Here is a 60948-nt window from a genome sequence, read left to right on the forward strand (position 1 = left end):
CTTTTTCAAAAATTTTAACTGTCCAAGATTGATGCAAGGTATTTCTTTTTTCTGTTATTAATTTTTTTTTTTTTTGTTTCCATCTTCATCTATTCTACTCATCCTCCTGATTCTTTTTATTTTATCTATTTTTTTCATAGTTGTAGTATATCTTTGTCTAATTAGGGTATTTAGTCTGATTAATTAATTTAATGTAGATTTTATCAGTTTAGGTTAATCCTAAATTTATAAGTCAATTAGTATATGTTTTTCAGTAAATGTGACATTGTGTTGATAAGAATTGATTAGTATAAGTTTAATTCAAGTGGTCACCTAATTGAGAAGCTTCTATAATGGTAGGGTTTAGGATTTCACTACTAAATAATTTAAAGCAATAAGAATTGAGTGGAATCGAATTTTTAAATGTTGAAAGGGCATTTCTCATTGCCTATTTAAGAGAAAACAATACATTGAGTTCAAAAAAAAGAATGAAGAGCTGAGAATACTCTGAAAAAGAAAAGGAGAAAACTACTGTTCCATTGCTGTTCTGCATTGAATTTTGAAACGTTCTATTCCTAGATAGTTTCTGATTTTCTGTAGTGTTGAAAAATGATTTGAATTGGTTTCGGAAAGTGTTTGTTCAAGTTTTCTATCCGTTAACTATTACATTGATATATCCGGGGTTATTCATTGTTTTCTCGGATAAAATTCTGGGCTGATTTTATTATTGCTGCTACTGATTCCTTATTCCCTTGCTTCCTTCTTGATTTCCAGGTATGTCCTTGGATCTTGAGTGACATGTGAAGTGTGGTTCAGAAACATGTAATCAAGCTTTGAAGAAAATGATAATTGTTACATGTTCTTCTGTTAATCTTCTTCGTATGCTCTTTAGTTTAGTTGTTAAGTATATGCGTTTGTGTCATTAGTGCTATGTGCCCTTGTGAGGTTTGGATTGAGTCTGCTCTAATGTAAATAATTTGGGACTATTTGTACTTCTTTGAAGATGTTTACTAACTGAGAATTGAAGCTATTAGTTGGTTAGTTAAGTTGGTTTGGCTTGGTCAAGATTGAAAGGCAGTAATTCAAATTTTGGGGTCCAACACCCCTGACCCGTATTCTATTTCTCATTTGGTTTCCAAGCTTTATCTTCTCATGTTTAAAGTATGGTTTTTATAAGTTCAGGAGTTCATTGTTCACTCTTTCCCTTACTGTTTGTATAATGGTTATGTTCCATGAAAGATTTCAAACGGGGATCATGTTTGGTTTATGCTGGAAACACCTCTAGTTCAGTCTAGGTCTTCATATTTTTTCTTCTGATAAATTAAAATCATGAAATTGTTTAAATGTGTTAATGAGAGGTCAGAATTCAGCATGTGAGTTAAGTCTATTTTGAAGTTTTGATTTATTCTTTCATTGGCAATTCAAATCAGTGCTTTTAAATGGTGAAATAGTGTCTAAATTCTGAAGGTCTCGTTGCAATTAAATTCCATACCATGGCTGAAGTCTATGACAATGACTTGGGATGTCATCTTGGCCCAGTCGTGCCAAGCTCTTGTTCTGGTATTCTTGATTCTGGGCTTCACTTTGTAGCCCGGAAGTTTACGATCTCAATTTGTTTAGATCATGCTAGTGATTGCAAATCCCTCCCCTTAAGTTGATTGATTTTTAATGGTTGAAAGTTTTTTTTTTGTTGTTGTTTAGCTTTACTCAACTAGTTTTGTTCTAAAAAAAATATATAATTAGTTAAAGGAGGGGTGCCATATTAGGCAATGCAAATAGCCATGGCTCTCAAGCATTTAGTTTGAATTTCCTCAAGATTAGAACTGGGGTGCGCCATGCCAAACAAAAATGACAATAGCATGGCCCTCGTTTAATTAATTTTGTTTTAATCCTTAGAATTCGAGGCATGCCATCTAGTTGAATTTCTATGGCCCTCGCAAAGTTGCAAACGCGTAGTTGCTTAGGCATGCTATTTTAATAATTTACCTTCCTAAACTCGGGTGCGTATTTATGTGACCCAAATCCAAATCGCGATAATGTTATATAAAATGTGTTGAGAACTGCGGGTGCATTTATGTGACGCGGTTCAAAATGCGTTTTATGTGACGTTGAATTTTTCTTAAAATCAAATGAAAGCGGTTTAAAGTTAAAATTGCACATAGGTTCAAAATTTTTAAATCAGATAAATAGGCCAATAATAATAGTTGAGCGACCGTGCTAGAACTACGGAACTCGGGAATGCCTAACACCTTCTCCCGGGTTAACAGAATTCCTTAACCGGATTTCTGGGTCGCGGACGGTAATACAGAGTTAATATTTTCCTCGATTCGGGATTTGAACCGGTGACTTGGGACACCATTAAACTATCCCAAGTGGCGACTCTGAATTTTAATTGAAATAAATCCCGTTTCGATTGTCCTTTAATTGGAAAAACTCCCTTATACACTTCCGGGTGTAGGAAAAAAGAGGTGTGACAGGCATCAGTATGAATAATGTACTGAGTATGTAAGGCATGAAAATCAGTACATAAAAGACATAGATGAAATATAAAATAAGGAATTCTGCCTGTAAGTCTAAATAACTTTGCTAATCCTGAAATAGTTATAATATCATGCACATGCGTGTAAATGTTGTGTCATGCATAGGTATAGGTGTACATAACATCATCAAGCCTCTGAGGGCATCCTATCATATCATCTTGGCCACTGTGGGCAAAATCATCAACGTATACCAACTTATTAGGTGGTGGTTCGTATATAACGTCGTAACCTTTTCCCATATCCCATATACATATATATACATATAAATATGCGTATATAACGACATCTGGTCATGGGTCAATATTCATGTATAAATGAATTAAATGCATGAAAATATGTTAATAATCTCAATATTCCTTTCGAATAAACTTTATCAACTGCTTATTATTCTGAGACCCATGAACAAAAGATATAATAATATGTCACATGGGGAATCATGAACATAGAGACCCTTAGTATTTCTATGAATAGAGTCGTTTATGAAAGTTGTGTGTTTACTCGTTTCTTTTGTAACATTTGGATCATGCCAAAAACAAAGAAAAGATAGCCTTAACATACCTGAGTCAATTCTCTTGAGAAATATTACACCGTACTCCCTTAATATTGCAAAATATCACGTTAATTAAGGTGCTCTGAAATCTCGAGTTTTGAAGTGTTGAAGACGCTATGGAATATCATATTTTGAATTCCTGAAGATCCTTGAAATCTCACGTTTTTAAGAATGGAGATGTGATTCCCATGTCTTTAAGACATATAATGGTTATCTTTTTCTAAAATGATATATGACTCACGTTATAAGACTTGTCCAGTTCTCACTCTTTTATCCTTCCACATATATTAATGACTTAAGAGTCATACATAGGGATGGGGGTGCTTACACGTGGGGGGAGGGTTAGTCTTATCTAATTTCCTTATTTAAATAGGTAATCTCTCATTACCCAATAATTAACTAATTACCCACATAATTAAGAATTATCTCAAATTACTTAATATACTACTCACTTTTAATACACTTTACGTGCCCTACTATCGTGGTACATGGGGTACCTTATATAGCACTAGTCCATAAATACCGGGTATTATGGCTTGGATCGTATTTTATCCCAAATCGACAACCTTCAACGAAACTCATTTTCTTTAATTCATCTACCCTTTATCCTTTACAGCACTTACTTATCGCTTCTTATAAATAGTATAAATACGTTAACCTCAAGATAATCTCATCCCCGAGTCTATGTCGATTAACTGAAAACGAAACTTTAACGTACAAAAACGCGAGATGTAACAAAGGTTGCCCCCAAAAACTGGAAAATAGTAAATAAGACTCCTTTGGTCTCCAGAATACCCGTCGTGCGAAGGATTCACTGACGCCTATCTACGAAGTCCTAAGCATCCTCTAACTCAACCCCGCTGAACTTTGGAGGCCTAAGTTTCCCAAACCGCTCTAGCCTTTTCTGCTTCTCATCACTCATAGGTGGATGAACCTAGGCTTGAGCAGCTGCAACCGGCTAAGCTGCTAGTAACCCCTATGTCTGGAGTCCCTGAACTACCTGCTCTAGAGTACGGGCAGCGGGAGTCTAAGCACCTCCCTCGGCCTAAGAAGTTGTTGGTGCGGCCGAAACTGAAACTGCATGAGAAAGGTTAGTGCATACATTCAATATCGAGGTCAAAGCCTCCTGAATGCCTGGAATCACAATGGACATAGCTGGTGGCTGAGCTGGTCCCGCCGACTCAACCACATCGGGTATCTACTCCTGAGATGGAGCAACTGGTGGCTCCATAGGTGCTGCTCTAGCTGCAGTACGAGCTACACCTTGGCCTCTACAGCGGCCCCAACCTCTCGTGGCCCTAGCCGGTGGTACTGGTGGTCGTTCGCCCGATCCGATCGCACGTGTCTTTACTATCTGTGAGAGAATAGAATAATAGAAGTTTAGTTTCCTGAATCAATAAATCCACACAACAAGAATACAAGAAAGTAAAGTTTCCTAAAGGTTCGGTAGTCTCTCGAAGATAAGTACAAACATCTTCGCACCGATCCACAAGAATCTACTAAACATGCTCATGACTCGTATGACCTAAGTAACCTAGTGCTTTGATACCAACTTGTCACGATCCAAATCCCAGCCTATCATGATGGCGCCTATCACAATATCAGGCAAGCCGACAATCACATAATAACCACGTATTTTAAATTAAAAATATGATTTAATAAGTTCAACAATGAAAAATCTCACAAATAACTGATAAGAACAACTGCAACTCAACTACAACAATCCCAAAATCCTGGTATTATCGTGTACATGAGCTACTAAGTATCAACACAGTCTAAATCTCTAATACAATTATCTAAAAACAATAGAACAATACTAAATAAATTGAAATGAAGGAGAGTCGAGGTCTGCGCGCGTCATTAGAGCTACCTCAATAGTCTCTGAGCAGATAATGCACCAAATCTAGCAACAATCACGTCCAGATGTACCTGGATCTGCACATGAAGTGTAGAGTATAGTATGAGTACAACCGACCCAATATACTCAATAAGTATCAGGACTAACCTTAGACTGAAAGCAGTGACAAGCTCGGAAAGATATAGTCCAAATCAAAATAATGACAATGCAGATATAACAATATAATGGCAGTAATAGCTCAAAGAACATCCATATTCGGCTCGTATACAGTACAGAAATTTAGACATGCTTTCAAGTTCAACAATTTAAGCTCAACACTGATAAAATATGCCAAGTACAGCTAGCATGAGGAATATTACATCTATATGATTACATGCCAAATATGCAGGTCAAATGTAATGCATCACAGTGAAACTTCCAGGTACTCACGCTCTCAGAGCACTCAATCTATCTGTCTCAACTCCCACTCATCACACACAATCACTCAGCATTGTACGGTACCTGCACTCACTGTTGGTATGTCAAACTTTGGAGGGACAAATCCTGCCCAAGCGCTAATATAAAGCCAATATGGGTTGTTGTGGTATGCAGCCTGATCCATAATAATAATAATTAAATCCTATAAGGCTCGTTGTAGTGTGCAGCCCGATCCATAATAATAATAATTAAATCCTATAAGGCCCGCTATAGCGTGCATCCCGATCCATAATAATAATAATAGATATAAAGCCAATATGGCATGCTGCAGTGTGCAGCCCGATCAACAATATGGCTCATAATACGGCTCTCAGGCCCCAACTCAGTCATCAATCTCTCCAATCTCACGGGCTCACAGATCTCCTACCACTCAGTCCAAACAATGATAATATGATGTAACAATGAATGATAACAGAGACTGAGATATGATATGCAAATGAATAAATATGACTGAGTACATAATTACAACTTAAGCGACTAACTCAACAGCAGAAATGACTTCAATGGGTCCCAATAGAATATACACAAAGCCTAAACATGGTTTCTAACATGAATCATGGCTTAATTACTCTAACATGTAGAAATTCCACGAATAAAACAAGACTAGATAACTACACAGTTCCACAGAATCAACCGAGTCATAATTACCACGGTGCATGCCGACACGCCCATTACCTAGAATGTGCGTCACCTCAACACCAACCACATAACACGTATTTCAGGGATTCATACCCTCAATGCCAAGCTTAGAATGGTTACTTACCTCAAAGTGTGTAACTCAATGCTCCAACAAACCCTCACCTCGCAAATCAGCCTCCGAACGACTCGAATCTTGTCACAAACAACTCAATATAATCAATACAAACTATAGGAATCGATCCCACATGATAAAGCTAAGTTCTCAAGTCATGCCTTGGAACCCGGCAAAAATCACAAAATCAGAACACCCATTCCATAACGAGTTCAATCATACCAAAATCATCAAATTCCGACCACAAATCGACTCTCAAATCTTACTCTCCAATCTCTAGTCCAAAATTAACCAAATTTCGTCTTAAAACACATAATCTAGGTGTAGAAACCAATGGGTATTCAATATTAATGAATAAGAATGATCAAAGCAGCTTACCTCTTAAAATCTAGTGAAATCCCTCTCAAAAATCGCCACTAGCTGAGCTTGCATAGTCCAAAACCCTTGATTATAACCTTCTGTCTAGCAAAACCGCTTATGCGGTCAACAATCCGCATCTGCGGAATTCACTTAAAAGTCGACCCGCCATATCTACAGTCCCAAGCCCGCGCCTGCGGATGCTCTTTTGCGCACAACTATCTGCTTCTGCGGACCTACCACTCCAGCTCCTCCTCCGCTTCTGCGAAAACAATTGCGCACCTACGGGCTTGTAGATGTAGAAGGATCACGCGCCTGCGGCCACTGCCCAACTCACCCAAAACCGCTTCTGCGACCCCTTGGCCGTTTCTGTGGCTCAACACATGCGGTCAATTTCTCGCAGGTGTGGTTGCACCTGAATTGAACATAGCAGAAATTTCACAAGTCAAATTCTCATTCCGATTTCAATTCGAAACACACCCGAGACCCCCAGGATCTCATCCTAACATACCAACCCATCCTAAAACATCATACAAATATAGTCGAAGCCTCAAATTACATCAAACAACATCAAAAATATGAATTGTACCTCAATTCAAGCCTATTGAAACTAATGGATTTCCAACTTCTACAATCGATGCTGAAACCTATCAAACCAACTCCGATTGGCCTTAAATTTTTCACCCAAGCCATAAATGACACAATGAACCTACTCTAACTCCCGAAACCAAAATCCGAACCCGATATCAATATATTCAACTCTTGGCCAAACTTCTCAACTTTTCAAACCTTCAATTTCCAACTTTCACCAGTTCATGCCGAAACGATCTATGGACATCCAAATCAATATCCGGACATACTCCTAAGTCCAAAATCACCATGCAGAGCTATCAGAACCATCAAAACTCTATTCCGGAGTCATTGCACATAAATCAACATCCGGTCAACTCTTTCGGCTTAGGCTTCCAATCTTGGGACTAAGTGTCCCAATTCATGCCGAGACATCCCTGGAACCGAATCAACCACCCCCGCAAGTTACATAACAACAAACGAACATAAAATAAGTAATAAATGGAAAAACGGAGCTACAATACTCAAGAAACCGACCGTGTCGTTATATTATCCAGAAATTATGTTTGGATTTAGAGAGAGAAAGAGGCAATTCTTAGAAAGAGAAAGAAAAGGGTTCTGAAATTGAAGAGAAATATATTTAAATTTTCATGGAGGGAGGAGGGTTAGGTCAGAACGTGGGATGGAGGGGTTAAGCTGCTAGGTGTGAGTTACCCATTTAATTGCATGTAATTAAGGGATCCTCTCTTATTATAATTTGTATACAAATTGTAAATATAAATATAATATGCAGTTAAGAAGGAACTCTATAAAAGTGATAACTAAATCTATAATCAAGCATAATTATTTAAAAAAAAAAGAAGGTTACTCCTCCGGTTTACAATAAATGATCAATTTTTTTTTTTTATTTTTGTTCAAAATAAGTACCATTTATATAATCAAGAAAAAATTTAATTTGTTTTTTTAAAATTACCCTACGTATCACTAAAGAGTCATTTACTCCTCATATTTAAGAAGAGAAGTAAGTGCTACTATAATTATGCTGTAACATTTAATTAAGGATAATTTAACCACACTAACTATTTTTATCTAGAATTTAATATTTTATTAATAGATGTGCCCAATGCAAATTAATCACTTATTATGAACCGGAGGAAGTACTCGTTAATAAGGCTCAAATTCAAGATCTCTAAAAAGTGAGGTTAAACCATCCCACCGCAATCATTGATACAATAACCGCTAGTTAACTCAACAGGTGAAACTTTGAGACTTCTAGGTCTCAAGTTAATTAATTTGCCTTATCTGCGGCAGATCATGAGAAGTTCATTGAAAAGAAAAAAAGACGGTATAAGCGTCAATATGATAGATTTCCTCATTTACTCTTGGAACTTGTAAAAGTTGCAAGTAACTGATACGCCTGAAAATCTACTTCAGGGGGGAAGCTTAAGGTAAAGACAATTTAAGGTATGGACGATAGAGAGAGGGCTTTTGTTTCCTAGATGTATCAGTATAGGTATTGCCTTAAGCCCTTCAAAAGCCATTAATTATATTTTGTACACCTTTCATTCACTTTTAATTGTTCATTTTAGATTTTTCACGTTTCTTAAAAAACAATAAATAAAATATATATTTTTATAATTTTATCCACAATAATAATAATATTTCCAAAAAATTTAAGAGAATAATTTGAAAAATGAGTAATTAATTATAAGAGTAGAACAGAAAAAAAATATTTTTCTCTTACTTTAATATAGTGCACAAGTAAAGGTAAACATATATTTTTAAAATAGTGGACAATTAGAAGGAAACGGAAGAAGTAGCTCATTCCTCTAAACCAAAAACCCACAACAATCCAACACCCCCTCCCCTCCCCCCCAAAAAAAAAGAAAAGGTTTTGTTTATTTGAATAAAAAACAGAACAGTTTATTAAAATTGTCATATCAAAAGAGACATATTTCATGAGAGGCAACAACTAGACCATGAAAAATCGTATCACTTATATATATTACTATCACTTGACCATATTTATGAAATATACTTCCATCTAATTTAAGAAATATGCCATGGGCTGTTTATTAGAAAGCAGCCCATGGCATGGATTCCCATGGGATAAGCCTAAACCCCATCTTGAAGAATCCCATTGCAACGCGTGTATTCAGGTTTAATGGAATCAATTCTTCATAATTTCATACATATATATTTATTAGTAAAGCAAGTGGAATTTTAAAAAAACAAAAAGAAAGCTAAAAATTAAAGGAGAGGAAGAAAGACAGAAGTATAAAGAAGAAGAAGAACATATCATAAATGGGATGGTGGAGTTATCAACCTTTACATTTATTGCTTTAGGTCATTGGTCAAAGAATACAAGACAAAAACCCACCTCCTAATTATCTCTTCCCTTCTTTTCTTTACTCCTTACTTCTGCATTCTTATGGAAATTTTATTATGTATTTTATAAGCAACCAAATCTTAGGTAACATCCTATCAATCTCTCCTCTCTTTTTCAGTCTCTCTTACAAAAAGAGGGAAAAACTTGACTGTCTATGAGATATTATGTCATAGTTACAAATAAAAAATACAAATAAAAAATACTTCAAATTTTGTTATAAGGGGAGAGGTGTTAGCCTTTGCATTTTCAAATGCTTTCTAATCTTTTTCCAAAGGGTACAAGTCCATTCTCTTCAAAATGGATTGATTTTTCCTCTCTTTTCACCCTTTAGAGCTCTTTAAATCACCCTCTCATCACTCCTCTTTCTTGATCCAAAAAATCCCATTCGTAATTCTACGTAAGTTGAGAGTAACCCAATAGGAAAATCAGCAGGAAAAAGCTAAGAATGGTGGGTTTTTTCTTTCTTTTTCTTCATATATTCATCCCCCCACTTAATTAGTTACACTAACATGGTTTGGTTTGTGTTGCAGGAAATAGAGAGCTCAAGCAAACTAACTACTACTACTTGGGAAGGCTATGTAGATTGGAGAAATAAACCGGCACTCATCAATCGACATGGTGGATTGGTTGCTGCATCCTTTGTCTTAGGTAAACCTTTTTTAGACCACACTATTCATGGTCTAGATCTTTCCTTTTTTTTTTTATAGTGGTGGTGTCCGATTCAATATTTTTTCCAACTAGTACAAGTAATTCTGTGCACCAAAATTTTGACACAGTAGTGAAATCGGGAATTTAGAGAAGAGGACTCCAAAAAAGAAAAATCCTTACGCCAAGCGATTCAATAACTTATATATAAGCACAAAAAAAAAGTTCAATTTCACAATATTTACATATTATAATAATTTTTGTCATTGACAAAGGGAATTAAATTAAACACTCTTGCACCCATGTGCCTCCACCTCTGCTTAGACAGACACGGAAGAAATCACACTATTCATGATCTAGATTTTCTTTGATAAACTCTCAATTGGCTTTATAATAAGATTTTTTTTCAAGATTTTACTACGTCTTGTAGGTTTTATGTTTTTGATGAATTTTGGATAATATGATTTTTTCTTTTTTTTTTGGTACAAGGGGTGGAGGTGTTGGAGAACTTGGCATATCTAGCAAATGCAAGCAACTTGGTGATGTACTTGTCTGAATACATGCATTTTTCACCATCAAATTCAGCAAATTCAGTGACTAATTTTATGGGCACTTCCTTCTTACTCGCACTTCTTGGCGGCTTCTTATCTGATGCTTTCTTCACAGCTTATCAAATCTATTTGATCAGTGCAGTTATTGAATTTCTGGTAAATCTCTTCCAATCCATTTCTCAATTGTCTTTTTCTCTGTTCTCTTTGCTTGTGATTACGGTCAAACGTCTCTGTAACAGTCTTATTTGTTTTGAATATTTTTGAATGTTATAGCGGAGTACTATCATAGAGAACATATATTATAATATAACATGAAAATTTGTTACGAAAAAGTTTAATTTTTATAGTAAAATACTGTTATATAAGAATAATGTTACAGAGAAGTAAAACCTTTTGGTCCCCACTCCCCTCCTTTCATCGTACCCCAAATCCTGGGGAAGTTCATCAATAGGTTTAGTACTTTCGTTTGTTTTTTTTAATCTAAAATTAGGTTACGTTTTAAATTGAAGGAAATTAAAGAAGAAAAAGTAATACTACTTGCAATAATTGCTAGTAGTTCTCAATCAAAGAAGTTGGAAAATGTGATTAAAGGAGGTAACGACGCCACGCTTTTTGATACACCTTTATACCTTTTTTTCCTCTTTCCTTTTCTTGCTTTTGTCATTGCTTAGAGCCCGTTTGGACATAAGGAAAAAAATTTCTTTTTTCGAAAACGCTACAAAATTTTTAATTTTCACTTGAAGATGCATTTTGAAATTTTTCGAAAATTTAAAAAATTTCAATAAAAAATTTTCAAAATTTTTATTCGGATCAATCATAAAACTTCAAAAATAACCCAAAATTATATTCATGTCCAAACACAACTCTAATTTTCAAATATCATTTTCACTTGAAAAAAATTTCACTTTTTTTTTTGGAATTTTACAATTCTTATATCCAAACGCCCACTTAATTCGACTTAAATGCTTTACCCTCGTCCGCAATACATTAAGGAAAATCTAAAATTTATATTTAAGATATACTAATAATGTTTCTAAATTTATTACTAAATTCTTCATTTTACATTTCCACGATTACATCCTCGTTTTATCCCCTTTAAATTTTCACTGTATTTACTGCTACTTATCATAGTTAATACTTTACTAGCATATTTGACCGAACTTTTAAAAAAAATTAGAAGTGCTCTTTAAAAAAGTACTTTTGGTAAAAAAACTAAATTGTTTTTGGCTAATTAATTTATAAAGCACTTTTGCACAAATTGTGTTTGGTCAAGTTTTTCAAAATATACATTTGAGTGACAATGAATGAAGACATGAAAAAATTTACTTAGTTGTTAACATTATTTAATTAGATAAATAGTTTTATATATTTATTACCAAATATAATTATAATTTGATATATTTTTTTTTATTTGTTTGTTTTTGGCTTTTTTTAAAAAGTACTTTATTCTTTCAAGATTATTTAAATATATTGAAATATCATTCAACAGTTTTTTATTACAATAACATAAATGTTAGGTTAAATTAAGTAGGTTATTTTGGTATATAAATTGTTTTTCTAAGGGTATTTTTATCAAGAGAAATATTATTTTTTAAAAACAACTACTTCTCTTTCAGGAAAGAAATTACTTTTTTCAGCTTCTGAAAACCAACTTTTGCTTCTACTGAAAAGTACTTTTTTTTTTTCAAAAAACTTGGTCAAACACCTCAATTCCTTAAAATAAAAACTTTTATTAATTAAAAAGATACTTTTAACCTCCTACAAGGTTGGCGAAACAAGCTATAAATCTAATGAGGATGGACAAAAATGTCCAACTTAATCGACCTACTTTAAGATAACTTAAATATAAAAAATTCAAATACTTTTTTTACATTTTTCAACTATTTCTTTAACTTATCTCTTCGAAATTCTGTATAAGAATACACTCAAACTCCATTATCTTAATTAAACCATAAATTTTTGGGATGGGGAGAGAACATTTATTGTTAATTTATAGTTTTCTACTTTAAATCTTTTAGATGGTCTGCCTGAAACAAGTCTGGTCTAATTATACTACTAGTATTGTTGTCTTTAGGGAGAAACAAACGCAAACATATAGATACACAATGAAAAGACACTTGGAGTAATTAGGAATCATTTTAAACATAGTGATTAGTGGTGATCACTATTGAATTCCACTAAGCAGCAACTTGCAAAGTACTAAAGCAATTGATTAATCCTTTAACATAAAGTTTTGCAGCATATATATACTAAAGATACATGGGAATTGGTTGCTTTAATTTTCCACTTTTATCTTCCTTTTCTACTTATTTTCTTTTGCAGAATAGTCTCATCCATCATGCTAAACACCCTTCTTAACAAAGAATTTGAAAGCACTGATGCTGATATAACTTTTCTGGTCATTATTAATAAGTCTATGAATTTCTATCCGTATAAAAAATCTCTTTAACACGAAAAAATAGGCCACTTGTTTCTTTGGGATTTGTCGATTTAGCAGCCACACATAATTTAATATGATTCGATCTTATGAAACATCTTTTGTGTCACATCGTTAAAGAAAAATCTTATTTTAGGAAAGTATCTAATTTCTCATATTAGAATCATTTTGAGATGCAACTTTTTCAATGGGAAGATCATGAGAATAACCGCCCCCCCCCCCCCCCCAACCCAAACACATAATACAAAGCAACCTGTCTATTTAGAGGTCGTTTTTAATTTCTGTTTAAGTACCCTTGCGCATAAAAAGGCCTTTTTCACAATTAATGCTACAGTCAAACCTCTGTATAATAGCATCCATATATAATAACACTTCACTATAAAAGTCAAACTTTTCCGGAATCAATGTTCATATTTTGTTATAATATATGTTCTCTATAACAACACTTCACTATAACAGCCAAAAATATTTGGAACAAATGAAGCTGTTATAGAAAGATTTGCATGTATATAACGATACACACAAATGTAATCTCTGCGGCAAAGCTAAATTTGTAAGTTGATTAGAAAGATCTAAGAGATGGTTGCATAGGTTGTGATGTAATAGGCCCAAAGGATTCACTATGATACACATATGGTCAAAATTATTTGTCTTAATCAATTTTTTAGAACTCAATAAGTCAGAGTAAGAGTAAAAATTGGTAGATTTACAAAACAAGCCTATCATCTAATTCGTACACCATCATTATTTGAAAATTTTGGTGTTGCTAGGGATGGGGAGGGGGAGGAACACTTAGCGAAAGGACAAAGTCAACATCTAAATTTCTTATAAAGTGATGTAACAATATTGTTGTCTGTTTGTTAGCATTAAATTAATGTTGTTGTCTAGGAGGAACAACGGGGTAGACTATATATGCCTCAAATGTCAACCAGTAACAGTGTATCACCGCCAGTGACACGTGTTTCATTTTGCACATAAGAGTATCTTATCGGCATCTTACCCATTCACACAATTCCACATTTTCCTACTTGTGAGATGTTCTTATTCTTTGACTTTGCTATTTTGTTTTTATTGTATTTACATTTATCAATTGCATCGTTTTTTTTGTTGTCATGGTGGTGGGCCAATTCAATATTGGATTACTTCTATTCTTCTTTTGTGAATTATCCAAACTTTTCAACTTAATAAACTATGTGACAACCCTATAGTAGTTATGTAAGTTTCAATTTTATCAAAACACTCCTTGTACCTTCTCATTCCCCCATCTACGAATCCATTCTCATTCTTCCTTGGTAAAAACAAAAAACAAAAAAACCCTAATATGTTTTTTTCAATAACCTAATGCTACTTTCTTATAATTGTTTATCTTCATCTCCGCACTTGTTATGCATTAGCTCATTTTTAAGAAGTTGAGCAGATAATTTGTTCATAATCCAATCCACATGAAATAATAGTTAATTACAACTCACAAGCACATCACTTTGAAAGTGTATATATATGTGTGTAAAGTGACGATAGGGATTTGTTGGGGGACTATTTATTACTACATTAGTTTAAGAGAATATCATCCATATCGCAATATTATATGTCACAGGTGTGTGGTTGTTAGGACCGTATCAGTGGTACAATTACTTTAAATGTATACAAAACGTTTCATTAGGAGAGATATGGCCACAGATAACATTCCATTTTAAGTAGGGAAAAGGGCAAGTGTCACCACAAGGACTTGTTACACCTATCAAACTAGAAATGTCCAATAAAATAGTTTATATTTGTTACGATATATGGGAGTTGTATGATGAGAGATGACCACTCGGGTTTTGTGGCCCACACAGCTCAATCTTTCTGTGTCATATTGTCTTTGTTGCATGACAACGTGTCGAAAAATGTGTTGAGTCACCAAATGGGTTGGTTATAATATATGCCGAATGTTTGCTTGGATCCAGATAGGCTGGTCTAAATAATGATTCATAACCCTACCAATCCGCTAAAACCAATATTTCTTTTCTTCTTTTATTATTACCAAAAAATTAAGTAAAACTGTTATTTATGGCAATATCTAACCACGCCAAACCAAAACAAAAAATTATTTTGACAAGTTTACCTTTGAGTCAATTGGTACTGCGTACAAAGCACAAATCAGTTCAAATTTTAGACGGCCCAACCCGTCATGAATATATGGGTTCAAAAATAACCAGATTTATAAGTGGTAATTAAAAAGTAGTCACAATTTCAAAAGTAATCGAAATTTAGTCACTTTTCCCGTAAAGATAAATTTGAAGAAAAATACTGTTCAAAATCCGGAAAATATTCCAGCATAATACACTGGAGTTCCAGTATAATATAGTGGTCCAACATAATATGCTGGAAGTTCATACACAGGTGCTCCAATCTCCAGTATATTATGCTGGAACTTTCCGTGTTGCAGCAAAATAGTGGCTGTTTTTCAATGACTTTGCAAATGCTGGCTATTTTTCAATTACCAGTCCGAAAACTGGCTAGCCCTGGCTATTTTCACGAATATATGCCCAGCCAACCCCAACCCGTCCAAACTTGGCAGTTCGATCGAGCAAATTATATTTTCCGGGGCTAAAATTGACATCCTACAAGACATGAACACTTTTTGGTCCATCGTATTTATTCATTAGCTTATATTTTCCCATACATATTCCTTTTTTGGTCATTGTGTATTTTTTAATCTTGAATTCGCTTTTAGTTAGACAATTAATACTTATGATTTTTTGAAAATTTGATTGCAATGCAGGGTTTGGTGATACTCACAATACAAGCTCGTTCAACCTCTTTGAAACCACAAAAATGCAACTTGACAAACATGGCATGTGAACAAGTTGAGGGTGCACAAGCTGCAATGTTATTCATAGGCCTTTACTTAGTAGCATTGGGTGTAGGAGGTATTAAGGGATCTCTGCCACCCCATGGAGCTGAACAGTTTGATGGAGAAACCCCACAAGGAAGGAAACAAAGATCAACTTTCTTCAATTACTTTGTGTTTTGCCTCTCATGTGGTGGCCTCATTGCTGTCACTTTTGTAGTTTGGGTGGAAGACAACAAGGGTTGGCAATGGGGATTTGGGATTTCAACTTTGGCTATATTGTTGTCAATCCCATTATTCCTTGCTGGTTCACCTTTCTATAGGAACAAGATTCCTCGCGGAAGTCCTCTTACAACAATATCTAAGGTAATTAAGTTTTTATATGCATTTTATTGAATTTAACTTATGTACATTGACAAATACTACTAAAATATATGCGAATTTCCGATCGGAAATTTTCAATTCCGAAACTGGCTCGGCGGAAACATTTTTAGCGGACTTCCCATCAAAAATCCCATATTTTCAGCGGCATTACGATGAGAATGTCCGTCAGAAATTCATATTCCTTCTGTTTCAATTTAGATGACACACTTTCCTTATTAGTCCGTCCCAAAAAGAATAACACATTTCTACTGTTAGAAATAATTCAACTTTAAACTCTTCATTTATCCTTAATGAGAAGCTTTTGTAACCATACAATTATCATGACCCCACAAAACTTTTACCTCTTACACTTTTAAGATCACAAGTTTCAAAAGTCTTTTTTTTTTCTTAAACTCCGTGTCGAGTCAAACGACCTCATCTAAATTGAAACGGAGGAAAATAGAGGGAGTAGTATTTTAGCAGAATCATTGTAGCAATTTAACTGTCGCGTTTTCAAGCTATTGATCCAACTTATTATGAATGACTACTCACGATTATCTTTTAGATGGCTCGACAATGTAAACATTCTTTTACATTGGAAATGTATAAAGGTTAAACTCTTTTATTATAAACAACTTTTACATAAGAGTGCTTTGAGCCTTATCTTGTCTAAGCAACTAATATACTGTTGTTATGTATCTAGGTTATAATTGCAGCCGTGCTAAATTCTTGTGCATCGAGAAATTCAGGTAGTGCGATAGCAAGTTTGGGTTCAAGCCCTTCTACAATTCCAGTGCTACTATCCCAGGAAGATGGGGAAACTACAAACATCAAATATGTAGAATCGATCGAGATCCCATCGAAAAGTCTGAGGTTCCTTAATCGGGCTGTTGTAAGAAATCCTGCGGTTTGTGGTGCGCTGAAATGCTCAGTGCAAGAAGTAGAAGAAGTCAAAATTGTGATGAAAATCCTACCGATTTTCGCCTGCACAATAATGCTCAACTGTTGCCTAGCTCAACTATCCACATTCTCAGTCCAGCAAGCTGCAACTATGAATACAAACTTTGGCAAGTTAAAAGTTCCACCAGCTTCACTCCCTATTTTCCCTGTATTATTCATCATGATTCTTGCACCGATTTTCGACTACTTCATCATCCCATTTGCCCGAAGGGTAACCAAGACAGAGATGGGAATCACTCACCTCCAACGTATTGGTATCGGTTTGTTCCTGTCAATTGTAGCAATGGCAATAGCAGCTCTTGTTGAAATCAAGCGCAAACGAGTAGCTACTGACTCGGGACTACTTGACTCTGCCAAGCCATTGCCTATTACGTTCTTTTGGATCGCGTTTCAGTACTTGTTTCTTGGATCAGCGGATCTTTTCACTCTAGCCGGACTACTTGAATTTTGTTTCTCAGAAGCACCATTTAGTATGAGATCATTGGCAACATCACTCTCTTGGGCTTCTTTAGCCATAGGATACTATCTTAGTAGCGTGATAGTATCAATTGTCAATAGTGTCACGGGCAATTCAAAGCACCACCCATGGCTTTCTGGTCGCAACTTGAATCACTTCCATTTGGAGAGATTTTACTGGCTAATGTGCATACTCAGTGCATTGAATTTCATACACTATCTGTATTGGGCTACAAAGTACAAGTACAGATCAGTAAGTTGTAGTAAGTAAAATTGACAGTTGAGTTGTATAGATGAAACTATACCAATTATTGTAGCCTTAGTCTCTGTGAATATGTCTGATGAATTGCTGGGCATTGTCCATGCAACAGGACTAGGCCAGAAATGAGAGAAAGTGCAGTTCCAGTTTTGATCAATTGATCGAGTCTCAAGCCACTTTACAATTTCTACTCACATCTTTTTATTATGTCACATCTCTAAATAACATCTTGAAGTTATCAAAATGATAGAATATACTCCCTCCGTTCTAATTTATGTGAACCTAGCACATAGTTTAAGAAAAAATAAAAATTTATAAAATTTGTGGTCCTAAATAAGTCAAAAAGGGGTCAGAGTATTTGTGTGGCTATAAAAGCTTCTCATTAAGGGTAGAATTGTAACTTTAAGCTAAATTGTTACCAAATTTAGAAAGGGGTCATTCTTTTTGGAACAGACCAAAAAGAAAATAGGTTCACATAAACTGGAGCAGAGGGAGTATCAATTTTAAAGATTGTCCTGCTCTGCGCCATGTTCCTCGTTATTGCTTCTTCATTTGGACGTTGCCCTTTACATTGCACAGCAGTGCATTGCCCAAAACTTCACTGGGAGTCCCATCCCTACGTACATTTAGGGGCCGTTTGGTAGGGTGCATAAAAATAATACTTAATAGGGTGTGTCACACCTCCTTTTTGCGCGCCCCGCCCCCAGGGGTAAGATGCGCGGGTGGAGTTTTTCCAATTTAAGTGACAATATTCGAAATGGGATTATTTATTTAATTCAGAGTCGCCACTTGGGAAAGGTTTGGCTTTTGGTGTCCCAAGTCACCGGTTTATCTTGAATCCCAAATCGAGGAGATTTTCGACTTTTCCAAATGAAGTCTGCGAACCAGAAATTCTAAGTAAGGAATTCTGTTGACCCGAGGGAAGGTGTTAGGCACCCTCGAATCCCGTGGTTCTAGCACGGTCGCTTAAATTGTTATAATGGCTAAACATCTGATTTAAATACATGTTGTGACCTATGTGCTTTTATTAAGTTTTAATCGCCTTTATTATTGTCATTTATTTTACAGAATTGCAACGTCGTGAAAATGCGTCTCGAACCACGTCACAATCAATGCACCCGTGATTGTCGACACATTTGGACTTCATTGAGATTTGGATTTGGGTCACATCAATGTGCACCCGAACTTAAGAATGTGATTTAATTAAACCGCGCCAACAGAGTCTAACGCGTAATTATCTTTGTAGAAGGCCATGAAATTTATTAAATGGCCCATCCTGAATTCTAGATAATTATCAAGGTTATTTATTGAGGGCCCCGCGATTTACATCTCATTTGGCGAGGCTCGTCTCATTATTTTAGAAGGAACATCCTAAAACGGTTACATTTCTGATGTGTTTGTCTCTTAAAAATAGAAGAAAAGATGCGTGCTATTTTTAACTATGTGTTTGGCCCAAATCCGGATTTTAGCTAATCGTCCGATTAATTATTTACGGACTGAAGAAACATCGTACCTCATGAAAACATGCTTTGAACTTGATAAAAAAAGAAATGTATATGGGATTGATGAAATGTTACGACTGTTACAAGAGCTCCCTAACTTTAACTTATTCAGACAAGATTAATTAAAATTGCTTGTTTAGGAAATGCGACTGGTGGTATTTGAAACTCATCCTGTAAACTGCTTCACGCAAACTGAAACTCAAGAGTTTGAAACTGTATTATCTTTAGCCAGATCTAAACAATCATTTGCCCTTAAATATTCGAAACATGCTTAAATAGCGAGTTTGAGCTAACAATTGTATTACAATGGCTACACATTTTCATGGATGGTATTTACATCTTATATACTACTAAACGAATAAAATGTCACAGTTTCAGATTGGCATAAACTTTAATTAAGTACAACCTTACTAATGTGTCTCTATTAGGCTAATCAGACCAAGAAACTACAAATCTTAACAACATTAAAAGGCAATTCATAAGCAATACAACAGGTGCTTCTAAATCCTTCAAATCTTTCGATTCATGCTTTCATTGTTACATCAAATGCGAGTCTTAGTATGTACCTGGATATTGGATACAACAGAAGGAGCAAGGGGTCAGTAGGGCAATAGAAGCGATACCAAACAGCGGCAGTAACAGCAGGTACCAATAGAACAACTCCCAGTGCAAGATACAGTTAGAACCGACAAGAAATGGTAGACAGGTAGCAGCAAACAATGCAGTAGGAATAATACTCCAAGACAGACCAACCCAGGGGAAACGAACAATATGAATCAACTAATGAACTCAGCTGATACTTGGAAGAAAACAGAATTGATTGAACAGGTTGAACAAGACTGGGAATCAGACAAACAAGACAGAAGTAATTTGCTGATTTTCTGCTTATCCCTTTTCCTATCTTCTTTCTTTTCAAGAATCCAATATCAGTCTGCAGTTTTGAACTTATACTCAAGTTATCAGAAAGAGACCTTTTCCAGTTTTTTTTTTTACTGTTTTTCCCCAGAACTTCAATTCTCAGAATTTCAGTTTAGGCTCCCCCTCTATCTCTCTATGTATGTCTGTGTGTGTATACTTCTCAGTGTGTATTTCAGCTCTCTCTTTCAAATATTCCTCACAGTCTGTCTATATTCTTTTCCCTTATAATTCTGTCTCCTCTCTATCTCCTAATCCTGTCCCTCTCTCTATCTTTATGTGTATGTCTATCTCCAGAACTTCAACCCTCCTCCTCTCTCATGTCTGTGTGTCTCTAACCTCCCTTTATAAGCCTCAAACTCCAACCTTTATCAGCCTGTTGGATTAATCAAATAACCCCTCCCATGTGCTCCCTTTTTCAGTTCCACTTAGCTATTTAAGTATTAATCCCATGACATTCCCTTGGCAGGCTTTAACTTTTCATTTTATTATCTAAAAGCAAGTATGGGCATTAAAATATATCTGACAGCATATACTGTCAGATTGTTTAAACTTAAAAGCTTCTTAATGCAGAAAAACAGGCTGTGCACAAGGCACATGAGGTGCACCAATGCACATGCTGTGCACGAGTGCACATGCCTTCCAATTCAGGATTTAAACATAAACAATCCCTTTTTTACATTGACTGATCCAAATCAAACAGCTATAAGTAAACAAAACTGGTTCTGAATTGATTTCAACAAATGTTCAACAGAAGCAAATCGATTTACTATGCTCAGACAGTTGAAATTAATTGACGACACATGTCGACTCGACTATATTAGTATTAACATACACAATCGCAGCCAAAAATCAAACATTTAAACAGTATTGATACATGGTTCGCATTATACTGACTAAACAGGAATACACTAGAGGAGTCAACTAACCAGTCCAAACTCGAAAATCAGCTACTTGCACAAACAAATACACAATGCCTTATCAGAATAGGAGGGGGAATTTAGACAAACAAAACAGAGGTTCAGGCGAAGTAGTTGAAGCACAGTTGATAGAGGTCAAGGACATAAACAGCAAACGAACAGACCCTTACAACAAACAAACAAACCAAAACAACTAAGAAAAGAAAGAAAACTCACCTTAAACCGCAAAAAGATCAAAACCTTAACTCGGACTTGGCCAAGCCTTTCTTAAGGCTGAACGGACTTTAAACGAAGTGTTTCTCAGACGAGAAACACTTGGATTAAAGTCCATTAGACCTTAACCTCTTTGGTTCGAACGGATATGGACCAGTGACGAAGAACCCACAAATTCCAAAAACTCAGATCTGGGGTTCACGCTTTCCTGATCAGATTCGGACCAAACCAAGTATGGTTTGGTCACGAGGGGGGTCTGGGGAGTGTCTGGTACGAAACTGGGGTTGGTTGGGTTAGATCGAGTTTTGACTCGAATCTTCGAATGAAGATTCGAGGACCTGGGGGGTGATTCGAACCACATGGTTAGCAGATCCATGTTCAGGATGGCAAGGGGGTTTTAGGGTGTTAAGGGGAAGGTCACCGGCGTTCAGGCCGCCGGGTTTCTGGTGAAAGTGTGCAGGGGCGGCTAGGGTTTGAAGGGGATGGGTTTGGGTGAAGACGACGAGGCCGGGGTATTGGATAGGGGGGGTAGGGTAAGGATTCGGGCTTATATAGTTAGTGGGTGGGTCGATCTCAACCGTTAGATCAATCTAGATCTACGGTTTGGATCTGATGGTCTTAAGTGAAACGGTGTCGTTTCAAATGTTGAGGGTTTGGGTTTGGTCCGGGTGTAAACGGGTCGGGTTTGTTGATGGGTTATGGGGATTGATCTTGGCCGTTGATCACTCTGAGATCAACGGCCCAGATCAGGCACGACTCAAACGACGTCGTTTGGACGTCCTGGGCATCAGGTGACCTGGGCTGGGCAGGCCTGGGTCTTGGGCTGTTTGTTTGGGCCAATTTTGTTAAAATTGGCCCAAGTCCGGAAGGGGTCTTTTTTTTTTTTTTTTCTTCTTTTCTGATTTATTTTAAAACAAAGCTAAGCCAAAAAATCAAATTAAAATTAAATACACACTCAAATACAATTATTTGCACACATACTAAAATACTTCAAAACCGGTAAAGTCAAACCAAATAAAATCACGGACGAAAATGCCTATTCACGATTTTCTATTTAACGACCGAATTACGGTTTGAATTACGCAGGACACATATATATTTTTTGAATTTTATTTTAATAAAGTAAATAAATAAGAATGGGCCAAAATCACAAATAAATCCACAAGGTGCCGCACAGAAATCCGAAATTGTACAGCGGGGCCAATTATATTTTTTTTATTTCTTTTTGGAGCGATTGTCGTGTGAAGCAAAAATCACGTGCTCACAGCTGCCCCTCTTTGTTCGGAAACACGAAGGGTTTTCGTGCAAAGATCAAGTGAGCGTGTATGAGCGATTTTTGCCTATAGACCACTCCGTATGAAACATTTTTTGAAAGATCTGACCGAATCTTGCTTCAAAGATTTCCTACATATCCTGGGCTAAACAGGAATCAGGTCAATGTAGTTCGAGAAGTTTTGGTAGCTGGGGCTACCATGGGACTGCAATGCTTGCCGCTACTGCTGCTGCTGTTGTCACTGCTACGTCACTGACCGCCTTATTACAACCAAGCGAAAATTGGAAACTGAACTAACTACTTTTATGCATGTCGACTGCTAGTTACAAGATTCCTATCTATGATTCTTTTACGACTTGATCTTGGGTCTTAGCTGATTCTGCTTGTAGACTCTGATCTGAATCTTGATGCTTGCGAGTTGCGGCGACTTGTTTTTTAATCTCCGGGATACCGAATAAAATGTGACCGGCAGAGGTCAGGACCTTAGTCAAATGTTGGAGTCGATTTGCTTTCCCTTTACTCTGATATCTCGGGATATCTCTTTTTTTGTCTTTTTCTTCTTTGATTCCGAACTGGGATTTATCTTTGGGTCATTTCGATCCATGTGGCTCGAGGTCAGACCTGCGGGAGAAAAGAAACAAACAAACGAAATTTTCTGCCCCAGTTTCACTAGGAAAATTTCGTTACTTATTCACCAGGAAGTTCATAAATTTGATGAAAGAGGATATGCGTGCTCAGTTCAGGGTTGGAGCCCTAATATCGACTAGCTGGGGAAAGGTTCAGTGTAGGGTTTAAAACCCTTACGCCAAACAAAGGAAGAATTCAGTTTAGGGTTTAAAACCCTAATGCTGCCTAAAAGGAAAAAAGTTCAGTTTAGGGTTTAAAACCCTAATGCTGACTAAAAAGGAAAATTCAGTTTAGGGTTTAAAACCCTAATGCTGATTGGCTGGAAAAGCTCAGTTTAGAGTTTAGAACTCTAACGCTGGCTGAAAGGAAAAAGTTCAGTTTAGGGTTTAAAACCCTAATGCTGACTGAAGGAAAAGCTCAGCTTAGAGTTTAGAACTCTAATGCTGGCTGAAAGGAAAAAGTTCAGTTTAGGGTTTAAAACCCTAATGCTGACTAAAGGAAAATTCAGTTTAGGGTTTAAAACCCTAATGCTGATTGCATGGAAAACCCCAGTTTAGAGTTTAAAACTCTAATGCTGGCTAAAAGGAAAAGTTCAGTTTAGGGTTTAAAACCCTAATGCTGACTAAAGGAAAATTCAGTTTAAGGTTTAAAACCCTAATGCTGATTGCATGGAAAAACTCAGTTTAGAGTTTAAAACTCTAATGCTGGCTAAAAGGAAAAGTTCAGTTTAGGGTTTAAAACCCTAATGCTGACTAAAGGAAAATTCAGTTTAGGGTTTAAAACCCTAATGCTGATTGGCTAGGGAAAAGCTCAGTTTAGAGTTTAAAACTCTAATGCTGGCTAAAAGGAAAAGTTCAGTTTAGGGTTTAAAACCCTAATGCTGACTAAAGGAAAATTCAGTTTAGGGTTTAAAACCCTAATGCTGATTGCATGGAAAAGCTCAGTTTAGAGTTTAAAACTCTAATGCTGGCTAAAAGGAAAAGTTCAGTTTAGGGTTTAAAACCCTAATGCTGACTAAAGGAAAATTCAGTTTAGGGTTTAAAACCCTAATGCTGATTGCATGGAAAAGCTCAGTTTAGAGTTTAAAACTCTAATGCTGGCTAAAAGGAAAAGTTCAGTTTAAGGTTTAAAACCCTAATGCTGACTAAAGGAAAATTCAGTTTAGGGTTCAAAACCCTAATGCTGATTGGCTAGGGGCAAAGTTCGAGAATACTAAACGACCTCTTTTTTTTTTTTTTTTTTTTGAACTTTCTTATTTTAGTAGAAGATACAAGGGAGTTTCGTGGAAACTTACCTTTCGAGTGAATTCCTTATTGCCAAAATATTTCTTGTACCCATGTACCTTCTTCTTTGGGCGACACCTGCTCCTTGCACGGTTGTCTTGGATCATACCTGTTTCAACTTTTCAAACAAAGGGTAATTGTTAGTTCGGAAATGACGGTCGGTTTGGTGACCTCGATCGTTCCCGGTTGCTTTGTTGCGTCTTCATTTCTGTTGTGAAGTCCCGCCATTGATTTGATTCATATGCCGAAACCCTTTAGACCGCTCAGGCTTGTATTTCCAGATTCTGTGATGATTTGCCTCGTAAGGCTCTCTTTTTTTTGTGTCCCGTTTTGCTTGGAGATTCTCAACGGGGATTTTATTGGAGGTATTTTGTGGGGATTTGTACAAAAGGGAAGCTTTGTGGGGAATATTTACAAAGTGGATTCTTCGTGTGGATTTTTGTACAATGGGCATGCTGGGGATTTATTTCAAAGTGGGATTTGGGATTTGTTGGGGTAAGCTTGCTGGGGAATATTTACAAAAGGACTTGCTGGGATGTGCTGAGGAGATTCCATTTTTTTTTTTATATTGAGGAGATTCTGTGGGAGATTGTACAAGACTCTGTTGGGATTTGTACAGGGGGAGACTCTGTGGGGATTTGTCCGAAGGTGGACTTGCTGGGGAAGATTTCAAGATTTCTCTCTTTTTCCTTTACTCCGGCACACCATCAAACGTCATGATCCATCATGCTTGGGTAATCATATCAACGAGATGAGGTGCTTTCTTTCATGAGACGGGATTCCGTGCAAACAAACCATGCCACCTACTCTTTCCGGTGCATCCTGAACTCTGGGTTAAAATGCAAAAGGGGATTCGAAAAGAAACAAAGCAGGGGAAAACAAATCAGAAAAGGAATACCCTTTTCGGGACGAGAAAGACTTATCTGAGGAAGATAACGCTGGCTTTAAATGACATGACATGCCTTTTGGACTGGACGTCTGACCTTCTAAGAGCTTGCGTTTTCCTGAACCAGAACGGACCTGTGATTCCAAACTGGTGGGACTCTGCCGAGACTTTCTTGGGGTGGCGTCATTCTTTTCGGCCAACAGCGCCCTTTGCGGGTTTTCGCTGGCTGACCTCTCTCATTTCTCTTCCTGTCATCGCTTGATAGCACTCTTTGCGAGTTTTTACTAAACAAGCTCTCTCATTTTGGTTTCTCTTCTCCCGTCGCCTCGTGGTGCCCGAAGGTTTTCACCGCCGAGACTCTCTCATTTTATTTCTCTCAACTCAGGGTGTGCCGGTTTCTATTTGTGATGCTTATTGGTTTCCCACTATCTTTGGTAATTGATTTGAAGGCTTGTACTTGGTAAAGAGAGGTAGCTGATACTAAACTTCTCAAGTGTCCTGACATGCCCCGGTTTTCAATTTCAGGGCTGCTGGGATTTTGTTGTTGGGATTTGTACAGGGGGGAGACTCTGTGGGGATTTGTCCGAAGGTGGACTTGCTGGGGAAGATTTCAAGATTTCTCTCTTTTTCCTTTACTCCGGCACACCATCAAACGTCATGATCCATCATGCTTGGGTAATCATATCAACGAGATGAGGTGCTTTCTTTCATGAGACGGGATTCCGTGCAAACAAACCATGCCACCTACTCTTTCCGGTGCATCCTGAACTCTGGGTTAAAATGCAAAAGGGGATTCGAAAAGAAACAAAGCAGGGGAAAACAAATCAGAAAAGGAATACCCTTTTCGGGACGAGAAAGACTTATCTGAGGAAGATAACGCTGGCTTTAAATGACATGACATGCCTTTTGGACTGGACGTCTGACCTTCTAAGAGCTTGCGTTTTCCTGAACCAGAACGGACCTGTGATTCCAAACTGGTGGGACTCTGCCGAGACTTTCTTGGGGTGGCGTCATTCTTTTCGGCCAACAGCGCCCTTTGCGGGTTTTCGCTGGCTGACCTCTCTCATTTCTCTTCCTGTCATCGCTTGATAGCACTCTTTGCGAGTTTTTACTAAACAAGCTCTCTCATTTTGGTTTCTCTTCTCCCGTCGCCTCGTGGTGCCCGAAGGTTTTCACCGCCGAGACTCTCTCATTTTATTTCTCTCAACTCAGGGTGTGCCGGTTTCTATTTGTGATGCTTATTGGTTTCCCACTATCTTTGGTAATTGATTTGAAGGCTTGTACTTGGTAAAGAGAGGTAGCTGATACTAAACTTCTCAAGTGTCCTGACATGCCCCGGTTTTCAATTTCAGGGCTGCTGGGATTTTGTTGTTGGTGTGACTGAACCTCAGGGAGAGGCTGCCTACGTATCCTTTCGGAATCAAGTCAAACGTAGTTCAGGCCTCAATCAATTTTTTTTTTTTTTTTTTTTTTTTTTCTCAAAAGGTGGTAGCGAGAATTGGGTAGTGTTTGGGGAGTAGTGGGGAATAAACACCTTCGCCCTTTTCAACGTGTCAGGACCACTTGGAGTGTGATCTAGACGTAGTACCTCTTGACTGCATCTGCATTCACCGCTGTGTCAGGGTCATTTCCTTCGATATCACCTAAATACAATGCTCCTCTTGGCAATATTTTCCTTACGATGTATGGGCCTTTCCAATTTGGGGCAAACTTTCCTTTTGCTTCTTCATGATGCGGCAGAATACGCCTCAGTACCAATTGTCCTACTTCGAAATTCCGAGGTCGGACTTTCTTGTTGTAAGCACGGGCCATCCTTCGTTGGTATAACTGTCCGTGACAAACTGCAGCCATCCGCTTTTCATCAATCAACGTCAATTGCTCCAGTCGAGTCTTAACCCACTCGCTGTCCTCGATTTCTGCTTCGACAATGATTCGAAGTGAAGGAATCTCTACCTCTGCCGGTATTACGGCCTCGGTTCCATAAACCAAAAGATAAGGAGTCGCTCCCACCGATGTGCGCACCGTAGTGCGATACCCCAATAACGCAAAAGGTAACTGCTCATGCCACTGTCGGGAACTTTGTATTGTTTTCCTCAAAATCTTCTTGATGTTTTTATTTGCAGCTTCTACGGCACCATTGGCTTTTGGCCGATAAGGAGTGGAATTCCTGTGTGTTATCTTGAATTGCTCGCACACGTCTCCCATCAAGTGACTGTTCAAGTTTGCTGCATTATCTGTAATGATAGTCGCAGGAATACCGAAGCGACAGATAAGATTTGAGTGTACAAAATCCACTACAGCTTTCTTGGTGACCGACTTGAGAGTGACAGCCTCTACCCACTTTGTGAAGTAATCGATGGCAACCAGTATAAACCTGTGTCCATTCGAAGCCTTTGGTTCAATTGGTCCAATGACGTCCATGCCCCAAGCGACAAATGGCCAAGGTGCGGACATGGGATGCAGTTCCGTGGGAGGTGCATGAATCAAATTACCGTGCACCTGACACTGATGACACTTCCGGACAAAGCTAAAGCAATCCTTTTCCATGGTCATCCAGTAATAACCTGCTCTAAGGATCTTCTTCGCTAAGACATACCCGTTCATGTGAGGTCCACACACACCTGCGTGTACTTCGTGCATGATCTTTCTCGCTTCCTCGATGTCGACACATCTTAAGAGATTGAGGTCCGGAGTCCTCTTATATAACAATTCACTGCTCAAAAAGAAACCACTTGCATGTCGCCTAATGGTCCTCTTTTGATCTCCAGTTGCATGCTCGGGGTATTCTTGTGTCTTCAAGAATCTCTTGATGTCATGGTACCAAGGCTGCGTATTTGATCCCGCCTCGATCACACTGCAGTAACCGTGTCTTTCCTTGATTTGGATTTCCAAAGGATCGACGTGGGCGTCGCCCGGGTAGGGTAGCATAGAAGCCAGAGTAGCAAGTGCATCTGCCAGTTCATTGTGACACCTCGGAATATACCTGAATTCTATTGAGTTAAAGCGCTTGCTGAGGTCCTCCACATGTTGTCGGTATGGGATAAGTTTGACATCCCGAGTTTCCCATTCGCCTTGAACTTGCCGGATGATCAGGTCAGAATCTCCCATAATCAGTAAGTCTTTGACATCCTGATCGATTGCCATATGTATGCCCATAATGCAGGCTTCATATTCAGCTGTATTATTTGTGCAGAAGAAACGAAGTCTAGCTGTGGCGGGATAATGCTGACCGGCAGGTGAGATCAAAATTGCCCCAATCCCTATACCCTTGGCATTCACGGCTCCGTCAAAGAACATCTTCCAAACATGAGCTTCCTCTGAGATCACTTCTACGGTGTTTACCTCTTCATCTGGAAAATAGGTATCCAATGGCTGGTATTCCTCATCGACCGGGTTTTCGGCCAAATGATCTGCTAACGCCTGGGCTTTCATTGCCGTGCGAGTGACATAAACTATGTCGAATTCCGTAAGCAAGATTTGCCATTTAGCCAGTCTCCCAGTAGGCATTGGTTTCTGAAATATATATTTCAAGGGATCCAACCTGCTTATGAGGAATGTAGTGTGGGCTTGGAGATAATGCCTCAGCTTTTGAGCAACCCATGTGAGAGCGCAACATGTCTTCTCCAACAGAGTGTATTTGGCCTCGTAGCTGGTGAATTTCTTGCTCAGGTAGTAGATCGCTTGTTCCCTTTTCCCGGTCACATCGTGTTGCCCCAGGACGCAGCCAAAGGAGTTCTCCAAGACTGTCAGATACAAGAAAAGTGGCCTCCCTGGTTCGGGAGGGACCAAGACTGGGGGATTCGAAAGGTACTCTTTGACTTTATCAAAGGCTTCTTGACACTCCGTTGTCCACTTAATCGCCGCATCTTTTCTTAACAACTTGAATATGGGCTCACACGTGCTTGTCAGCTGGGCAATAAACCGACTGATGTAGTTCAGTCTGCCCAAAAGACTCATCACGTCTTTCTTCGTTCTTGGGGGAGGTAGATCTCTGATAGATTTTATCTTAGTCGGATCTAGCTCGATACCTCTCCTGCTTACGATGAAACCCAAAAGTTTACCTGACGGAACTCCGAAAGCGCATTTGGCTGGATTTAGCTTCAAGTCATACTTCCTTAACCTCTCGAAGAATTTCCTCAAGTCTTGGATGTGGTTATCCTGCGTCCTGGACTTGACTATAACATCGTCCACGTACACCTCTATTTCCTGATGCATCATGTCATGGAAAATGGCGGTCATGGCCCTCATGTAAGTAGCCCCAGCATTCTTTAAACCAAATGGCATGACCCGATAACAGTAGGTGCCCCAAGGCGTGGTGAAGGCAGTTTTTTCGGCATCCTCTTCATCCATCAATACCTGATGATACCCAGCGTAACAATCTACGAAAGACTGTATCTCGTGCTTGGCGCAATTATCAACGAGGATGTGGATGTTGGGCAGCGGGAAATTATCTTTAGGACTTGCTCTGTTCAGATCTCGGTAATCTACACATACCCGAGTTTTCCCGTCCTTTTTCGGTACTGGAACCACATTCGCCAACCATGTTGTATATTGGACTACTCGGATCACTCCTGTTTTCAGTTGCTTGGTGATCTCCTCTTTAATTTTGTCACTGACCTCGGTTTTGAACTTTCGTTGCTTTTGTTGAACCGGAGGACAATCAGGATGAATCGGCAATTTGTGAACCACTAGATCGACACCTAGTCCCGGCATGTCATCATATGACCAAGCAAACACGTCTTTAAATTCAAGAAGAAGTTGAATTATCGCCTCTCGCGTTTTCTTGTCCGTGTGAATGCTTATCTTGGTCTCCCGGATTTCTTCCGGGGTTCCTAAATTTACCGGTTCAGTGTCATTCAGATTTGGCTTAGGTTTATTCTCGAAATATTCCAACTCTCGGTTTATCTCCCTAAAAGCCTCTTCCGCATCATATTCTGGTTCTGGATTCATTAATTCGCAGTTAAATAGCTCATTGTGATCCGGGCGTGAAGTCCGCAAGCATGTCATATTTAAAGCCGCATTATTAGGACTGAAAAGGAAGATAAGAGGAAAAGTAATAAAATCAGAACGAAAGAAAGAAAGGAAAGCAATGAAGATTTTTTTTTCATTTTCTTTGGAAAATTGGAAGACAACAACGTTTACAACTAGGAATTCGGAACAACAAATGAAAAGAAGAAAACGTTCAAGTTATGTCCCGGAGATAACTTGTGATACAGGAAAGGTGGCAGGACAAGTCTACCCGGACTTCCGTCTAGTTGGGAATGGCGTGATCTCCCAGTTTTGGAGCTTGGCGTTTGGCCCCATGTATATCATCTCAGCAGTGCTCGTGCCTTCGCCTGGTTGAACCATATGGACCTCGTAGAGCATTTCCCTCATTGCCCCACATATTTCCTCGATTTCCTCAACTGTGAAGACCTCATCTTCTTCTTCTTCAGTGTACCCTGGCCTGACAAAAGTCGCATGTAAATCCGGCAGTGGTTGAGGCAACTTCCAGCCCTCATTTCTCCTTTTCTTTGCCCATTTTTCGTCTGCTGGAGTAGGTTTGAAACCTAGTCCAAAAGGTTTCTTGATGACTGGTAAAGTAATGGGTTCCGTCGTTCCCTGAAGATTTCGTCCAAGCCCCTTCCCCGGCCTAAATCCGTGTCGGATCATCTCTTTGGCCACCATAACCGAAGCGTTAGACAAGAAAGGCTGGGGGCAAGGTACTCCCTCTTCGTGCTGCTCTGCCAATACCACCTCGAAAGCTTGATAGACCGTATGCTCACTCCCTTCTCTTGGTTCAAGATACGGGATAGATGGGTCCCGATAAATGGCATGTTCATCTTCTCCATGGACCACGATCTCTTGGTCTTCATACTCGAACTTCACCATCTGGTGAAGAGTAGAAGGCACGGCTCCTGTCGCATGGATCCAAGGCCTTCCAAGGAGGAAATTGTAAGATGTGTCCATGTCGATCACTTGGAAAGTGACTCGAGATTCGACTGGTCCTATGACCAGCAACAGGTCTATTTCTCCCATGGTGTCTCTCTTGATACCATCGAAAGCTCTCACGCAAACGTTGTTGGGTCGGATTCTTCCGGTCTCAATTTCCATTCTTTGCAGCGTGGAGAGCGGGCAGATGTCAACACCTGATCCCCCATCCAGCATCACCCGCTTGACATAGTAGTCCTCACATTTGACTGTTAAATGCAATGCCTTGTTGTGTGCTGCTCCTTCCGGGGGTAGGTCGTTCTTGCTGAAGGAGATTTGGTTGACGGCGAAGAATCTTTCTGTCATCCGCTCCAGTTGTTCTACCGAGGTTTCGACCGGTACGTATGCTTCATTCAGGGTTTTCAACAGGATCTTTTGATGCTCGGTTGACCTCATTAATAGTGACAGCATGGATACTTGCTCAGGGTGCTTGCGCAGCTGGTCTATCACTTCGTAATCCGGCATCTTCATCTGCTTGAAGAATACTTCCGCTTCTTTAACACTCACAGGCTCCTTTGGAGGGAAGCGCCTTTGTGTGGCGTTGTTCAGTTCTTGGGTATTTGAGTATCCTCCAACGAAAGTATTTTCTGGAAGTTCTTCCCTGACCTCCTTACCTTTATACGTTACCAAAGTCTTTTGATAATTCCACGGCACTGTGGATGGTTTGGTCATTGGCTTTTGTGGCACGCGTCCGATAACCACTGGCTCATTCAGCCGAGGTGGTTGAATCGTCCCCCGGACCACATAGGCCCCTTTTGGCACGTACATAGGTTTTGCTTTTTTGATCCCGAAGTTCTGCGTCTTCTTGGCTTGACCTCGTGGTATGTAAAGAACTCCACCCTTTGCTGGTACTACTTTCTTCTCCACCTTCTTTTCGGGCTTGCTTTCTGCAGCCTTGGCCTCCTCGCCCCTTTCTGATTTCTGGTCTGTTTCAGGCCTCCTCGCTGTGTCGACAATGGCAATTATGGCTTTCAAGGCAGGGTCGAACTCTTTGTCTTCACAAATCATGCCGATCAGCGGCCCATTATTGTGAGCGGGCAATGGATTGTTAGTTACATTTGGGATCTCTTCGTCCCTTAGCACTATCTTCCCCTGCTCTATCAAATTTTCGACCACTCTTTTCAATGACCAGCAGTCGTTTGTATCATGACCCTCGGCCCCTGAATGATAGGCGCATCTGACTCCGGCTTTGTAAGAAGGAGATGTCGGGTTTTGCCTTGTTTGAGGGATGGGTTGTAGGAAACCCAACTGAACCAACTTTGGGAACAAAGTCGAGTATGGCTCACCGATGGGCGTGAAAGTCCGCCGTCGAGGTGGCTCTTGGGGGCGGTAGTTATTTTGCGGGGGTTGTGGGTTATAGTGGTTGCGGTAAGGAGGCTGATTTCTGGGAGGTGGAGCTGGGCCTCGGTTGGCTTGTTGTGGTGAATGGTTATAAGGTTGGGCATTCATGACCATATAAGGTTGATGAGCATATGCCGCATTTGAGTGGGGGTAGTAGTGTTGTGAGGCCCTTTCCGGAAAATGGGGCCTGTGATGACGATACTCCCTTGCTTCAGAGGCTGCCATAGCCGTTTCTTCCTTCTTCTTCCCCCTTGTCGTCCCTCCAGACCCACTTTGGATGGCCTGAGAGGTTGCCCTTAGGGCTGCTTGACTCAGAATCCGACCCGTTTTCAGCCCATTCTCTACCATTTCTCCTATCTTGATTGCTTCCGCGAATGGCTTACCCATGGCCGACATCATGTTTTGGAAATAGTCAGACTCTTGAGCCTGGAGAAAGGTAGTGACCATTTCCACTTCATCCATGGGAGGCTTTACTCTCGACGCCTGTTCACGCCACTTGATAGCATACTCTCTAAAACTTTCCGAAGGCTTCTTCTTCAAATTCGACAGAGAGTTTCGGTCTGGCGCAATGTCGATGTTATACTGGAATTGTTTTACAAAATCTCTGGCGAGATCATCCCATATATGCCATCGGGACATTTCCTGATCCATATACCATTCCGAAGCTATCCCTACTAAGCTTTCCCCAAAATATGCTATTAGCAGTTCTTCCTTTCCGCCGGCTCCCCGCAATTGGTTGCAGTATTTTTTAAGATGTGCAATGGGGTCACCGTGCCCATCGTATTTCTCGAACTTGGGGGTCTTGAAACCCGTCGGCAGGTGCACGTGAGGGAACATGCACAGGTCGGTGTAAGAGACGCTCTTTTGCCCGCTCAAACCTTGCATATTCTTCAAACTTTGTTCAAGGCTTCTCATTCTCCTAGCAATCTCATTTTGTTCTGCAATCCTGGGGTTCTGTTCCTGTCCCGGTGCGAGTTCGCACTGAGGCGGTAGAGGATTATTGTTGGTAGCGAACCTGGTTGGTTCCATTGAGAACGATGGTGCTTGGAATGTAAAAGAGGATGAGTCAAAGCTTGGCTTGTATGTGGCAGGCTGTGCCGTAGCTGGGCAAGGCGATGCAGTAAAGATATTCATGCTTGCATCGGTGGCCGACATTCGGGGATGAGGCTCAGAAGGTGATCCGGCGGAGAAAACGGAGTTGGCTGGATACCCGAATGGGGTAGCAGGGTAATTTATGGGGACATTAGAAGTCCCACCTGACCTGGAGAATAATTCAGGGAATCCGGGGACGACACTTGGCGGCTCTTTCCCGTTGTTCCAATCATCCAGCATTTCCAACATGCGGAGCCGCAGGATTCTATTTTCTTCTGCAGTTGCGGATTCAGGCGTGAGGACGGCTGAGATTGAGCTCTCCTCAGAGACGGGGACTGTTTGCAATGGAATTTCCGAAGACATTTCCACACTTCCTTTTGACCTGGTGAAGTAGGTGTGAGTACTGTTTCTGGTCCTAACAATAGGTAGTTGAACACCTCTCTTTGACCTCGTGAAGTATGAGTGCGAGGCCAGACTTTCACCAAACCAACCGTCTTTTCAAAAACCCTGGAAATGTGCTCAATGACAAGCGCACGGTTAATTTGTAGCAAATAACAGATAGTTAATCTCACGTTGGGCATGATGCACCTATACAGTTAAGTGGATTACTATATGTCTGCTACGAGAGCATGCGTCATTCCGGTATTTTCCTCTTATTCCCCCCTTTTTCTTTTTTTTTTATTTTCATTTATTTTTCTTTTATATATTTTTTTGTAGCAAAATAAAATGCGATCGGATCCGATGAGGATTGCCTACGTATCACGATACTCACGTGAATCAGATCATTACGTAGTTCGAAAACACAAATGAGCATGAAAGAAGCAAATTCTTTATTATTGAAGCAGTCTATTACAAACTACATTTTGCAAAAGAAAAAGCAAACTTTGAAAATAAACCTAGACTCAAAAAATAGACTAAAAATCACCCTGATGAAAAAAAAAACAGGCAGAAGATGCTAAGATACAGATTTGACCTATGAATGCATTATGGTTTTAAAAATTGGATTCCGCGGGGCGTCGTTCGGCCTCGCCGCGGTCCTAGGCGTGAGATCCCTCTCAAGTTGCTCTAGCTCGTGCATAGTCTGCTTGACATAAACCATTACTGCCGAGAAGAAGGTAACACTAGACATGTTCTCACATCGTAGACATCGTCTGGTGATGGCGTGGGCAACGGCTTTGATCCTATCTCTGGTTTGCTTCTTCTCTACAAGCAGGTGCTTTATCTGATCGCTGCATATCTTGAAGACTTGAACATCTTGCACGTGTTGATGCTTCAATCGCCGTACTTCCACTTTCATATGGGCTATTGTGTCATACCAGTATCTGCTTTCCATTTGGAAATCCTTGGCCTGACTAGCTGCTTTGATTTCAAGTGCTGCCATCTCTCTCTTTATTTTAGCAATAGTCTTCTCGTGGTCGCCTTCCAATTGATTCAGGTGTCTGCGATGCTTATCTGCTCTTGTATCCCACTGTGCCTTGAGCTCTGCTATGATGTTTTCAGATTTCTCCAAACCATCTCGCCATTCCCTGATTTCACCTTTTAGCCCTTTTATCAGCTGCTCGTCCGATCGACGCCTTGGTTGTCTATCTGCATCCAACCTTATCTGTTTGATCTGGGCTCTGAGCATTTCATTTTCTTGAATCAACCTGTTCCGTTCTCCCAGATCGGTAGCAACTTGCACGTTGTGTTCATATTTCAATTTTTCCACTTGTTGCTTTAACCCGCTGATTTCGGTGCAATAGCCTCTTTCTTTTGCTAACCAATCCCACTGCTTTTGTGATGATTCGGTAAAATTCCGGATGTGGGGTCTCTTAGCTGGCCTTTCGTGCTCGAGTTCCCTTCTGTACCATGCAAGGTAACCTGGCGCCGTTTCTCCTTTGGCTTGATCCCGCACGCAAGTATCTGATTTCAAATATTGACCCTCATTCCAGATTTGGCGAATCTTTGCTTCTGGGAACTGTCCGTTAGGACTTATCTCGATTGCTTGAGTGCTTAGATCTTCCTCACGAGGTACTGTCTGGCATTTTCCGAACTGTCTTAAAACTCGGCCGGGTGCGTAAGGTTGAATGCTCTTAAGCCCCATTAGCAAGAAATGAGTTTTAGTCGCTGACATATATAAGACCTCATCAACGGGCAACCATCCCAACTTCCATTGTATTTGGCTGGCAGTAAGAGCTTGAAAGAACGAGGTCCAAGCCAGGACTCCTTCGGGCAAACTGATCTCTTTGGCTCTTGCGTAAGATTCTTCTATGCGGGTCTTATCCGGGGAACCACGGCTCAAAATCTCGGAATGATGGCAAAGGTGCTCGGTCATCCATATCTGCAGGAGCAAGTTACAACCTTCGAAGAAATTTCCCCCAGCTTTACAAGCTGTGAGAGCTCGAAAGATGTCGGATACCACCATAGGCGCGAGAGTACTGTCACTTTGCGTGAGTAAAGTGCTGACGACCCCCGATATCTTCAAATCAATGTTTCCATCTTTCCTGGGAAATACCAGAAGTCCCAGAAACGTTATCATGAACGCCACCCGTCTGTGCTCGTCCCACTTCTGACGAACTCCTTTGCTGCACAGTTTGTTGATTGGATTATTGAATCCCCCCTCGTGACCGTATCTATCATATATGAAGCATGGAGTACAGAATCCGGCTGCTAGATCCGGGTTGTGGACTGTTCTAGGTATTTTCAATGAATCCAGGAACCGATGTACTGTGACGACTCTTGGGGCGACCAAGTATTTTTCCCTCAGCGGAAGTTCAGTATTCCCGATGTATCCGGCCATTTCTTCTAAAGTTGGGGTGAGCTCAAAATCAGAGAAATGGAAAACATTGTGCGCCGGGTCCCAATAGGTAACCAAAGCTCTTATGATATCTCCCCGAGGCTGGATTTCCAACAAACCCACAAGACCTTTCAGATTTTTCTTAACCTCATTTTGCCCTTCAACACCTAGATCATTCCACCATAGCCGTAACTTGATAGGGATTTTGGTCATTATTGAAAAATGTTCATTTTGCATCGTGCTCATCCTGCACATTTATTAAGGTGATTTTAACCAAAATGACTGACTCAAAATATTTTATAGAGGGGACCAAGCTTTGAACACGGCCTTTAAGCACTTCGGGGAAGAAGATTTTAAGGCTGTGTGGGTCTAAAAATGCTAAGGAAAACCCAAAAGTGGCTATTTATGCAAAGTCAACCTTCCGGCGTCCCTTTCGAGAACATTCGGCTATTCATGTCAAAAACAGCATCACCTGACTTATTTATGACTCTTTAAAAAAAATTTGAAACATATTTTTTTTTTTTGATTTTGGCTATTTTAGCAAAATGGGGGTTGAACCCGACGAGGGTTGCCTACGTATCTCACATCCGGTGAGAATCAAACCGGCGTAGCTCGGGGCATACCGTGAATAGAGAAAATTAAATAAACCTAAAAATCAGAAATAAGTATTTTTTATTATTTTTGAAGAAAGATAAAGACTAAAGAAAAAATAATTTTTGCAATATTTGGACTATCAGTCTGAATTTATAAAAAGGGTATTACAAAAGAAAAAAAAAAAATTTTGAATTATGAGTTTTCCATTTTTTTTACTTTTAAAATAAATACCATTTCTTTTCTTTTTTTGATTCTGAAAGTGAAAGAATTTTTTTTTTTATATATACCCCCTTTTTTAATAATTCAAACTAAGAAGACAAATTTTGTTTTTATTCTTTTTTCTTTTTTCTTTAGAACAATTCTGGTGAGGTTTTGACAATACTTGAACATTGGTTTTATTTTTCCAAAATAAGTAATTATCTCCCCACGTTGCTATTTTCCTCTTTTTTTTTTAGAAACCGGTCAGCATGCGGAACCGAAGCAAATAAATGCACAAAACAAATAGGATGCAGCAGGGTGGTCTTTTCAATTCAGGTTGCCTGTCCTAGACGGACCCAACCCCTGTGTTGAGCCCCCTAAGTCAAATGCAACATAATGCAAATAAACGTTCCTACTAGGGATCCGGCATGAAGTTTCGTTATACTAGGTTTAAACCTTGGTATTTGTTCTAGACTGTGTACCCGAGCGGACCAACTCGAGTCGAGGAGGGGCTACGTACCGGGGACCCGCGAGATCGTCCGGCTTTGTAACTTGTCCGTCCTCTTTCTTATTTTAGGTATTGACATTAACAGAATAGGGAGTCTCGACCAGCGAGCTTCTCCCCGGAGGTAAGAAGAGAAGGGTTTCGGCACAGTTTATATACAGTTCAGATAATATCAAAGCGGTAAAAGACAGCATTTAGCACACTATGCAAAAACATGTAATAAAGATCAGATAATAAAGCCAAATATAACAATTATTCTAAGCTCGAATTCTTGAACCCTGAACCAGTGGTTCTGGGTCCACTTGTCCCCAGCAGAGTCGCCAGAGCTGTCACACCTCCTTTTTGCGCGCCCCGCCCCCAGGGGTAAGATGCGCGGGTGGAGTTTTTCCAATTTAAGTGACAATATTCGAAATGAGATTATTTATTTAATTCAGAGTCGCCACTTGGGAAAGGTTTGGCTTTTGGTGTCCCAAGTCACCGGTTTATCTTGAATCCCAAATCGAGGAGATTTTCGACTTTTCCAAATGAAGTCTGCGAACCAGAAATTCTAAGTAAGGAATTCTGTTGACCCGAGGGAAGGTGTTAGGCACCCTCGAATCCCGTGGTTCTAGCACGGTCGCTTAAATTGTTATAATGGCTAAACATCTGATTTAAATACATGTTGTGACCTATGTGCTTTTATTAAGTTTTAATCGCCTTTATTATTGTCATTTATTTTACAGAATTGCAACGTCGTGAAAATGCGTCTCGAACCACGTCACAATCAATGCACCCGTGATTGTCGACACATTTGGACTTCATTGAGATTTGGATTTGGGTCACATCAATGTGCACCCGAACTTAAGAATGTGATTTAATTAAACCGCGCCAACAGAGTCTAACGCGTAATTATCTTTGTAGAAGGCCATGAAATTTATTAAATGGCCCATCCTGAATTCTAGATAATTATCAAGGTTATTTATTGAGGGCCCCGCGATTTACATCTCATTTGGCGAGGCTCGTCTCATTATTTTAGAAGGAACATCCTAAAACGGTTACATTTCTGATGTGTTTGTCTCTTAAAAATAGAAGAAAAGATGCGTGCTATTTTTAACTATGTGTTTGGCCCAAATCCGGATTTTAGCTAATCGTCCGATTAATTATTTACGGACTGAAGAAACATCGTACCTCATGAAAACATGCTTTGAACTTGATAAAAAAAGAAATGTATATGGGATTGATGAAATGTTACGACTGTTACAAGAGCTCCCTAACTTTAACTTATTCAGACAAGATTAATTAAAATTGCTTGTTTAGGAAATGCGACTGGTGGTATTTGAAACTCATCCTGTAAACTGCTTCACGCAAACTGAAACTCAAGAGTTTGAAACTGTATTATCTTTAGCCAGATCTAAACAATCATTTGCCCTTAAATATTCGAAACATGCTTAAATAGCGAGTTTGAGCTAACAATTGTATTACAATGGCTACACATTTTCATGGATGGTATTTACATCTTATATACTACTAAACGAATAAAATGTCACAGTTTCAGATTGGCATAAACTTTAATTAAGTACAACCTTACTAATGTGTCTCTATTAGGCTAATCAGACCAAGAAACTACAAATCTTAACAACATTAAAAGGCAATTCATAAGCAATACAACAGGTGCTTCTAAATCCTTCAAATCTTTCGATTCATGCTTTCATTGTTACATCAAATGCGAGTCTTAGTATGTACCTGGATATTGGATACAACAGAAGGAGCAAGGGGTCAGTAGGGCAATAGAAGCGATACCAAACAGCAGCAGTAACAGCAGGTACCAATAGAACAACTCCCAGTGCAAGATACAGTTAGAACCGACAAGAAATGGTAGACAGGTAGCAGCAAACAATGCAGTAGGAATAATACTCCAAGACAGACCAACCCAGGGGAAACGAACAATATGAATCAACTAATGAACTCAGCTGATACTTGGAAGAAAACAGAATTGATTGAACAGGTTGAACAAGACTGGGAATCAGACAAACAAGACAGAAGTAATTTGCTGATTTTCTGCTTATCCCTTTTCCTATCTTCTTTCTTTTCAAGAATCCAATATCAGTCTGCAGTTTTGAACTTATACTCAAGTTATCAGAAAGAGACCTTTTCCAGTTTTTTTTTTTTACTGTTTTTCCCCAGAACTTCAATTCTCAGAATTTCAGTTTAGGCTCCCCCTCTATCTCTCTATGTATGTCTGTGTGTGTATACTTCTCAGTGTGTATTTCAGCTCTCTCTTTCAAAAATTCCTCACAGTCTGTCTATATTCTTTTCCCTTATAATTCTGTCTCCTCTCTATCTCCTAATCCTGTCCCTCTCTCTATCTTTATGTGTATGTCTATCTCCAGAACTTCAACCCTCCTCCTCTCTCATGTCTGTGTGTCTCTAACCTCCCTTTATAAGCCTCAAACTCCAACCTTTATCAGCCTGTTGGATTAATCAAATAACCCCTCCCATGTGCTCCCTTTTTCAGTTCCACTTAGCTATTTAAGTATTAATCCCATGACATTCCCTTGGCAGGCTTTAACTTTTCATTTTATTATCTAAAAGCAAGTATGGGCATTAAAATATATCTGACAGCATATACTGTCAGATTGTTTAAACTTAAAAGCTTCTTAATGCAGAAAAACAGGCTGTGCACAAGGCACATGAGGTGCACCAATGCACATGCTGTGCACGAGTGCACATGCCTTCCAATTCAGGATTTAAACATAAACAATCCCTTTTTTACATTGACTGATCCAAATCAAACAGCTATAAGTAAACAAAACTGGTTCTGAATTGATTTCAACAAATGTTCAACAGAAGCAAATCGATTTACTATGCTCAGACAGTTGAAATTAATTGACGACACATGTCGACTCGACTATATTAGTATTAACATACACAATCGCAGCCAAAAATCAAACATTTAAACAGTATTGATACATGGTTCGCATTATACTGACTAAACAGGAATACACTAGAGGAGTCAACTAACCAGTCCAAACTCGAAAATCAGCTACTTGCACAAACAAATACACAATGCCTTATCAGAATAGGAGGGGGAATTTAGACAAACAAAACAGAGGTTCAGGCGAAGTAGTTGAAGCACAGTTGATAGAGGTCAAGGACATAAACAGCAAACGAACAGACCCTTACAACAAACAAACAAACCAAAACAACTAAGAAAAGAAAGAAAACTCACCTTAAACCGCAAAAAGATCAAAACCTTAACTCGGACTTGGCCAAGCCTTTCTTAAGGCTGAACGGACTTTAAACGAAGTGTTTCTCAGACGAGAAACACTTGGATTAAAGTCCATTAGACCTTAACCTCTTTGGTTCGAACGGATATGGACCAGTGACGAAGAACCCACAAATTCCAAAAACTCAGATCTGGGGTTCACGCTTTCCTGATCAGATTCGGACCAAACCAAGTATGGTTTGGTCACGAGGGGGGTCTGGGGAGTGTCTGGTACGAAACTGGGGTTGGTTGGGTTAGATCGAGTTTTGACTCGAATCTTCGAATGAAGATTCGAGGACCTGGGGGGTGATTCGAACCACATGGTTAGCAGATCCATGTTCAGGATGGCAAGGGGGTTTTAGGGTGTTAAGGGGAAGGTCACCGGCGTTCAGGCCGCCGGGTTTCTGGTGAAAGTGTGCAGGGGCGGCTAGGGTTTGAAGGGGATGGGTTTGGGTGAAGACGACGAGGCCGGGGTATTGGATAGGGGGGGTAGGGTAAGGATTCGGGCTTATATAGTTAGTGGGTGGGTCGATCTCAACCGTTAGATCAATCTAGATCTACGGTTTGGATCTGATGGTCTTAAGTGAAACGGTGTCGTTTCAAATGTTGAGGGTTTGGGTTTGGTCCGGGTGTAAACGGGTCGGGTTTGTTGATGGGTTATGGGGATTGATCTTGGCCGTTGATCACTCTGAGATCAACGGCCCAGATCAGGCACGACTCAAACGACGTCGTTTGGACGTCCTGGGCATCAGGTGACCTGGGCTGGGCAGGCCTGGGTCTTGGGCTGTTTGTTTGGGCCAATTTTGTTAAAATTGGCCCAAGTCCGGAAGGGGTCTTTTTTTTTTTTTTTTCTTCTTTTCTGATTTATTTTAAAACAAAGCTAAGCCAAAAAATCAAATTAAAATTAAATACACACTCAAATACAATTATTTGCACACATACTAAAATACTTCAAAACCGGTAAAGTCAAACCAAATAAAATCACGGACGAAAATGCCTATTCACGATTTTCTATTTAACGACCGAATTACGGTTTGAATTACGCAGGACACATATATATTTTTTGAATTTTATTTTAATAAAGTAAATAAATAAGAATGGGCCAAAATCACAAATAAATCCACAAGGTGCCGCACAGAAATCCGAAATTGTACAGCGGGGCCAATTATATTTTTTTTTATTTCTTTTTGGAGCGATTGTCGTGTGAAGCAAAAATCACGTGCTCACAGGGTGTATTAGAAATGTTGGTATTAGTTATGCTTGCATTAGTTATGCTGGCATTAGTTATGCTGACATATTTCTTATCCATTGTTTGGTTTGATGTATTAAAGCATTACACAATTTCTAAAAGAATTGCTTGTTTACGAAAATATCCTCAAAACCATTCCATCACTCTAACTTTTTAAAAGAAACATATGTTGAGAAATGTTTTTATATGAAAAAGTTTAAAAGAAAATTATTTGATTTGTCTACCTATATTGTAATATAGAACTAAATATTTATTTATAAAAAAAGAAATATGCTAAGTATTTATTTATTTACTAGAGATATAATTTTATTTCTCACTATTTGGATTATTTTAAACTTGCATTAATATAATAACTAGCATATTTTAATCAAGCATAAATTTTGAAGGACAATTTTGTCTTTAACTAAGCTAATGCATGTATTAAAACTCATTATATTGCTAATACCATGGTTTTCTATGCATTAGTTATGCATATGATAATACCAAATAGGATGTATAAATAATGCTTGCATAACTAATGCATAGGTTAAAAATGTCTACCAAACATGGTATTATTAATACACAAAGCTAATGCATGCATTATTTTATCTAATGCATCCTACCAAAGGACCCCTTAGTCAAAGGGCCCCTACACACCTCTGTCTCCCTCTCTAGCCACCTGCTGGCTGCTGTACAACATCTCCTTATTAGCTTAAATGGAATATATATATATATATATATATATATATATATATATATATATATATATATATATATATATATATATATATATATATATATAGTTCGAGTCGAAAATAGTAATTACAGCTACATCAGTATTTTTGTACTACATTTGCCCATGCCAAAAGCATTGGGAATAAATAGCCTACAAAAAAATTATTTTGCGGTAATAATAGCAAAATAATAATGTAATGTTGATATACGATAATCAACAAGAATAAAAGAATAATAACAAGGCCACCAAGATTTTTATGTAGAGAACCCTTTGAATAAGGGAAAACCCCAATATCAAGCCCAAGAGGTTCAACTAATATCACTGTAACAAAAAAAATTACACTTTATAGGTGTGGGTAAAATACTCCAAAGACCACTATACACTCAAAATAAGTAATTCTCTTTTGATTTTTTCACCTTACTATAATATCGCTCACATCTCTTTTCCTTATAGACTACTTCTTCCGTTTCAATTTAGATGAGGTAGTTTGACTCGGCACAGAGTTTAATAAAGAAAAAGACTTTTGAAACTTGTGGTCTTAAAAGATCAAGGGATAAAAGCTTTATGGGGCTATGACATTTGTATGGTTATAAAAACTTCTCATTAAGGGTAAGATGGGTAAAATAGTTGAATTATTTTTAAATTTAGAAAGGTGTCATTTATTTTGAAACAAACTAAAAAGGAAAGTACCTCGTTTAATTTGAAACGGAGGGAGTATTACACTATGTCTCCGACTAATTGCTTAGCTCTCTGTATTTGGTTTATTTTCAAATGGAAGAATGACTCTCCATTTATAAGAGAAACAAAAGGTGGCTCCAAGTTCTACGGGAGGATATATGATTCTCCTCCAATCAAATATTTTCTTTGACTTCAAAAATAGATTTTCAGCCAAGTCTTGTTTTCATTGGCACATGCCTATACGGGATGAACCCCATAATCTCCCCCTCTAGTTCTGTCACGACTCAAATCTCCCTACGTAGGAGATCGTGATGGCACCTAGTCTTAGGGACTAGGTAAGTCTAACAATTACTGAAAATAATATCAAAATGAATAAAGATTGACAAATTTCAAATTAGAAAAAATCTCTATACAAGACTTGCCCATGCCGAAAGCGTTGGGAATGCCCACAAAAAAATTATTTACGGTAATAATAGCGAAATAATAATATAACGCCGATATACAATTGTCAACAAGAATAAAAGAATAATAACTAGGCCACCAAGATTTTTACGTAGAAAACTTTTTGAATAAGGGAAAAACCCACAATCCCAAGAGGAGCAATTGATATCACTATAGCAAAAAGTAATTTACACTTTATAGGTCTGGGTAAAATACTCCAAAGACCACAACACACTCAAAATAAGTAATTAACTTTTGATTTTTTCACCTTACTACAATATCGCTCACATCTCTTTTCCTTATAGACTATTACACTTTGTCTCTGATTAATTGCTTAGCTCTCTGTATTTGGTGTATTTTCAAATGGAAGAATGACTCTCCATTTATAAGAGAAACAAAAGGTGGCTCCAACATTACTACGGGTGGATATATGATTCTCCTCCAATCAAATTTTTTCTTTGACTCCAAAAATAGATTTTCAGCCAAGTCTTGTTTTCATTGGCACATGCCTATATGTGATGGACCTCATAATCTCCCCCTCTAGGACTTCATTCATCTGAAGGAGGTTATACCAGACTTCTAGGCATAGTACATCCCAATAAGTTTTTTACATAACTCAAATTTGTCTCTTGTACTACCTTGATTAGTATATCTGAAGGATCCTCACTTGTAACGATCTTATCGATCTGCATTGATCCGCCATCTACATTTGAAGAATCCAATAATATCTCACATTAATATGCTTCTTTCTTGCATAATACATAATATTTTTGTTCAAGTCTATTACACTTTGGTCGCCGGAATAGACGACATACTCTTTTTAATGCAAGTCAAACTTTTGAAGGAAGTGCTTCAACCATATCATCTTTTTGCTAGCTTCAATAGCGGTAATATACTCCACTTCAATTTTTAAAGCCCGACACATTTCTACAACTTTGATTGCCATGATATAAATCTCGTACAAATTAACTCTGGTACTGCGCTCGGTTTAAACGACAACTAAGTATATAGTTTCAAATATGGGCCCTTCAAAACTAGTGGTGCGAAATCTGATCTATTTGGGCGTGAAACTCTTTCGTGTTCTGATCCATCCGTTCGTTCATTTCCCTCATAAATCTCATGAGCTCGATTTTGAAGGGATCATTACTATTATTGTTACCAGATCCGCTTTCGATCCCTCCAGCAATGTCGAAGCTGACCTCACCTCTCGGAGTATTATTATCAACTCTTTTAGCAGTTTGATTTTGCAGGAATGTCGGGAGGAGACGGACCCCTTCCGTTTGCATTGTGCAAGCGCCTAACAACGCTTGCTTCAATTCCGTCATGACATATTCCTTCCTTGAGAGGTGGTCCATGATGGCTTTATGTTGCTCTCTTAGGATCCTTACTGTTTTCGTAACTTGTTCGCGTTCTGCGTCATCAGGAGTTGGTTTTTGTATATGTCGGGGGTACTGTCTTCCACGGACCAGGGTTGCCTCATCCCCCTTATTGCGTGTGTCGCTGATTGAATCCTCAGGTTGAGGTAGATTTTCATGTCCCTCAACGTTATGTGCGATGTTGACATTGTTAGCTGCCATTTTTGATTTTTTTGCTAAGGAACAAAGAATCAAACAAGTTAGCAATAAATGCAAGGATTGAATCAATTATGCAATTATCTAAGCCCTAAGGGGGTGCCAAACTGTTTACCCGTAAAATGGCAATTGAATTTGTTACGTGGTTTATAGACAAGTAAACTGATTTGATCCAAAAATCATAAATAAACAAGATTAAAAATAAGACTTAGCAGTTAAAATCGAGAGAAATGACAAGCTTGATTCCGAGTACCTCCAGGGACAGAAATAAGAATAGTATAAAAGAGCAAATAAAGTTACTTTATTGAGCTTGAGAATGGAATATAACATAAGTTTTACCAAGAATTCCCTCTCTTACAATAGTTGTTGAGCCTACTATTTATAGTTATACTTAGGGAAACAAGATCATAGGATCAAGCCTCTCTTAAATGACTATATAGGGGTATTGGTGAATATGTAACGGCAAGCATCAATGCAAATATTCTCTGCAACGGCTGCATATTTAACGTCAGGGAATATTCTTCATTGAATGTTATCCGATGGCAAACATTAAAGCCTAGTAAAGTTTTACATGATCCCCGCATGAAGTCTCCGACATTAGTAAAGAATCACATCATAGTCAAGCTTATGATAATTTCTTATAACATGAGGTACTTCTTTGTTAAAAGTGAGAGTTTTCTATCTATGTCCTTCCTTATTCAATACGATATATACTGTGGTCATCCCTCATCATAATACACACTTGGAATTAGATAATAACTTATTAATAGGTGAACATGAGTATGGTTAAAAGTGGTTACATTTGTGAGTTGGTCTTAGTTGAATTTTCTGCCTAAAGTTTTCATGATTTTGCTTAAAAGTATTTACCTATATTATTTGTTTCCTTTGCTCGAGGACGAAATGAAGCTGCAAATACATTGAGAAGAAGAGGAGCTAGATGCCAAAAGATGTTGTTTTTGTAACCTCAATATAAGCTGCTTGCTCGAATTTACTGTCATTTTTGCATTCCTCATCCTCCACATTTCTCCGTTATCCAAAATTCTACTGGTCACCCATTTCCGTACCAATTTTCACATAAAAAGACCAAAATATAATACAAGGAATAAGAGCAGAAACGTTCAGCCATTCCACTGAATAAAACTTACCACTGCACACAATCACTTTTTCTCTTTTTCAACTATCCCAAAAATTTTATTCCAACTGCCTACCAAAAAATAAGCCGCACCTAGCAAAATTCACATTTCTACAGTGGTCACTGTATCCTTACCCAAACACATTGACCAGGAACATTTTGATGAACAACAAAAATCATATAATATCCAGGAGGTGCAATATTACGCGATGGAGGTGCAACCACCGTAACTTTATACGCAAACATAGAGAGCTGTTCAATTTCCAATATGTCCAAAACCAGTAACCTCTGATTCATCCCGAATGAGTGTGTAGTAAATGAGGGTGCAATCATGCTTACCATGAGCTCTTCCTCAGGCTGGTAAAACCCCAACGTGAAGGTGATGGAGAATTGCTGACCATACGATAGGAAACCACTGATTTGTCCCTCAACGGCTAGGATTGAAGGGCGTAGATGAGAGTTTTGTGGGGCTAAATAGGGTGGTGAAAATGCTTCTAAGCTCAACTCTGTAGGGTACCTTACGCCTGTGAAGTTGTACCTTACGTGTGGATTACTTCCACCTACTAATATTCTGCCATCTGGCAATAAGGTAACTGATGAGTGGTACATTCTTGGAATTGTACTAGGGTTGAGAACACTGAATCTCTTACTCGGGTCGGGTTCGTTTGGGCTGTAAAGAACCGGGTTCAGTACCGGGTCAAATGCATTCTCCCACCCGGCTGTTCCTTTTGATGCCCCATTCAGTATGATCACATCTCCAGTGGGTAACAACAGCATATCGGGCATGACCCGACCCATAGGCATATCCTCCATGACCCATTTAGGATCTGGATCTGTCAGCCTCATCCGCCCACACGTGCTCGAAGCCCGCACGAACACACCCTTCTGCGCTTTAATATAAGCGCCACCCGACGCGCCGCCGCAAATCATCACCTCCACCACCGGATTCTGAGCTGAGTCGCCGGCACTTAAACGTAACGGCAGCATTACCGACGACCCAGTTGCCGGATAACTCCTTTTTTCACCGGGAATCACCGGAAACTCCTTCACAATCCTATTATTCACATAATCCAATACTACAGACCTTTGGTTTGCAAACATATAAAGATTCCCGTCGGGTAAAATGTACAAGAATGGATAAAGATTGTTTTCTTCTTTAAAGTCAGTAGTTTCCTTCAAGAATTGTAAATAAAAAACACCATCATTATTATTCACATTCTTGGGAAAAAATTCGTAGCTAAAAGCTCTTCTTCCACCAACAATAATCACACGTCCATCTGGTAATATATGATCAGAAGCATACCATCTTTGGACAGTTAAATTCTGCGGTAATTCAGTCCAATCACAGTCGTCAACATCATCACACGGTGAAAATAAACGTATTTTGTGGTCGCCGGCATGATATCCACCGGTTTGAATAAGTGTGCCGTCAGAATTAACGGCGCCGGATGAACACCAAACGTCAGTTTGAACCATAAGAGGACGAAAAGTGTTTGATGAAACGTCGTAAAGGAGAGAATGAGCAGTGCAGTCAACGTCAAGGGCCTCGTCGTTATAGCGGCATTTGCCGTCGGGAAGGGAGAGATTAGAAGGGCCGAAGTCGGTTCGGTCAAAGATGACGACTTTGTTGTTGTAGAGAAGTTGCATGTGCATGGCGGAGACGCCGATTGATTCTTGTAAAGTAACCCATTCACCGCCACTTTCAGTTGATGTGAAAAAAGATGGACGAAAAATAGTGGGAAGCTGCTGTGAACTTTGGCTATGGCGGCGCTGTTTTTGGCGGCGGCTATGATGGTGAGATAACGATGATGATGGTGAAGGGAAAAGGGAGAAAAGAATCAAGATTGTGAAGAGCAAACAAAAAGATTGAATCTTGATCAATGCCATTGAATTATTGGTTTATTTTGTGATTAAAAAATGGAAGAAACAATTAGGATGATGGTGTAATGATAGTATGAAGAAAGAACGCAAATTAAAGTTGGCAGTATATTCATCAGCAGATGTATCGCGAATAATTTCAGTTACTAAATAAATGGAGGAATAGTCGCTAAGAAAGTTCTTATACTACAAGGTCTTTCTTTGAAAAAAGTTCGTTTCTCTTTCCTTTTCTTTAAATTTCATAAATATTTTCTGTTTCATCCATTTTCCTTTAATTGATATTAATTATTTAATTAATTCAGCAACTAAATAGATGGAGAGATAGCCCCCCAAAAAATCGTTTCTCTTTTATTTATTTTTCCCCGTTAATGTTTGGCTCATACAATTTTGTTACATATTCATCATCGGTGTTCAATTTCCTTTTTTGGTGGTTAAAGTTTGTTCCCCGAGGAGAGACATGACCATTGTCTACATAGAGTTTATGTTTTACTGACAGATTATGTAAATAGATATGCTATACAACCTCGCTTATATAAGGTAACTAGATGTTAATTTGGATATAACCATAGTTAGCTCATCAAAAGATTAGCCAGTTGGGGCAATTAATAAACCAAATTGATATATAAGAAACACTACTAGAAATCAGGTGATTTCCGTCCAAGAATTTCCGACCGAAATCGGTCGAAAATAAGATTATTTGGTCGCAAAAGACAACAAAAGTGACTGACAGCAAAAAAAAAATAAACTTTCCGACCGATTTCGATCGGAAAATTTGTCAAATATTTGCTCAAACTTGTATATAATGTAAAAATAATTATTTATTAAAATATTTCCAAATTTCCGACCGAATTCGATCGGGAACTGGTCAAATTTTTGGTCAACCTTGTATATAATGTAAAAAATAATTATTTATTAAAAAATTTCCAAATTGCTTTCTGAATTTTTTGTTTCCCGCGCAAGACAAAAAACCGAAATAATTATAACTCAATATTTCCGACCGAATTCGGTCAAAAAGTGGTCAAATATTTGGTCAGCATTGTACATAAATAATTATTTATTAAAATATTTCCAAGTTTCCGACCGAATTCGGTCGAAAACTTTGAATTTTTTTTATATATTTAATTAGCCAACCGAAAAAATTATAATTGAATATTTCCAACCGAATTCGGTTGGGAAAATGCTTATATATAAATTTAATTATATTGAAGTAACGCTAGTGATTCATTAGCCTATACATTGATAATTATAAGCTATATTCGATATACTATATATATATATATATATATATATATATATATATTCGATATACTATATATATATTTGATATAGTAGTATCCTTAAGTAATGTTAGGTTTGATTCGACCGTAAATTGATAATTATATTACGTAGAAGTGTGTTAGTGATATAGTAGTATCCTTAATATAACTAATGTTATATAGAATATAGCTTATAGTAATTAGTAAACTCTCTTTACCGACGCAGCAGTACCGACAGACTTTTTTCTGTCGCTTATAGTAATTAGTAAGTGTATTAGTTGTAATTAGCTTATAGATTGACATTACACTAAGTATAAGTCCTTTAGTAGTATCCTTAAGTAATGTTAGGTTTGATTCGACCGTAAATTGATAATTTTATTACGTAGAAGTGTATTAGTGACAATTAGCTTATATAAATTGATAATTACAATAAGCATAAGTGGATTTACCGATGATTTATTCTAAATTCGTAATCACACTACCTAAATGTATAGTGTGTGTGTGTGTGTATATATATATATATATATACACACACACATCTTAATATAGCTAATGTTATATCAATATATACATCTTACTATAGCTAATGTTATATCGAATATCGCTTATATAATATACACTTAGTGTATATATATACACACACATCTTAAATTGATAATTACTGTAAGTAGAACTGCATTAATGGTATCCTTAAGTAACGTTAACAATCAATGAACTAGTGGTATCCTTATATAAGTAACGTTAGTGATTGATTAGCCGATACATTGATAATTATACACTAAATAGAAGTGTATTAATGATATTTGTGAGAAATGTTTGTGATTATTTATCTTTAGTTTGATAATTAAATTAAGTGGAGGTTTATTAGTAGTATTGTTAAGTAATATTAGTGTTATTCTGAAGTAACGCTAGTGATTCATTAGCCTATACATTGATAATTATAAGCTATATTCGATATACTATATATATATATATATATATGCTATACTATACTATATATACTATACACTCTACTAAAAACAGTTGTTTACCGACGCAGCAGTACCGACGGACTTTTTTCTGTCGCTTATAGTAATTAGTAAGTGCATTAGTTGTAATTAGCTTATAGATTGACATTACACTAAGTATAAGTCCTTTAGTAGTATCCTTAAGTAATGTTAGGTTTGATTCGACCGTAAATTGATAATTTTATTACGTAGAAGTGTATTAGTGATAATTAGCTTATATAAATTGATAATTACAATAAGCATAAGTGGATTTGCCGATGATTTATTCTAAATTCATAATTACACTACCTAAATGTATAGTATAGTGTATATATATATATATATATATATATACATACACATCTTAATATAACTAATGTTATATCAAATATCGCTTATATAATATACACTTAGTATATATATATACATCTTACTATAGCTAATGTTATATCGAATATCGCTTATATAATATACACTTAGTGTATATATATACACACACATCTTAAATTGATAATTACTGTAAGTAGAACTGCATTAATGGTATCCTTAAGTAACGTTAACTATCAATGAACTAGTGGTATCCTTATATAAGTAACGTTAGTGATTGATTAGCCAATACATTGATAATTATACACTAAATGGAAGTGTATTAATGATATTTGTGAGAAATGTTTTTGATTGTTTATCTTTAGTTTGATAATTAAAGTAAGTGGAGGTTTATTAGTGGTATCGTTAAGTAATATTAGTGTATCATTAATAATTAATTAGCTTATAAATTGAAAATTATGGGTCATTAATTTTGATTTATATAATTATGTGTTAGATTCTAAATAATTATAAATTTGATATTGATTCATGCTAATCTGTTAGTTAGAATTTTATTAATTGTGCATTATGATTTTTGTTATACAATATAATATTTATAAGTGAGAGAATTGTTTTAGAATTTAATCATTAAGTTTTACAATTATTTTAAAAAATAAGTTTGTTTTAGTAATGGAATGTCAGGCAAAAAGCCCTAACTTAACAATTTTCCTTTCTCTTTCGTTCTCCGCCTCTCTGCTTCTGCCGCTAATCACAGGCTTCACCATCATCGTCGGCACTCATCCAAGCGGCCATCGTCATCGTCGTCGAAAATCCAAGCGGCCAGCGTAGGTACTCAGGCTCCTCTCCATCTCCGGTAAGTTTTTTTTTTCTTCCACCTCTCTAACTATTTTAGAGATGCATTTTTCGGATCTGTTTTAGGCCGTTTCAGTCTAGAGAAAAACGGAACCCTAGTTAGATCTTTTACGGAGCCTCTTGTTATTCTGAATTCTCTTTTACGAACTAGCTAGGATTGAGGTCTCTACAAAGTTCGATCCTTTCTTTCTATATTTTGTAATGGTGCCTAGTACATTGTCATTTGTACATGCTCATTTGCTCATTATTTTTTGAAATAAAATTTTGATCTGTTGTTTATGTATGTTTCGTCTCACTGTTTCCCACATAGGAAATATGCTTAAGAACTTGCACTAGAGTATTAGCTAACTGATTTACCCAACTTGGAAAATATGCTTGACCACTTACAATTGAGTGTTATGATGAGGACCTAGATAGTCCATGAAGATTAATTTCAAATAAGGTCTTAATTGATTGATAGAATTAGAGCATTGCAAACAAATGCGCTATTTTTTGGCAACGATTGTGTTTCTTTTGATGGTTATTTAGCTATGCTGGGAGTTAATTACTTAGGTTCTTTTTTTTAATATTAATTGATTGTAAATTGATGTTCAAGTAATAAAATAAGGTCTGTTAGTGTAATTTGGATAGAATTTTGATTGAATGGATATGTAGTTTAGTATTACGGTGTTCTGTCAAATAAACAAATTCATATCTTACTACTCTTGTGTTAATAACAAATTCATATCTTACTACCCTTGTGTTAATAACAAATTCATATTTACTTTTTTCTTTCTCTGTTCTGCTTGTATTTGCTTAATTGTGTCGTTCTCATACAAGTTGTGTTGCTTTCAAGTGTCAACTATCATTGTTTTGTTGAAAGACATGTAATATTCCAACCAAATAAAGTGTTTGTCTTCTGTTTAATTGTTTGTCTGCACCATTAATTTGAATTATGATCAATATAACATGTAATTTATTCGTTCTTTATGTAGATGGATTATCGTAGTTGGATGTATAATAGGAATTATCGTAATCGTCGTTTTTTGAGGGAGGAATTTATAGAAGGGGTTGAGGAATTTATTACGCATGCAATGTCACTTGAACCGTTTCGGATTGGAGGGTTGAATAGGTGTCCTTGTGTGAGGTGCAAGTGTTTGCATTATTTTGGACCAGAGGATGTTAAGACTCATCTTTATCAAAAAGGGTTTAAGGATAATTATTTTGTGTGGACTAGTCATAGAGAGATTGATGGTACTGATGGTGTATTTCATAATGTAGTTGGTCAAAGTAGTAGGTTGGTGGGGAATAATGTTCAACATCCGAGATACCATGAAATGGTTGCGGATGCTCTAGGGATGCACTTCGATTTTGAAACCAACGAAAGTGTTGAACAACCTCCTAATGAAGAAGCAAAATATTTTTATGAACAGTTAGAGGCTGCTAGTCGTCCACTAAAACAAGGGAGTATGCACTCTCAATTGTCTATTGCGGTTAGATTATTAAGTATCAAATCAGATACCAATATTTCTCAAGCAGGAATGGATTCTTTCATTGGCCTTATGAGTGAACTAGTTGACCCAGATTTCAACATACCTGAAGATTTCTATAAGGCTAAAAGATTGGTTTCTAAGTTAGGACTCTCGTCTATGAGAATTGATTGTTGTGAAGATGGTTGCATGTTGTATTATAAAGGTGATGCAGATTTAGAAAGTTGTAAATTTTGTGAAAAAACTCGTTTTAAATGGCTTTTCAGCGGGAAGAATGCTGCTGTGAAGTCGATGCATTACTTACCTCTTATTCCTAGATTAAAGAGGTTGTATGCATCGATGAGTTCTGCTCCTTATATGAGATGGCACTATGAAAATAGAAGGTTGCCCAATGTTATGTGCCATCCTTCAGATGGGGAAGCTTGGAAGCATTTTGATAGGACGTATCCGGATTATGCTAGTGAACCGAGGAATGTTCGATTGGGTTTGTGTGCTGATGGTTTCACGCCATTTTCTATTTCTGCAACACCATATTCATGCTGGCTGGTCTTTATTACTCCGTATAATATTCCGCCTGAAATGTGTATGACTAGTCCATATATATTTCTAAATTATGTTATTCCCGGTCCCCACAATCCAAAGGGTTTGATTGATGTATATTTGAAACCTTTAATTGATGAGCTTAAACAATTGTGGTATGATGGAGTTGAGACATATGATATATCAACTAAGCAAAATTTCAACTTGCGTGCTAACTTAATGTGGACCATTAATGATTTTCCTGTGCATGGAATGTTGTCTGGGTGGATGACTGCCGGAAAGTTAGCATGTTCTTACTGTATAGAAAATGGTAAAGCGTTCACTTTAAAACACGGCCGAAAGCAGCCATGGTTTGATTGTCATCGTCAGTTCTTGCCGGTTGATCATGAGTTCAGAAGGATGAAGAACGCATTCAAAAAGAATACAGTTGAACATGATTTGCCACCTCTAATTTATTCCGGTGAGGAAATTTGGGAGAGGGTTCAGAACTTCACTAAAGTTACCGAGGCCCCACCTTCTAGATTTCCTGGATATGGTGTTACTCATAACTGGACAAAGCAGAGCATATTTTGGGAGTTGACATATTGGAAGGATAATCTTCTCCGACATAATCTCAATGTCATGCATATTGAGAAGAACTATTTTGACAATTTGTTCAACACAGTGATGGATGATAAGAATAAGACAAAAGATAACCCGAAGGCTAGACTGGACTTACAAGAATATTGCAGGCGACTTGAGTTACATTTGCAGTATGGGAATAATGGTAAGGTGTTCAAGCCCAAGGCCAGCTACACATTCACTTTGGAACAAAGACGACAGATTTGTGAGTGTGTTACAAACCTAAAGATGCCCGAGGGCTATGCATCGAACATGGGAAAACGTGTCAATATGGTTGAGGCAAAGCTGACTCATATGAAAAGTCATGACTGTCATATATTCATGGAAACCTTAGTCCCTATTGCATTTTGTGGATTGCCTGAAAATATATGGAAATTCATCACAGAGATAAGTTTGTTCTTCAAAGACTTATGTTCTACCACATTAAGGGAAGAAAACCTATTTCAAATGAACCAGGACATTCCTGTTATCAGTAATAAGCTGGAGAGGATTTTTCCATGTGGTTTCTTCGATGTGATGGAACACCTGCCAATTCACCTTGTACACAAGGTGTGACTTGGAGGCCCAGTTCAATGTAGGTGGATGTATCCATTCAAGAGGTAATGATCAAACCTTGATTTATTCTTGTAATTTTCTTTAATGTTATCGTCTAATATGACAATGTGCAGGACTATCGGCAAGTGTAAACGATTTGTTAAACAGAGGAATAGGATTGAAGGATCCATATGCGAAGCCTATCTTGCAAAGCAAACTGCCCATTTTTGTTCTTACTACTTTGACAGTCATGTGTCATATGCTAGAAATAGGCCCAATCAACACAATGTGGTAATTGAGATTGATCCATTATATCCACCAATGTCCATATTCAATCAACCAGGACGAGGTTTTAAAGATCGAGCACAAAGGGGCCTAACTAGTATGGAGACAAATCAGCTTCAAATCATGTGTTGCTAAATTTTCCAGAAGTTCAACCCTTTCTTAAGTAAGTGTTGACGTAAGATTAATTTACACGGACTACTATTTAATTTGGTTGATGCAACTAACAAATAATTTTTAACGTGTCGCTCAGTGATTTCGTGAGTCAATTTGGTCATGGTGCTGTATATTCTACATTTGAGGCATGGTTTAAAGAGTGTGTAAGTGCATCTTACATACTTTCTCACATGTGATTATACATACTTGTGAATATACTTACTCACTTGTGATTTATTTAATGCTACATGTAGGTCAATAATCCAAACAACGGTGTTAATAATTTTTTGCAAGACATATCTTGGGGACCTGCACCTACGATTACGACAATGTTTAAGTATTGTATGAATGGTTACAAATTTTACACCGAGGAATGCTCCAAGTATAAAAAAAAAAGCAATAACAGTGGGGTGTGTGTCAAAGGCGGTGAAGGCAACCAGGATGGGGAAAATGATTATTATGGTGTGATCAAAGAGATTCTAGAATTGTCATATTCAGGTTGGCCATATAAGAAGATCATACTTTTCCGATGCAAGTGGTTTGACCCAACACCTAGAAGAGGTACAAATGTACACTCGCAGTACAACATAATTGAGGTTAATAAAAATAGGGAGTATGATCGCTATGATCCTTTTATAATTGCAGAAAGAGTTAGGCAAGTATACTATGCTCCATATCTATTGCGGAGGGATAAGGCTGATTGGTTGGTTGTAATCAAAACAAAGCCTGTTGGCAGGGTGGAAGTTGAGAATGTACTAGATGTTGCTTACCAAAACGATACCTCAAGTGTTAACTAAATGGTAGATGATCGGATAGAACTTAGAGCATCCTCAACGCATATTAGAAGAAGTTGATATGGAGGAAATAACAATCATAGAAAATGAGGATGAAGAATCACCTAATGAAAATGAAATAAGTGAAGAGGAAGGATTTTCAGACGAGGAAGGATACGTCGACGAAGACGACTAGCATGTCAGTATTTTCAAGCGTTCTTAACTTATATAGATTTATATTCTCAATTCTAACATTTTCTTTAATTTATGCAAATGGCCGGCAGGGGTCGAGGTAGGTCTAAGAAGGATAAAAGGTCTACTGATCATGATAATGGTGCTACACCCTCGCTTCCTTCCACTCCACACTTTCATCCCTCTGGTGCCGATGGTCGGCATCAATCTTCTAGGCACAGATCTATTCCACCACATCCATCTACTCATTATACTACCCACCATTCGCCCGTCCAGCAGTATTATCACAATTCTCCGCCACAGGGCTATACTCCACTTCCTCCTAATGATCCTACCAATAGTTACATGGGTGCATCGAGTCACCAGTCACAGGGCCATGTGATACGCCCGTCGTCTGCTCCATTTGCTTCATCTCCAGCCGGATCGCATCCATTTAGATTTCAAACAGCCGGATCGCAACAGTGGTCTGGATCAGAGCAGGGGTCTAGATCTGTGCAGGGATGTGGATCGCGGACATCTTCAGGGACCTCGTCTCCCTCTCCACAGAGTTCATCTCCTAGCATTTCTAGACTTCGTCTTCGAGATATTAGCACTGAGCCAGATGCCCCTCTTCTGGGCATGCTTCAGATTCATCGGAGGATGATGATTCGGATGATGTGCGTTATGATCATTACCATAGGATGATCATCAGGCCTGAAGGCAATGGGTAAGATTTATTTATTACTTCTTTATTTTTGCTGAATTAGAATGCTACTCTTATTTATTTAATATAATTGCAATGTTGCAGGTTTATTCCTAATAATCATGTTACAAAGATAATCACTGATATACTTGCCTCGTTGTATTTAATGCCCTATCCGACTTGGAGTGACTTTCCAGATAGTCTCGTGCAACAGATGTTCAACCAATTTAAGGTTTTAATACAATTCTTATCTATTTAAATATTATATTAACAATATTTTCATCTAACGTTACTTACTTATTTGCAGACTAAGTGTTCCTGGGAGGACCAGTGTAACCGTAAAATTTGTAAAAATTGGGAGTACAAATGTCGTAGGAGACTCTCTGATTCCTTCAGCACCGCTCGAAGGGTTAAAAAGAAGCTTTCATGGGTTCTACCGCATATATGGGTGGATCTGGAGAAGTATTGGACCACCGACAAATTCAAGAAGCAGAGTGAACAGGGAAAGAAGGCCCGAGCATCTGAGAAGGGTGGCTCCTTGCACTGTCTGGGTTCAAGGAGCATGGGGGATACAAGGAGATATCTGGTAATTCCTTAAAATATTTCGGTCTATTTTTATCGAAGTATATTTATATATCTCCCAAAATTTTGGAATATCACGACAAGTTAGCATTTCAAAAATACACACATAACATACAATATTTATACTAAATGAGGTTGTTTTTGTTAACTACAGAATTATGTGACTACCATATTTATACTAAATGAGGTTGTTTTTGTTCAACTTCCTTGCTTAGAGAAATATATATATTGTCATACAAATATAGTACAATATCATACAAGTTTTATCTTTTAAATTTTTGAAGACGGACAAGTTTTATAAACTAACAATTGGTAGCTCACTTCAACTATGTATGTATTAGGTCTTTTACCGTCTTATTCCTCTTCTTTGTTGTGGCTTGAAACCTATTGATTTTTTTCTTAACATTGCATTCGTATAAGTGAAAAAATATACAAAGAACATCATATATGTTCCTACTTTGGAAATTGCACGTCTTCCAATTGTTTCCTTATGCGATGCTGCTCCAAAACAGAACAAAATGGTTGAGCATTATGCATGGAATAGCATGTCTATGTTAAACTTCTACCAGCAAAGAAACTTAGGTTATTATAATATTTGTTGTTTGGGTTGGCACTATGTAACACACTCCTCATTTGAATTGTTGCTTAACACAAATTGGTAGGTGAACTTTTTCGTCATTGTCTACTTACAGATTGCTCTTGGAGATGTTATATTTGTTTCCTACATCTAGAGGTGTTTTTGATATTTAAGGAGTCGGATTTCATAGTTAGTATTGTAATTCAGAATTAAATAATGTAAGCAAACCATCTTCATCCATAATTATTGAAGCTTAGATGCTTTTTTCAGATTACAACATAGGTTATTACAAAAGTTTAGCTTCTTTCCTTTTCTCGTTCCCAAGCCTTGAAAAGACCTTAATTTACGAAGTGTTGGTTTCTTGACAGTACACTAAAAAGCATGAAATTTATTTTAATTAGGTTTAAGATGTTGCTTTATCTATTATTAGATTTCTATTTAATGTATTTTTCATGTTTATAAGCGCTAATGTTCATGAAAAATCTCTCTTTCAATTTGAGAAGCACTGGTTCCAAATTTGTTGAAGAGTCATATTTTAATATGTTGTTTATTTTAAATGAGCAAATTCATGTTGATAGGAATTTGTATTCAGCGGCACAAAAATCTAAAATCTTGAAGAAAATTATGAAGACCACAATTTTAGAAGGGGAAAGAACATAGTAATGGTTAACATACAACACAAACTAATTAGAGAATATTGGATCTAGAACACAATCTTGGAGTTGTATGGCCAAACATTATATAGACTAACCAGCTCTAGGCTATCAAAAACCAAAGTTTTTTTCAGTGAAGCTAGGACTCCATATAATCCCAGCTTCATGTTGTATTTTTTATTCTATGTTTCTCTCAAGGATCTAGTTACTTAAAATTTCTATCTCTTAAATTGCACTCTGCTTTTACAACAAAATACGAGTATAGCTATAGTTTTCATTAACACGTTTATTATATTTGTAGGAAAAAAAATTGGGGAGGAAGTTGAGTCATGATGAGTTCTTCATGGAGGCTCACATCCGGAAGAAGAAGGCACCGACATATCTAACTAGATGGGTCGAGGACCTGGCAGAGACTACACATGTAAGTTTCATAACTACTATAAATGTTTCTAATATTATATAGTTAGTAATTTTCTATCTTCTAAATAAAGGGTCGCTACAAGATCAATTTGGAGGAGTACACTCAGAGCTTGCCACTAAATGAGCAAGGCGAGCGACCGCCCATTTCAGACGAAGAAGAGAAGAGGATATGGTTGAGTACTGTCGGTGGTCCTAAAAAGGAGATAGCATACGGCCTATCAGATAAATCGTTTTGGTGCTACAGGGCTGGATTGCAAGGTATAGGGACTTCCGCCCAAGGCGAGGCGATTGATAGTTCAGCTATATCGTCTATGGAAGAGAAGATCGCAAAGCTGACAGCAGAGCTTGAAGAGACCAAGGCTAGAGAAAAGAAGAATTTTGATACCCTTCAAGGTCAGCTAGAAAGGAGGGACAAACAATTTGATCTCCTTCAAGGTCAGCTGGTCAATCTTCTTGTTTGTGGTGCTTTCCCCATTCCCTGGTCTCCTCCTCCTTCACCATCTGCCGGCGATGAAGGTCCTAGGACCGAAGATGAAGATGATGCTACATAAAAAATTCATTGAATGTTGTGTATCGTTAAACAAAGTTGTGAACTTGTCAATATTTTGTTGTTGGTTATTTGAATGATGATTATATTGTTATTGAACACTTTAGTAGTTGTGGTTGTGGTTATTAGTTGTTAGTTAATTGTTGTTGGTGGTTGTTATTAGTTATTTTATTGAGTTTTCATGGTTGAATTGCAACAATGTATGTTGCCATTATAGGATGTGTTGGTTTAAATTGGCAAAACCGACGGGAAATATCTTTTTTTTTTCTTTCAGTAATTCAAAATTTCCGGCCGAATTCGGTCGGAAATTATAAATTTATATTTATTTTTTAAATAAATTAACAATTTATAAATAATTATTTAATTAAATAATATTATTATTTTTTAAAAGTTTTGACCGAATTTGGTCGGATAACTAAAATTAAAAATAAATAAATAATAATATTTTCCGACCGATTTCGGTCGAAAATTTGAAAACTAAAAAAAATATTTAATAATTTCCGACCGACTTCGGTCGGAAA

The 60948-nt window shown here is 37.9% G+C and overlaps 3 protein-coding genes across 7 annotated transcripts; 2 read left to right on the forward strand and 1 right to left on the reverse strand.

The window, feature by feature from the left end:
* Positions 1–9388: 9388 nt before the first annotated feature.
* On the forward strand, positions 9389–18132 carry LOC107760674 (protein NRT1/ PTR FAMILY 4.6-like). Its single transcript, XM_016578758.2, has 5 exons — positions 9389–9919; positions 10002–10119; positions 10606–10823; positions 15869–16303; positions 17004–18132. Exons 1-5 carry the CDS (start codon positions 9917–9919, stop codon positions 17985–17987), a joined length of 1758 nt encoding a protein of 585 aa, XP_016434244.1. The 5' UTR covers positions 9389–9916; the 3' UTR covers positions 17988–18132.
* A 28716-nt stretch (positions 18133–46848) lies between these two features.
* LOC107760673 (aldehyde oxidase GLOX-like) lies at positions 46849–49089 on the reverse strand. Its single transcript, XM_016578757.2, has one exon. The coding sequence runs from the start codon at positions 48985–48987 to the stop codon at positions 47221–47223; it is 1767 nt and encodes a 588-aa protein (XP_016434243.2). The 5' UTR covers positions 48988–49089; the 3' UTR covers positions 46849–47220.
* Positions 49090–52233: 3144 nt separating this feature from the next.
* Positions 52234–60567, forward strand: LOC107760676 (uncharacterized). Of its 5 annotated transcripts, XM_016578759.2 has the most exons (8): positions 55353–56011; positions 56099–56165; positions 56256–56973; positions 57059–57672; positions 57754–57880; positions 57956–58234; positions 59762–59881; positions 59952–60567. In XM_016578759.2, exons 4-8 carry the CDS (start codon positions 57647–57649, stop codon positions 60429–60431), a joined length of 1032 nt encoding a protein of 343 aa, XP_016434245.2. In that variant the 5' UTR covers positions 55353–56011; positions 56099–56165; positions 56256–56973; positions 57059–57646; the 3' UTR covers positions 60432–60567. The 5 variants fall into 5 exon arrangements, 3 of the variants coding, with proteins under 3 accessions (XP_075089324.1, XP_016434246.2, XP_016434245.2); XM_075233223.1 differs by lacking the exons at positions 55353–56011; positions 56099–56165 and adding an exon at positions 52239–52400; XR_012700230.1 differs by lacking the exons at positions 57754–57880; positions 57956–58234; positions 59762–59881; positions 59952–60567 and adding an exon at positions 52234–52400 and having other exon boundaries at positions 53374–55628; positions 55698–56011; positions 57059–57651.
* Positions 60568–60948: the final 381 nt, after the last annotated feature.

The sequence above is a fragment of the Nicotiana tabacum genome, chromosome 16 (assembly GCF_000715075.1).
Source record: "Nicotiana tabacum cultivar K326 chromosome 16, ASM71507v2, whole genome shotgun sequence".
NCBI lineage: Eukaryota > Viridiplantae > Streptophyta > Magnoliopsida > Solanales > Solanaceae > Nicotiana > Nicotiana tabacum.

Coding starts and splice junctions, on each gene's coding strand:
- LOC107760674 (XM_016578758.2), top strand. Junction 10,120..10,605: donor TGCTGCATCCTTTGTCTTAG/GTAAACCTTTTT, acceptor TTTTGGTACAAG/GGGTGGAGGTGTTGGAGAAC. Junction 16,304..17,003: donor CTCTTACAACAATATCTAAG/GTAATTAAGTTT, acceptor TTATGTATCTAG/GTTATAATTGCAGCCGTGCT.
- LOC107760673 (XM_016578757.2), bottom strand. CDS start 48,987: ATGGCATTGATCAAGATTCAATCTTTTTGTTTGCTCTTCACAATCTTG.
- LOC107760676 (XM_075233223.1), top strand. CDS start 57,647: ATGATCATCAGGCCTGAAGGCAATGG. Junction 57,673..57,753: donor ATCAGGCCTGAAGGCAATGG/GTAAGATTTATT, acceptor GCAATGTTGCAG/GTTTATTCCTAATAATCATG. Junction 59,882..59,951: donor ACCTGGCAGAGACTACACAT/GTAAGTTTCATA, acceptor TTCTAAATAAAG/GGTCGCTACAAGATCAATTT.